Raw genomic sequence first — 69,451 nt, forward strand, 5'->3', positions numbered from 1 at the left:
TGGTCATTTTGTCACCAAAGGGCAGAGGGAGGAACAACACAGGGATTTTATGGGGAAGAAGAGTTTGGTGTTATGCCAGGGAAGCTCATCTTCTAAACATCCAGTTTCAGTGAAGTAGAAATGGGCCAGGAAGGGTAATGAGGACTCTGGTATCAGAGGTGTCCAAGCAGAGGCTGAGGAATTTCCTCTTAGGAGGGTGGATAGACTTTGAGTGGGAATTTTAACTAAGCAGTCTTGGACCTAGGTGGCTCTGAGTCTTGTTCTGTTGCCCTGTAATGCATAGAAAGGTTTCCGAAGGCCAATATTTCATTGCTCAGACTCTCGATCTGACTTAACTCACAGCTACAACTGACAGGGGAATCCTTGGGCCCCACTTTTGGTTCAGGGAAACAGGGTCCTTGCCCTCTCACCTGTCCTAGAGGTGCTTCATCTTCTAAGTATTCTGTCAATGGGAACCCCCTTCCCCATCCAGTAATCTGTCCAGTCCCTGGGGAGGAAGAGTCCTTTTCCCAGGACTCCTCTGTGACCCAACCCACCCCATCTGCCCTGACTACATCTTCCCACCCCAAGGTCCTATGACCACATGTTGGAAGAAGTCACCTAGAAGATGTGACTGCCGGTTGACCCATGAACTGGGCCTGGGAAATTGGAGGCTCCCCATCCCCTCTCCTGTCCTTGGAATGAGGGTTCTGCTTGCCTTTCCCACTCCCAGAGCCTGCTCCAAGGACACAGCCCTGAGGTGCTGATATGGTGTTGAGGCCACCTTGATGGTATATGTGACTGAACCTAGCTAAGGCCTCTGAATAAAATCTTCAGATGCAGTTGGCAGGTGCAAGCATCCACAGTCTTGATGCTGCCCAAGAGAATCACAGCATGTGAGTTTCTTGCTTATTAAAACTGCCATCTACCAACCTGGAGTGGCCTTTCTTGGGTCTCCCCCTGCCTTCTGAGCACAGGGGCCAAGAAGCTCCCATGGAGCTTGCAAACCATCAGTGCATCCCCAGGAGACATGGTGGCGAATCACCCCCACTGTCACCGTGCCCCTTTCCCAAACAGACCACAGTACTTTACCACACACATGAGTAAGAAAATCATTTAGTGACAACATAATGTGGCGCTTTAATCACAGGGCGCTGTGCACTCCTCAAAGCCCTCACTTGATAAAGACTCAGGAAGGCAGTTAGATCTCAAAGTTCCAAGGGTCTGCTACCTAACGGTGATGATTCTAATGAAACCCTCCCACCCCGCCAGGGGACATATTCCTCATCCACAACACGGCTGAAAAGCCAACTACCCCACTTCTTCGGCAACCCCTCCTGCTACTGTCCCCATTACCGTTGATGTGTATTAGGCAAAGAACGGGGCTTTTTCTTGCGGTATATTTTTGTTCCATCCAGGAGAGGTCTCCGAGGAAAGGTCAGTATTTGGGTCCCTGTGTAGCTCTTAAAAGGATTCCCAGGAGGGAAAGAGCACAGGACTGATCTGGGAGTGTTCAGCCCTCCATTTGGACATCTGTGTTGTTTGCCAAACCTTAAGAAGCTGCTGATGTTGCAAGAGCCCCTTGAAAGGAGCAACGGGGGCAGCTGAGGTGGATTTCTCATTAATCATTAGTTTCAGTTCAAGAGAAGAGAGGAGGAAGTGTCCTTCTTAACGAAGTGTATTTGTTAGCTACTGCAGTGTAACGAATGACACTGATTTAGTGGCTTAAAACAACACCCATCTATTATCACATAGTTTCTGTGGGTCAGGATTCAGGGTGCAGACAGTCACATAGGCCGCATTCAAGGTGTGGACAGGACCACATCCTTTCTGGAGCTCCGTCCTCTTCCAAGTTTTTGTGGTTGTTGCAGAATTCAGTTCCTTGTGGTTGTAGGACTGAGTCCCTCACTTTCTTGCCACATGGCTCCTTCCTTGGGCAATTTGTCACACTGTTTCCATTTCGAGGCTAGTGTGAGAATCCTCTCCAGGCTTGTATAAGATCATGTGACCATGGGAGTGGCTTCCTGTCTCCTATGCCACGGTCCACTGCTTAGAACATGGGTCTAACCCAGTCATGGTTCTGCCCACACTCAAGGGGAGAGTCTTATAAAGGGCGTGACTCACTGGGGGTCATCTCAGGGTGTGTTGATACACAAACTATTTTACAAATTTGGTCTTAGAGGAGCTTGAGGAAGAGATGACAGAAGCAGCCATAGACTCAACTGAGGACCCATCAGAGGAAACAGAAGACCTGGAACCTCTGGAACCAGATGACAGAGGCAAGAAAGTTGGCCCCACCCCTGCATTCCTGCCCCTTCCCCATGCCCACTGCTCAGTCCTGGCCACCAACTCTCTGGGAGCGGGTCCTAGCCTCAGGCTCAGCTTCTCCTTCTGCACGGTGGACAGAGAGGCCCGGCTCCATTGTGGGGGCAGCTGGAGCTACAGCTGGGCAGTGTTGGGAAGGCCTGGGCATGGAGCACCTCCTGGGATGGCCCACTCAGCACCCCAGCTGTGCCACCTTGTCTCAGGGACTTTCCAGCAAGTCATGAACCTTCTCAACATCATGGACAGCGGGTCAGCAAAGGTGGACGCCGCCGGGACAGGTCCTGACATGCGGAAGATGCTGGCTTCCGTGATCATCACAGACAAGGCCACCACAGAGCCATCCGTGGTGATGAATGCTCTCATCCGCTGCTTGCAGGTGCCAGAGGTAGGACCTGCCTGCCCCCCCACACCTGCCCCTCGGAGCCCCGCCCTACCTGTGGCTGCCTACACAGCCGGCCACCGCTCAGCACACCTTACTGACGGGCGTGGGGCCAGGTGCTGGGGCTCAGAGGTGGGAGAGACTGTGAGGTTCTCACTTGGAGGACCAGCAGGGGCTGTCATAATGTTTAAAAGCTGCCTTATTCTTTTTTAAATTATTATTATTATTATATTAGTTACCATGCAGTGTGTCATTCGTTTTTGATGTTGTGTTCCAAGATTCTTCGTTTACATATAACACCCAGTACTCCATGCAATCTGTGCCCTCCTTAATACCCATCATAGGCTCACCCGTCCCCCCATCCCCACCCCTCTGCAACCCTCAGTTTGTTTCTCTGAATCTATTCTGACACAGCGGGTTTGGGTTTGGGAGCCGTGGTCCACAGGCAAAGGTTTGTAATAGAAAAGCAGGATCCCGGGCTGAGTTCTTTGCTCTCTGTAGTAATTGGCTCAACCTGGGAGGGGCTTTCTCTCCAGGACCTGCAAGGCCCCAAGATGTCAGGAGATATAAAAAAATGTAAGTACAGGATTAATACCCAGGCTATCATCGGTGATAAGTGGCAATAAATAGCCAATAAACAGGTATGCATGTTTTAAAAATGAACACGTTTCAAAGATTTGTTATTCATTAACTAGTGAAAGCACTAGCAAAATGTTCAAATCTGGTAAGAAGAGCGGTTTTTTTTTTTTAAGATTTATTTATTTGACAGAGAGAGAGAGATCATAAGCAGGCAGAGGCAGGCAGGGGTGGGGGGGGCGCAGACTCCCCGCTGGGCAGAGAGCCTGACGTGGGGCTCGATCCCAGGACCCTGAGATCATCACCTGAGCCGAAGGCAGTGGCTTAACCCACTGAGCCACCCAGGCGCCCCTAAGAAGAGCATTTTACTCACAGAGATTTATATTCTTTGCCAGACAAAACTCATTTACGTTGCCATGAACAGGAATGATTTTTGTTGTTATGGAGGAAGCATTTGCATCGTTATCAGTTTCCTGTGACTGAGCTTCTAGCTCCATGGAGCCCTAACCTAACCTAGAGGGTCATGGGGGATCAAGGACACGCTCTCCTTGAGGCCCCATAACCCAGACCTCCTCAGGGGTCTGTTTTACACTAGCTTCTAAGTCTTGGACAATTTTTGTCTTGTTGACCATAAATGTTCTCCAGAGAGTCCTCTTGATCACAGATAAGGCTGGTCTTGTAACGGATCTGGCTGTTTATGTAGTGGCTGTAGGAGTGTTAATTAAGAACTCAGGCCTCGGGCACCTGGGTGGCTCAGTGGGTTAAGCCTCTGCCTTCAGCTCAGGTCATGATCCCAGGGTTCTGGGATGGATCCCCGAATTGGGCTTTCTGCTCAGCAAGGAGCCTGCTTCCCCTCCACCCCACTCTCTGTCTCCCTTTCTGTCTACTTGTGATCTCTCTGTCAAATAAATAAATAAAAATCTTAAAAACAAAACAAAACAAAACAAAACAAACAAACAACCTAGAGCACATGTTCTCAACGGGGTGATACTGTCCTGAAGTGGATAAAATGGGTTCTGGGGTGGGAGGACGCATGAAGAAAACCTTACCTTCTTATGTATAAAGCATGGAGATAGATGTATATGACCCATAAACAGATACGTAATATATTGGTGGTATTAAGGTTTCATGGTGGGGGGGATTAGGAAAATATGTCTAAGAAGGATCTTTAGGGAGCAGTTAAAAAAAAGATTGCAGGACACCCGTCCAGGGCCAGGCAGTTCTGGACAGGCAAGGCCTTACAACTTTCTCCCTTCCAGTGGTTTTTGTGAGGAATCTCTGATCGGGCTGTAGGATCGTTGGTTATTTGCTATGCCAAGACCAGGCAAACAAGGCCAAACTCTCTGGAGTAGATTTCACTAGGACAACATATCCATTTGGGTGAATTCCTTTCTTCTTGAGGTGCCCACATTTTCCAAGGCCTCTGGGTGTTGGGAAGTGGCCGCCCTACCACCTGAGAGCGGGGGCCATCCTCCAAGGGCTTTGCCTGCCATGGCCCACATTCATCCTTTAAGTGTGGCTCATCACACCTGATTAAGTACGAGTTATTCTCCAAAGCAGATCTGCAGGTGTGGCCTGGGTTGTACTAAGCCAGGTGGTTTAACATGGTGATAAGGCTATCTAGGAATCAAAGTAGAGTAAGAGGCACACTTCCTGGCCTCAGGTGCTCCCTCACTAGGGCAAAGGGCAGGGAAGACTGCTTTCTTGGACTTTTGGGGACCCCTCCTGGTATCTCCATGTGTTCTGAGCCCCATCCTACAGAGGCCTCATTACAGGGGCACGTGGATCAAAACATTGCCTGTGGTTTGTCCTCAAATTCCAGCCCCTCTTCCCTCCCAAAGACTAAAAGGTCCAGTCCTCTCAACAAAGGGCTGGATCTCTTGGGAGCCCGACCCCGCCCTCAGAGGCTTTCCGAGTCACCTCATTAGCATAACAAAGGACACGTTAAAACTCTCAACTCAGAAAATACTAAGAGTTTTAGGAGGTCTGTGCCAGAAATGGAACAAAGATCAAATACACGTATCTTATAAATCATGGGTATATGGGAGGAGGGCCGGTGGAGGGAGCCCATGGAGGACTGTGCTGGGTCCGTCCCTGGCTCCGTGGCCCAAGTCTGGGATCTTGCCACTTGCCATACTTGCTCCCCAGATTTCTACTCAGCGCAAAGTCAACATTTACAACATCCTCCAGGAGATCATTCAGCAGGAGGGGGAGCTGGAGGAACAGGGAGTCCAGAGGCTGGTCACCATCGCCTCCAGGGAAATGAGAGAGACCCTGGAGGTAGGAGAGCCCTCCCCCAATGCCCCCCCCCACTTCCCCCATCCCCAACCCACCCAGGGGCTGGGCCGCTGGTAGGCAGGGCCTGGGACACGCAAGGCCCTTGTCCAGTGACCTCAGGTGTCAAGAAGAGGCTGAGCCCGAGGAGTGCACGAGGCTGGAGCAGTTGTGGGGCGGGAGGGTTTTTGTGGAGCCCCGCGTCCCTCTCCGGTCCCCGGCAGGTAGATGGCGACGTGAAGGCAGAGGTGGCCAGTGATACGCTGGTGGCTCTGTCCCGAAACCACTTCAGCATGGTCATGTACGAGCTGCAGCACCATCTGAAACCCCTCAACCTCACGGATGAATTTGTCATCATCACCTTGGCCAAGCTGGCCAATGGCAATGGTAGGCGCAGTGGGTCCTCAGCCCCGTGGTGGCCCGGCGACTCCTCCTGGTCTCCACCTTTCTCTTCTCTGACCAACCCCTTCCTCTCTTTTCTACTTTTTAAATTTCTCTTTGTAATTCGGGTTAGTTAACACACAGTGTTATATTAGTTTCAGGTGTACAAGAGAGTGGTTTAGCAATTGCACACATCTGGTGCTTGTCCTGATGGGTGCACTCCTTACTCCCCGTCACCAATTCCACAGCCCCTCCCTCTTTTCTTATCTTTCACCTGCATTCTTTTTTTCCCTTTCCCTGTGTCTCCCTCCGCTGTTAAGATTGTGTCCCTGCCTCTTGTTTCTGTTTCTTTATTCCTCTGTCATTCTTTCTTCAAAGCTTTCTCCCTCTTGGGCTCCCCCTTCATTCAAGCAGGTGCTGAGCTCCTGCTCCAGACAGGGCTGCGGCCAGTGCAGGGCCACACAGTGAGGATGAGGGGCCGTGTCCCGCCCTATAAAGGACTGTAAACAAGTCAACAAGAAAATCGATGATTATCATATGAGATGAGGGATGGGAAGAGAACAGTCTGGTGGGTCTTTGAGATCAGGAGGAGGGAAGGGACCTCACCTCTGTGGGGGTCTCCCTGAGGTAGCAACATTTCAGCTGTGACCTGAAGGGATGAGAGGATGGTAACTGTGTGAAGAACCAGATATGCATCACGTGCAAAGGCCCTGAGGCAGGAAAAGGCTTGGTTTCTTTGCAGAACTGAGGGATAACTGTGGTTATAGTTAGGGTGAGGGGGAGATGGGGTAAAGAGGGGTTGGAGAGGCTGTAGGACCTGGTGTAAGTCTGGACTTCATTCGAGGGCCATGGAAAGCTGTTGAGGGAGTCAAAGAGGCAACTGCCTTGTGGAACAGAGAGGTTCTGGGAAGACCATTCTCGCTGTTGTGTGGACAGAGAAGGGATAAGAGGTGTGTATCTGAGAGGCCTGGGTGGCTTGGGCTGGGGCGAATTTGGGGAGTGGTGGACAGAGGGGAGACGTAAACAAGACTTCAATTGATGGGTTGATGAATTGCGTGCCGGAGGTGAAGGAATAAGTGGGAGGAGCCGCGGATGTCTCCTGGGCCTCAGGTTTGAGCAGCTGCCTCTACAGTGGGTGCACGGAGTTCACATGCACGGGGGATGTCCAAAGAATGGGGACAGCGTTCAGTTGGTGTGTGGATGCAGAGCTAGAGGGCAGGTTGAGGGATCTTCTTTGCAGGGTTCTTAGCGTGCAGGTAGTGCCCAAGCCACCCATGCCCGCAGAGCGGATGCAGAGAGAGGAGAGGAGAGGCCAGCACCTGGCCCGGGGAAGCCCAGCCCAGGGAGAGAGCTGGTAGGGGCTTGGGGACAGTGTGGGGGCATGGAGACTGTGAGGACAGTGACTCAGGAAGGGGCCAGGGGCCAGCATGTCCCATTTCGCACTGGCTCTGGTCACATGGGGCTGGGTAGATGGAGAGAGATGGCGGAGAGGCAGTGGGGCCAGGTGGACTAGCCACTCCAAGGGGGCAGCTGGATGGGCTAGGCCTGGGGGGAAGTGGGGAAGGGTGGTTCTGTCCCTCCATAACCCCTCCTCTCTCCCCCTCCAACTCTTGGTTTCCTTCCTCTCTCTCTTCTTCTGGTCCCTCTTTCTCACTGGCTGTTTCCTTGTTTCTTCCTTCATCCAAGGACATTTGTGGGACACCTAAAGAGCCAGGCACCTAGCTGCAGAACCCCACTAAGTCTCCCCTCCCCAACTTCCTGCTCTGCCCACTCTTCCCTGCAGCTCCGTCTGGGTTTCTTCTGTCTCCTTGTCCCCGGCTCCTTCCCCCTACACCTGTTGCTAGCACCCTCCTTTCTTGTAGCACTGACTTGTGCTGTTTCCTGCGGCCCTGGTGGCATGCTCTGCCCCTGTGGGGACTGGAGGCGGCAGACCGTGGGCTCATCCTCTCTGCCTCGTCCCTGCTGACCTGGCCCTGACTCCCTGTCATCTCTCACGCCCTACACAGTGTTTGAGTTTATGCCATACATGGGCATCACCCTGGCCACTATATTCACGATGCTGAGACTTGCCAACGAAGCCAAGATGCGCCAGGTGATCTGCAGTGGTAGGTGTCTGCTTGGTCTGCCTGTCTGGCCCGGTCAGGGTGCCCGAAGTGGGACTGGGACAAACTGGTGGGTGGTATGTTGAACAGGAGATGTTTCTTCCCAAACAGTGACCCAATCTCCTGCGTCGTGTGGCCTCTGATTGGCTCTTGGGGGTGGGGGTGGTGCGTGCTTTCAGGAGAAGGTGGCTTAGCAGGAGGAGGTCAACACTGGGGCTCAGGTAAGCAGGCTCTGTTCTAAGCATTTCAGGAGGAGGCCAGGGAAGGATGATGGGAGTCCTGGGATAGGGACCAGGGAAAATGGCCCTACAGTGGGCCTGCTCAAGTCAGGCCGAAGACAGGGTTTTCCTGGATGGCTGAGGCCATCTGGGTCACCTGCTGGTTCTGGAAGTGTGCGAGCACACCGTCCTGGAGGAGGTGGCCTGGGGAGGCCTAGTCCGGCTCCTGCCCCTCGGGGCTCACTGCTTTCCCCCCCTTGGCAGCCATGGAGACCTTCTGTGAGATGGTGCAGTTTTACCTGAAGCATCTGGAGGACAGCGTGTACCCTGTGATGACCGAGGATCAGTTTGCCATGAAGCTCTTCCCCATGTACCGCTATTTTGTGACCGTGTGGCTGAGGAGCCACAACCCTGAGGTGAGAAGCACCTTTCTCGGGTGTGGGGGAGGGTCCCGTGGTCTCCCCTGGTCATGGCTCCCCAGCCTGTGTGGCTAAGAGCGCAGAGAGACCGCTGGGTCCAGACTCATTTCCCGAACCCCGGAGAGACGGTGACCTGATAAACAGAGTTGCTGAGCCACGTGGGGCCTGGAGCCTCGGGAGGCCATCTTGAGAAGGGCTGGGGCTTGCTGGATGAGGGTCCCTGTTACAGCACCTTTTACCAAGGGGAGCTATTTCCACAGCAACTCTGTGCTATGGGACCGTTTTACAGATAAGGAAACTGAGGCACTCAGGTTCTCCTAAGTGGCTGAGCTGGGTGGGACTCACAGGGACAGCCCGGCCTTGTTGCCTGCCTGTGGGGTCTCGGGCGGGGCCTCGACTATTTCCTAGGTCCCCTCTGTCACGCGTGTTTGGCACTCGGGTTGGCGTGACGTCACTGGGCATTGCCGCGGGGCCCGGGCTCCTGGGCAGGTGAAGCTGGCGGTCATCAAGTCCCTGAAGCCGATGCTGAACCTCCTCCTGCCCAATGATGACCTGCGGGAACAGCTGTATGACTACATCCCCCTGCTGCTGGCAGAGTACCGAGGTGGCCTGGAGGCACTCTTTGTCACGCAGGTGAGAGGCCACTGGCCAGCCGCCAGACGGAGCTTCGGTTCCCGGGGCTCCCGGAGGGCTGTCCCACGGGCAGGAGTTGGGCCCAGCTGTTGGATTCTTGAGAAATGAATGCCGCTGTTCCAGGTGGAAGGGACGAGGACCCAAACAGTCTCAGAGGCCACAGTGAGGCTGTGTGTTTGTTTCCGGGGCTGCCATAACAGAGAACCACAGGGTGGGTGGCCTAAAAGAACAGAAACAGATTCTCGCATGGTTCCAGGGATCAAAGGGTTGGCAGGCAGTGATCCTTCCGGAGGCCCTGGGGAAGAATGATTTCCAGCTTCTGGTGGCCCCAGGCGTTGCATGGCTGGCGGCTGGATCATTCCAGTGTGACCCCTCCCTCTTCATGTGGCCTCTCCTTTTCTTATAAAGACACCATGGTTGGACTTAAGGCCCATCTTAAATCCAGTCTGGTGTCATCTGAGACCCTTAACTAACTACATCTAGAAAGCCTCATGCATTTTGTGGGACCCTTTAACCCACGACAGCTCTTAACCCACAAAAGGTGGAGTTTCTTGGTAGGGTTCCACGTGGAGGTATGACCCAAGCTGATATATTGTAAAGGGATCACTGATCTGCTGGTGTGGCGTGGTGCTCAACTCTAAAAGCAAGGAACAGAAATTCATGTGGTAGATCTACGGGGCTGCCGTAGATCCGTCTGGTGAAAGAATGGGATTCATTTCCAGGTGGAGAGAAGAGAAAAGGGGAAGAATGCCATGCTCAGTGGCCTCGTATGCCCTTTACAAGCTTAACTGCGTGTAGACATTGCCGGGAGGCTGCCTGAAATGCAGGGTTGCATTCAGCAGGTCTGGAGCCAGGCCCGAGAGCCTGCCTTCTAACCAGCTCCCGGGCGGGGGTGGGATGATGATACCACCAGCAGACGGGCCATGCTGAGCAGCAAGAGTCTAGAGTTAACTGACCCTGAATTGGCAGAAGATCATCTGCAGTCATTTGCCTCTCCATTGTAGGTCTTGAGGCAGATCCTGGAAATGTCGGTCATCACCAACACCCCCGTCCCACAAATGCAACTACACACCATTTTCACCGAACTCCACATCCAGGTGAGGCCGGCAGGCTTGGCTGGGCGCCGGCAGCCTCAGGGTGGATCAGCGGGAAGTGGGCTGCGGCAGGTGGCATGGCCGGCCAGGGGAAAGGGTGTGAGGGTGGCGGAGCCCTGGTCTCGCTCATCTGGCTCTCATATCCGACAGGGATGCGAGGCGGTGGTGCCCTCGTCCCCTCTGGTGTGGCTGCCCCAGGCTGCCCCTACACTTGCGTCTGCTCTCTGGTTGCGATCTCACCACCCGCCCCGCACACTCACTTCCCAGGTGTGCGCCAAGGCCCCTGCCCAGCAGCAATACAGCAGCCAAAACCTGGCGGAGACTGTACACTGCTTCATAGCTCTTGGTGAGGCTCCCTCCCTCCCGGCCCCGCCCCATCCCAGGCCCCCCATGAGCCTATGGGAGCCCCAGCCTCCGGGAGGCCTGGCCCTGGGCTGCCTCCTCCACCTCCTTCTGGCTCCATGGACAGAACTGAAGGTGTCCTTCCCGCTGCAGCCCGGTCCTACCCAAAGGAGCTGATGAAGTTCTTCCTCAGTCAGATGGAGATGAGCAAGGAGGCCATCCGCGTGGGGACCCTGACCCTGATTAGGGCAGTGGTGAGCGCAGATGGTGAGCGAGAGCGGGAAGCCAGGCGGGAGGCTGGGGAGGCAGGTCTCACTGGTGTCTGGACCGTCATCATTTCCTCTTTTATAGATGCTACTGGGTGGACCGAGGTTGCTTTATATTTTCTACCCTTGAACCTAACCAGCACTGTATCCCCTATACCCCACTCTCAACCCTCTCCTCAAACTCTGAATCGCAGCTTCCCCCTGAGTCTGAATTTCAAACTGTCAACCCGAATCCTAGAACAAACCCCACCCCCCAAATGAAATCAAAGACCTTAAATAACACCTAGTTACATTGTGTAGGTTTAGTCCTAAAGCCTCAATGCCCAGTCGTACTCAAAACTCCTGATTCTAAATTCCTAAGGCCAAACTCTAAACCTGGCCTTGCAGTCAGAAGGGAAATCCTGTCCCCAAGGATGGCACCAGCTCAGACAGCACTTTTGTGTGAACTGGAACAAGGCATCTCTTGCTGGCAGCATGTGGCCCTGCAGGAACATGATTTGCTTAGAAGAGCATGGGCCACTCCTGTTCAGTCTTTCAACTGAGTGCCCTTGTGCAGTGCACAAACTGGGCAACTGTATATGAAGCACATTCTGCTAATAGTAAAGCCTTCTCTGAAAAAAGAAAAAAAAAAAAAAAGCCCAAATTTAAGCAACAATGAGACCACTTTTCTCTGTCTGGTGGAAAGAGATGATAATGACTAGAGTTGGCCTAGCCATTTTTCTGTAAGAGACCTGATAGTAAAAATACTTTTGGCTTTACAGGCTATATGGTCTCTGTGATAGTTAAGACTCAACTATGCTGGGGTGCCTGGGTGGCTCAGTGGGTTAAGCCTCTGCCTTTGGCTCGGGTCATGATCTCAGGGTCCTGGGTTCGAGCCCCGCATCAGGCTCTCTGCTCAGCGGGGCGCCTGCTTCCCCTTCTCTCTCTGCCTACTTGTGATATCTCTCTCTCCGTCAAATAAATAAATAAAATCTTAAAAAAAAAAAAAGACTCAACTGTGCCAAAGCAGTCATAAACTGCAGAGTGTGGCTGTGTTCTAATAAAACTTTATTTACAAAAATAGGCTTACAGCTAATCCCTGTGCTAGAATAAAAGGAACTAGCTCCTTGTACTTCACTGACAAGGGTGTAAATTGATAAAGCATTCTGAGTGCTCACTTCCATAGGGACCGAAACCTGGGCTCAACAATCTAACTTTTTGACCGTTGTCTGAAGGAAATCGTTGCCCAAAGGTAATGAGACAATGATGTTCGTTAGCACATTGTGCATAAAAGCAGAACATTGGAAACCACCTACAGGTTTTTCTATAGGAATTTCTGGAACAAATGATAGCTTATCCATAGAGTGGACTATGACTCAACCATAAAGGGTGTAGTCGATCTGTACTTTTTTGTGGACAGGATGGCCTCCCTGTTGAGCACAACAGCATGGTTTGGGACAGTGTATGTAGCATGACCTTGGTTACTTGCAAGAAATCTGTGGTTATTTTGCATAAATGAGCTTAGGGACGTTATCTTTTATTTTAATTTTGCAATGAGCATATACTCTTTTTAAGACCAGAAGCAAGTTTCTACTTTGCAGATTAAAAAACTCAAGACTGTATCACGGTCCCTTAGTGTGCGATGACTTGCTACCTTCCCCTTGGCCTGCTTCCCTCTCTTTCTTCCCTACCGTTGACCTGTAGAAATATCTAGCCTGGAGTCTAGTGTCAAGTTGAGCATCTGCCTGTAATTCTATCCCTACTTGACCTCTCCAAAACCTTCTCATGGCTCTTTCTTACCTCTCTTAATCTTCCTCCTCCCTGAATCGGCCGTCGTCGGTTCTATGACTCACAAGCACTTACGAAGTACTTCCTTGTGTGCCAAGCACTGTGTTGGCTCATTATTGCTCACAGAAGCTCTGTGAGAGAGGTACTATTACGGGCCACATTTTTAAAAAAGATTTTATTTACTTTTGTGCCCACGCGCGCACGCATGCGAGAGTGAGCATGAGTGGGGGGGGCGGGCAGAGGAAGAAGCAGACTCCCCACTGACAGGGAGCCCCACATGGGACTCGATCCCAGGACCCCGGGATCACGACCTGAGTTGAAGACAGATGCTTAGCCGAATGAGCCACCCAGGCACCCTATTATTATCCATACTTTAAAGGTAGGGAAACTGAGGCAGCGGGGGCTGAGGCGTTCACCTAAGGTCACATGGCTAGGATGTGGCTGACACAAGAGTTGAACCCAGCAGCCTCTGCCCTGCTGTGCTTTGCAGCCTGTGCCTGCCCGCCGCGTGCCTGGCCCTGTGTGCCCCCCTGAAGGACTCGAAGGTGGAGACTTGCTCTCTAGGACAGTCCACCTGGGTTCTGAAGAGGATCACAAAGCAGAGGCCAAGGGACTGAGGCACAGAAACAAAGCCCTCCCCGGCCAGGTGGGGTGGGACAGGTTGAGAGGAGGAGGAGGTGGCCAGTGAGGCTTCTGAGGGAGGTGTCCCTGAGCTGTGGTGGCAGTCAGAGGCTCTCAGGAGGCACAAGCTACCTGACGTCTGGCTCTGGGGGGAAGGTGGCCGGTGGGCCTGGTGCTCTGGGAGTCTCACTACTCCCGGGCATCTCCTGAGAGCCCAGCTCTGAGGCTGGTGGCCCTCCAGGCTGGTTTTCCTCTTTCAGAGCCCAGAATGAATATCAGGACCATCTACCTGGCCATCCGGGTTGTCAAGAACACCCTCTCTGACACCCGCTTCAAGGTAACAGGGCAGAGACCTGGAAGGGGCTGGTGTTTGGGACACTCTGTGGGGAAGCAGAGGGAGGTCCCGTGGGTGGCCTTCACTCCTCTCCCGCTCTGTGGGCAGGGGCCACCTGCTGAAGGCCCTCTGATGGGAAGCCCAGCTTCCTGGCCAGCACTGAGCAGGGCTGGAGGACAGGCACCCCTGGAGCTGTGGTCCTGCTCCTGAGACACTTGCTCTCATCAAGGACCCGGAGTTTCCCAATGAAGGAGCTCAGACACCACCCTGGAGAGAGGAGAGGCGGAGTGAATCTGGTTTCATCCAGAGCCATGGGGTTGCCTAAGGGTTTTGTAAAACCATTATTGCATTTGAACAAGGCAGCAGAGGGAGACACCCTGTACCCTCCAAAAAAGGCTAAAAAACCCCACAGTCCAGACTCCACTGGAGCCACGGCCACCTTGCAATGTAGCTTCAGTTCTGGTTGTAGGCCCTGCAGGCTGCTGCTGCACGTCCTCTGGGGAGGGGAGGTCCAGGAAGGGGAGGGTCTGCACTCACGGGAGAGGGTGTGAGATGGGGTGGGGGAGGGATTTGGGCTGGAGATTTAGGCAGAGCTGTTCTCAAAGATGTGCAGGCTGTCAAGGGAGGACAGCCAGCCCACATAGCAAGCCTGAGCCCAAGCCTGGGGAGCCCAGGGTAAGAGTCAGGCTGTCCCCACCAGGGCTGCCTGAGAATGGAGATAAGGCTCCTGGCTGGTCATGCTGCCAAATGGGATTCTCTGGATGGGGCAGGGGGTGGTGGACGGAGTGGGCTACTGCCTCTGAGGCCTCTTTGCACCCAGAGCACTCTGAATTCCTAGCTGCCTCATGGGCCAGCATTGGGAGTTAGGTGCAGAGCCTCCCCACCATGGAGCCCACCCCAATTCCCTTATGTCCACCGCCCTGTCCCTTCAGGTGAGGATGGCTATTCTCCGCATCATCGGCCAGTTGGCTCTGTCTGGCTACCAGGACAGGATCAAAGGCTGGGGCCTGAAGTACGTGTCCATGCAGCTGACTCTGTCCACCTACAAGCTGGTGAGTGGCCCTGATAGGTGGACCATGGTGCAGCTGGTCTTGGGAAGTGGTTTCCAGAGCCTCAGGAAAGATTCTTTCCTTTGCTTTCCTTTCCTTTCCTTGCTGCCCCCGTGCTTGAATCTGCACCTATCTATGTTCAGGACACCAGTGCCTGGGCTCATGGCGAGCTGTAGGTAGAGGCGTGGGCAGTACATCTAGAAAACCCTGGAGACCCAGTATCTGGGCATGGAGCCTCAAAGCGTGAGGAGACCATGCCCGAGATTGCAGCAAGCCCCTGCCGGCCCACGAGCAGGGACCCCCTCGGTTCTGGCTTCCAGACAAATCACCGAGAAAGCTTTTATCAGAGGGACCTGGAGGAGAAGATGGTCCACAAAGTCACCATGGACACCGTGAAGATCATAACCTCTTCCGTCAGTGGGATGACCAATGTGAGTGTGACCCACACTCCCGCAGCCCCCCTGGGTTGGGCTGCCCCCTGGGTGGGGCCCCTGCAGCTGACAGCTTGGCTTGCATGCTCCCTGTGCCCCGGGCTCCGGGGAGGATGGGGCATGCCCAGGGTTCTGTGCTCTTGCTTCTCTTGTTCCCACTGTCTGGGATGTCTGGAGGCGCCCCTCATCTTCCCATTGCCTGAGCTCTTGTTCTTGAAGATCTGGTTCCAGAGCTGGGTCCTTGGTGGGAACTTAGTGTCCCGGAGGCTAAGGCAGTGCCTGGCACACAGTGGGTCTCCGTATGTATCCATTGACTTAGAGCAGGAAATGTGTCAATTTCCTTAAAGCCCCTTCAGCCCAGGTGTGTGTGTGTGTGTGTGTGTGTGTGTGTGCAGAGATGATTTTAATGGATTAATTCCACAAGCATACAGTGAGTTCCTACTATGAAGACACGAAGGCCATATGCTCGAAGGGCTCAGTATAACCCCAAGGAGGGCACAGGCTGAAGGAGGAACAAATGTGCCAACTTTTCATGGCAACGCAGTGTGATGTAGCAAAGAAAAGTAGGAAAAAATTGCCATCATAGCACAAGGAGGGAATCACTGTCCTTTAAGTGAGGACTTGGGCTAGATGCTCCCTGTCCGGGGGGCAGCCTATCTTAAGGCCAGAGGTACTGAGGAGGGTAATGGGAGTTCCAATCTGTCGAGCCGCTGCTTAGAGCAGGCGAGCTGTGCGGCGGTGAGATGGGTCTCCTACACGGCCGTGGGTGCCCCAGCTAACGCTTCCTCTTCCCTGCCCCGCAACCCAGGAATTTTGGGTGAGGCTCCTGTGCTATATCATGGAGACGGATTACACGGAGGCCTTGACCCCCATCTGCATCAGCCTCACAAACCTGGCGGAACGCCAGCTCCACACCAAGGACGTGGAGGCCAGCGTGGCCGGCAAGAGCAGGCACGGTGGGCAGCCTCCCCGCCATAGCCGGTGAGATAGGGCAGGTGGACTACTGGTGTCCCGGGAAGTAGCCACTCCGTTATTTCCAGGAAGCCGCCGGATCCCAGCCAGCCAGGCTGAAGGCCCGCCCTTACCATGTCTGAGGATGAGTTAAAATTGTGCAAACCTGCTTTGGCGGTTCATTCCCCGAGTTCCCCTCCCCCAACAGAGGGGTGACACTGCTCTTCCAAGGGAGCTGTTCCCATGGGCCTGGAGCTTTGCTGGATGGGCGTTGCTGGTGGTGGGTGTGATTTTAGGAGCCCTTCAGGACCAAGGGATAGCAAATGGTGGGGAAGGTCTTCTTCATGACCTTACCTGGACTCTGGGCTAGGCCGCCCCCTGACATCTTCTAATGATGTCATTGTTTCTCTCCTCTTCCCAGACTAAACCAATGAAAATGAGGTTCCTTATGGACATATCACTGGTCCTTGTGCTAACCCATTTTCTGTTCTGGGGGCAATGGGATGATGTTGGGGAAGTACCTTCCAGGGCAGAGCTCTTCTTAGGGGCATGGGCCCTAGGGATCTGGGGGCCTGTCCTGGTATGAACTGGGCAACTGGAGTAGGTTCGCATCTCCTTCTTCCTCAGTGGACCTGCCTGCACCCCAGAAACTCTTGGCCCGTCTCCTGGTGAGTGGCTCCCCAGGCTATGCCCTGGCCTGACTGAGGCCATTGCCTGTGGCCCCTCTCCCTTGAGCTCCTAATTCCTGAAGCCTCCAGTGGGAGGAGGGAGCTAGACACTTGAGAGGACAGAACTTTCTGGGTCCCTTTCATTCCTCTTGGGTAGACGTGGCAGGGGCAGTGTGTTCAGATGCCCTGGGACCCGGTGAGGACATGCTCCTGGATTCCTCTGCTCATTCTTTGAGCAGCCCCTAAGCAACTCCAGGACACTGCCAATGGCCTGCCTGCCCCCAGGGGTCCTTCATAGGCATTTACCTGTGCCTTCTCGTCCTCCTCTTTTTTTTTTTTCTTTTTTATTAGGGGGAGAGAAAGAGTGGGGAGGGGGCAAAGGGAGAGGAAGAGAGAGAATCCCAAGCAGACTCCATGCCCAGCACAGAACCTGACATGGGGCTCGATCTCATGACCCTGAGATCATGACCTGCCAAAATTAAGAGTCAAATGCTTAAATGACTGAGCCACGCAGGTGCCCCGGATTTCCTCCTTATGTTGACTATGGGTGCTAATCCACACTCCGTGGAAGCCTGGGGTGGGGGGAAAGCCTACTATCTTACCCCTCTTCTTCTTTCTGGGAACAAAATGCCTGGCACTGCCCAGCCTGGGGCAGGGCCCCACTGGAGTCTTGGTGCTCCCCAGGTGCTGATGTCAGCCCCCTATAAGGGGGAGGGCCGAGGGATAGCCATGCTCAACCTCCTGAGGACCCTGAGACAGAGCATTGCACCCTCCATGGCTGACATGTGGGAGCTGGAGATCCCACTGCTGGTCAAGTACCTGGAAGGTGAGGCATCCGGGGCACCAAGCCCAAGTCAGCTCCCCTCTCAGTGTGCATGCTGGAGTACTAATCACAGGGACTGAGCAGCAGGAACCAAAACTCAGGGTAGACCCGTGAGGCCTATTTGGGTCTTTGGGGAAGCGGGGAGGGAAATGCAGCATGTGCTGAGACCATCCATGGAGGGCTTTGAATGCCTGACTAAGGAGGCTGATCCAAAGAGGAGCAGCTGAAGAAGTCAGCAGGTGTGGACCTTCTTTCTGCAGAACATACTGAGTTTACTTGGAATCAGAAAACCTGGGAGGACAAGCTGATTCAGGTAAAGACGTCATCCTGCTTGCTGAGGTTGGGTCGGGAGAAAGGGAAGGAGTACATGGGCGGCCCCTTGATGGGGTTGACGTGTGGAGAGTTTAGGAGTCCCTGAAGGACACCCCCAAGAAAACTTGCGGGGGCGTGCCAAGCATGTCTACAGCTGTATCCATTGGCAGAGGAGAACAGAGAGCCTTCTATCCTCAGGGACCAAATGTTCAGGAAAGCAGCATAGGGGTGACCTCCTCCTTCAAGCACCAAAACCACAGCTGTTCCCCAGGCCTACAGAATGTTAGCACTGGGTCAGGGTTCGATGGGTTGAGCAATCTAGAGATTGGGGAAGGGGGCTAGAGAGGGGGAGTCACTGCTCAAGGTCACACAGTGCTCCTGGAGCTTGGGAGAGAACAGGACTGGGGATATATGGCATTGCCCAGTGACATCTTCTGCCTCCTCAGTTTCTGAGAAATTCCCTTAAGAAGACCCGAGGTTCCAGTTGGAGCTTGCGTCTGAGCAAGGAGCTTAACAACCAGATTGAAAGCTTCGACAGCCCCTCCCTGGAGAAGGTTTGTGCTTGCAGTGTCGGAGTGGTTCAGACAAGGAAGGGCCTCCAGGGACGGTGGAATGGAGGCTCGCACTGTGTGTGAGACCAGCTGCACCCGTGGCTGTCTACAGGGTCCTGTGAGGAGCCATGGGTGGTCTAGGCCAGTGGGTTTTTGTGTCTTGTTCTGTTTTGTTTTTCTTTAAGAAACTGCTGTGTTGAAGCTGGGGGATCTCTTCTCCAGCAGCCAGATTCCCAATCCTCTCACTTTGCTCTCCACCTGATGCGGTCTCCTAGCGGAGTCCAATAGGCAAGAATCGAGATGTCTGAACAGGTTTTGACAGATGGTGAAAATGATGGGGATGACACTGAACCACAGAAGGCTAAAGGGCTTGCTGAGTTCTAGCTTGGAAGTGAAGATGATGAGGTCAGGAAGGGACAAAGAAAGAGTAAGCAAGCTGAGGTTTGGAGCACGACCTTCAACTGTCCCCAACCCCACTGGCAGATTGCTGGATGTCGTTGTATACACTTGACCCATCCAGCTACTGGCTCATGGTCAGATGTGTATTTCATTCACTGTCTTTATAAAACTATGAACATTATTGATAGAAATCAGAGAAGGTCTCAATTAATGGAAAGGATCCATGTTCTCAGATTGGAAGACGATATGGTCAAGATGGCATACTCCCCAAATGTCTCTACAGATTCATTGTGATCCTCGTCATAAACCCTAGCTGGTTTGTCTGCCTGTCCACCTGTCTGCCTGCCTGCCTTCCTTCCTCTCTCTTGCTTGTCTGCCTGCCTTCCTTCCTTCCTTCTTCCCTTCCTTTTCCCTCTGTCCCTCTGTTGCTCCCTCCTTCCTTCCTTCCTTTTTTTTTTTTTTTTTAGAGATTGACAAGCTGATCCTAACATCCATTTGGGAATACAAGGGGCCCAGAATGGCCAACATAATTATGATTAAGAGAAAGACCAAAGTTGGAGGACTCAAATTTTGCAATTTCAAGACTGCTTTCACACAACCGCAGTAAACAAGACAATATAGTACTGGCATAGGATGGGAAGACAGATTGATGTAATAGAAAAAAAAAAGAATAGAAAGTACAGAAATAAACCTCACATTTGCTGTCAGCTGATTTTGTGCAAAGCCTTCTTAGATATGACACCAAAAGCACAAGTGAAGAAAGAAAATATAGATAACTTGAACATCATCAGAAATGAAAACTCTTATGCTGAAAATCAAACCATCAAGAAAATGAAAAGACAACCCTTGGAATGAGAGAAAATATTTGCAAATTAAGTCCTTGGTAAGAGACTTGTATCTAGAATATATGAAGAGCTCTTCTCACTCAATAACAAAAAAAAAAAACAAAACAAGCCAGTTCAGAAATAGGCAAATGATATGAATAGATATTTTTTGAAGAAGGTACGTACATGATGAATAAGCACGTGAAAAAAATGTTCAAGTTTATCACCATTAGGGAAAATGGAAATCAAAGCTGCAGGGACATACCTCCTCACACCCACTAGGATGGCTATAATACAAAAGATAATAACAAGTGTTGGTAAGAATGTGGAGAAGTGCAAACACTTATATACTGCTGGTGTGAATGGAAAATCAGTTCCTTGAAGTATTATATACAGAGTTACCATATGACCCAGGAATTCTGCTCTGAGTTGTATATGCCCAGGGGAAACGGAAACATACATCCATACAAAAACTCATACATAAATATTCACTGTAGTGTTATTCATATAGCCAAAAAGTAGAAACAACCCAGATGCCCACCAGTGGACGAAAGGATAAACAAAATGTGGTCTATCTGTACAATGGACTATTATTCGGCCATTAAAAGGAACAAAGTACTGATTTATGGTACAGAAAGGATGACCCTTGAAGACATCATGCTAAGTGCCAGATGCAAAGGGACCCAAACCCCACATACTATATGATTTTGTCTACTTGTAATGTCCAGAATAGACATCTTCTTAGAGAGAGAAAGTAGATTAGTGGGTGTAAGAGGCTGCAGGAAATGTGCAGTGACATTAGAGGTATGAGATTTCTCTGGTGTGGGGAGGGTAGTGATCCAAATGTTCTAGGTTTAGAGTGTGCTAATGGTTGTGCAACTCTGTGAATAGACCACTGAATTCGTAAACGTTAAGTGGGTTAATTTTATGGTATGTGAACTATATCTCAAAGAGATGTCTAAGCAAAGCTTCTTACAGGTGTCAACCAAAAATTGTGTTTGTTCCAATAGATAGCCTGTATAGGTGAGTAGGTAAAATAACAAAAAGCAAGGCTATCTTACAGAGACTCTTCTATAGCTAAACATACATGTGTAGGTTTAAGATTTTATCCAATGTCAATATAAGGACAGATGACCATTTGGAAGAAAGTTGTACATAGGATGTGAGGGTGATCTGGCTATGACATTTGTCACCCCATTGGTCGCCGGGGTTGATTCAGGTTGTCTGGCTGGCTAGCTGGGTATCCCCGTCCTCCCTCACAGCTCCCTGCGCGTCTCTCCCAAAGCTGCCTGCCTGGCCCAAGAAGATGACCTTGCTCCAAGGAGGAGGAGCAAGGTTGCTGGGTCAAGGGCATGCAAATAACTGCTCTCCCTTGCTGGAGCCTCCAAACAAGCACTCGAGATTCCTTTATAACAGAATGTAGGGCAGTCAAGCTTCCAAGACTCCAGACACAACCAATGCGGGCCTGCATGTGGGGGTCTGGGTCCCTTTAAAAAGAAAAGAAAAGGGGTGCCTGGGTGGCTCCATGGGTTAAGCGTCTGCCTTCAGCTCAGGTCATAATCTCGGGGTCCTGGGAACGAGTCCCACATCGGGCTCTCTGCTCAGCAGGGAGCCTGCTTCACCCTCTCTCTCTGCCTGCCTCTCTGCCTACCTGTGATCTCTCTCTCTCTCTCTCTGTCAAATAAATAAAAAAGAAAAAGTATATAATATTTAATAAGCAAATGCACAGAATTCAACCGTATTGCCATCGTTCACCTGGCTTAGGGAAAGTAAATCAGTGAGCAGGATTTTACTGGCTTAGAAAACTCAAGAAGGCACAGTTGGATACAGTGGCTCAGGGAACTTCACCAGGACCCTCCTGTCTCTTCAATGCTCAGCCGGCACCTCCCTGTAGGTGCAAGGTGGCCCCCAGTAGCTTCCAGAACTGCAGCCCCTGTTGTCAGAGCCAGTCTTCTCCCAAAACTGAGACGCAAAAATCATTCTCTTTCCCAGAAACAAATAAAACAAAAATATGATATAGTGAAGAAAGATCCCATTCCAAGTAGCGACACAATGTAAACATGTCATTGAAGGCATTATTGACGAAGTGATGTATGTGGAACCAGCGTAGGAGCACGGAATGACAAGGAGGTGCAGGAACAATGAGAGAAACGAGATGACATTGACGCATCTTTTGCTCTCAGATGGGAAGTCTCCATGTTGGAAAGGCATCCACGTTGTTCAAATTAAACTGCCGTATAAGGTACTTCCCCGTCACGTCCCCAAAAGGAGTTTTTGTGGACATTGGACAATTTTATGGAATTCGACTAGATTATTTCCAAGTTCACCTGAATGAACGAGTGGAAGACAATGGCTCAGAACATATTGACAATAAAGCTCAGGAAGGAGGGATTTACTCTCTCGGGACAGATCAAAGATTGAAGTGTACCAAATGAAAGAAAGCTGTGAATGACCAGAATACATCAACAAATAGCTTTTAATCTTGACACAGAGTAGGCCTTCATATACTTAAAGGAAACCAAGAAAGACAAGGGAAAAGAAAGACAACTTTCCTCTGTGAAAATGAATGTTTTCTGTGTGACAAAAGAAGTTGCAATAAGTAAAATAAAAAAGGAACAGAGACCCTTGGGAGAAATACAGCAATAGAGTGATCTGCTGGTTGAGGCTTCTGGTATGCGATCCTTAAGAAAGGAGCCTGGGACGATGTGTGATTTTTTTTTTTTTGAAGACTTTATTGATTGATTAATTTTGAGGGAGCAGGTGGCGGGGCAGAGGGAGAGGGAGAATCCTCAGGCAGATTCAGATTCTGTGCTTGAGCTCAGAGCCCAATGTGGGGCTCGATCTCATGATCCCGAAACCAGAACCTGAGCTGAAACTGAGAGTCAGATGCTCAGCCCACTGAGGTACCACACCAGGCGCCCCGGACAATGTTTGATTTAAAAATCCCGGTTCTACCACCTCCCACTTGCATTTCCATCTCCCAAAACAGCAACCGTATCTACCGTCTGGAGTTTATTATGTGGGTTAAGTGAAACAAGACATGTTTGTTCTTGTGGTTTCTCCAAATACACACAAGAGGCTCTCACAAGCAAAAGGGAAAACAGGAAGAATAAGTCAATGGGAAATGGGCAAAGAACACAGGCAGGGATTCAGAGACCGGATGGTGAGAATGTGCAAGGGCACTCAGCACGGCTTGTCCCCAGGTGCTCTTGAATTTGTTCGTGTGAGGGGAAATTCATTCAACCTCTATAGGAAGGAAATTTGGCCCCCAGTGTTTAGAACACGTTCGTGTTTATAGTACGCCGCTAAGATCATTCATCTCTACTCCAGCAGCTGCCAGGTGACCCTAGGTGCCACACCCTCACAAACACTTGTTTATAATATAAAACCCTCCAGAACACCTGGATGTTTATTTCTACGAAATGTGTAGGTATCTGCGCATTGAAACAGACAATCGAGAGTGTTGGGTAGGGGGCGCTCCATGGAGGTGACCCCTGACGGGCAGAGCCAAGAGGCTGAGGCTCCCTTTGTCCCTTGCCTTTCCAGGGCTTTCTGTATCGGGCCCTGGGCTTCACGCTGGCCACGGGCCTGGAGGCCGACAAGGTAGAGGTGCTGCTGCTGGAGCTGCTGTACAAGACAGACTATGGCAATGACTTTGACCGGGAGGTGAGGGGGCCCTGCAGCCCCTTTCTGTGCAGCAGACTCCTCTGACCCTAGGGGGTTATGGGCCTAGGCATGCTTGAGTGTGTGTGGGTGCACGCGTGCCTGTGTGTCTACTGGTGTGTGTGTGCCATGTGTATACGTATGTGCAGGGGTGGGGGTCCTCCTGTGGCCCTGGCCCCCCGCCCTCACTCCAGCCGGGTGGTCTCCCTGCAGGGTGTGATTCTGTGCTTTGGCCTGTGTGCCCGCGGCCAGGTGAAGACAGTGCTGAACGTGCTCCATGACTTTGAGGAGAGGATCCAGGAGTCGGAGCAGTCTTGGCAGATCGGCGCTTGGCGGGTGAGTCACGCTTGCTCCCCAGTCCAGTCTCTGGGGGTCTCGTAGACCAGCGCCTTCAGCACTCAGCTGAGGTCCTTGCTGGGTCTTAAGAGCAAACTGCCCTCAGAATCAGCCAGGGGCCCCCTCCCACAAAGCCCTTGGATAATCTAAAGAACACAGGGTGGGCCTGTGTAGTGTCTGGATCCCAGACACTACAAAGGTGAGCCCGACATGGGCTCCTCAGAGCAGCGGCGGGTCCCCCCCTGGGTGCTGGAGGGCATGCAGGGTCCCAGGCCTCACGAAGCCCCAGTGGAGCCGAAGAAGCTGCTCGTGTAGAGCTCAGTGGGCTCTTTGCTCATGCTGGGCGCTCGGCCTCAGTCAATCAGTGGTACTGGGGTGGAGGGGCTGTCAGGCCCACGGTCCTTAGGAGAGGATGCTGTCTGCGGACATGCCGCTGGCCAGCGGGGAAGCCGTGGGCTGGCCTCTGGAGGCTGCCCCTCTCTGCCACAGGACACAGTGCTCCAGGCTGTTATTGATGCCTCAAGCTTTGGCCTTGACCTAGAACCCTTGCCCTGGGGGGTCTGGAAGTCTGGAGGGAGAGACTCAAGGGCGTCTCAGACTTTTGTCCCAGCTTCTCTGCGAAGCAGGACCTGAGAGGTAGATTTCTAATCAAGGCCTGGCGTGGCCTGGGCACCCCTGCCCACCCTCCATGATGGGTTTGGTGGCCCTATAACACCTCATCCCAGGCTTGTTCTCACTGGATTCCTGATATCACAAGAGACCATGGCCCAGAGGAAGAGCCTGGCAGGTGAAGCTATGGAGGAGTGTACAGGTGGCCTCTGTTTAGCTGTGTCCCCACAAACCACCTGCTCCCAGTGAATGGGTGCTGCTGGCATCTTGCTGGACTGAAGCCTCTGTGGGGGTGGGCCCTGGTGTGAGTGGTTCCTCACTGCGTCCCCAGTGCCTGGCAAATAGTAGGTGCTCAATAAAGGTACATCGAATGAATGAGTAGATGAATGAGCATTTCAGGCACCCGGAAAGCCATTTCTGCTGACTCTACGGCTCCTTTGGCCACATGACCAGAGACCATCCACGTGCAGCCAGGGCGGCCCTGCTCCCTCTCAGAAGGGCAAGTTGAACAGACCCCCCCCTTTCCCTCATGCATATCCAGTGGTTCTTCCTCTTTTCACTGGGCTTACAGAAGGACCACCCCTGGAGGCGGGAGACAGTGAAGGGCGCCCTCATGGTGATGTACAGCTGCGTGGCCTTGTACTGTCACCCCCAGATGCTCCTCACCCACGTGGACAACCCCATCACCGCTAAGATCATTCATCACTACTCCAGCAGCTGCCAGGTAACCCCACGTGCCACACCCTCACATCCAAGCCAGGCCGGCAGAGTCAACTACTTCACTATCTGAGCACCCATCCCCACCCAGCAGACAGCCAGGAGTCCCACCCAACTCCCAGCTTTTGGGAAACCCATTGCCTCAAACTGTGCTGTTCTTTGGTGTGGGGGGAAGTGGGGGGGGACAGCCTTCCCCCACAATGCTGGGTGGGTGAGTGTTGGTCCCAGAAGTCACAGGATAGATACCCCCTCTTCCCAGCCTCGCTCACTCCCTCTGCCCCCTCCCCTCCTGATATCTGACCGAAGCCCTTTAACAAGGGACAAGAAGTGGGAATGTCCTCAGGGAGGCAGAGGGACTTGCTGCTTTCTTGGAAGGGCAAGGAGGCAGAAACACAGAATAAAGCAAAAATTGTTTCATTGTTGTTTTTAAAACTGTGGTCAGATACGCATACCATAAAATCTGCCATGGTAATCATGCTTCTGCGGCGTTAAGGACATTCACGTTGCTGTGTGACTGTCCCCAGCAGCTGTCTGCAGAGCTCTTCATCTTGTTGGAATGAAAACCCTGCACCTGTTGACCATACGCTCATGCCGCCCTCCCCGGCCCCTGGCAACCCACACTCCCTGTCTCTAGAATTTCAGCACTCCAGGAATCTCATGGAACTGCGCTCACGCAGTATTTGCCTTTTCGTGACTGGCTTGTTTCATTTAGCATAACGTCCTCAAAGCTCATCCATGTTGTAAAAGCAGAAACAATTTTATCTCAACTTCTTCTGTCTCTGTGGCAACACATAGGGCTTGGTGTCCGTGGCCGGGGAAGGTGCCCACAGATGGGCATGGCTGTCCTTCGGCACAGGTGTCGGAGGGCCGGAGGGAGGTGGTGTTTTCAGAGGGCGCCAGAGCGCTGTGCCTTGTCCGGCCCCTGGCTGGCCTCCTGGCCATATGGCAGAAGCTTGGTTAAGGGAGCTGAAGGACAGAATAGGCCTGCCATCATTCAGATGTCTCTGAGACATCTCTGGATGTCTCTTCTTCGGCGTGGAGGGAGGGTCTTCCCCGATGAGGGCTGTGGCTTGGGGTCTTTGGGCTCACTCACAACCTGCTCTAACCTTTCCCTCTTCTTGGTCTGGGAACAGGACATCTGTCTCAAAATGGCCTTCATGAAGAGTGTGGTGCAGGTCACCACCGCCATCAAAAACATCAAGGACCTGGAGGACTTTCAGTTTGCCCAGAAGATGACTCTTACTGGCATCATAATTGTAAGCTGGGTAGGGGGCTTCCTTGGTGTTGGGCAGTTTTGGGGTCTAACTGCTGACCGGCTTCTCCTTGGTCAGAGGTTTTCAGAGCTCCTTGGGGCATCTGAGGAACAAGGGGGCTCCAGGGCTCCTGAAGCCCCTCCCTGTCTCGGTTCTGCTTTGATCCACCTGTAGGGTTCTGAATGTGACATTTGTCTCTCTGACAAAGGATGTGATGGCCAGGAATCCGGTGGTGTCCAAAGGTGGCTGGTTCAGGGCTGGGGGACAGAGGTCCACTGGGTCTGCCCCTCTGTGGCCCCTGTGTTTTTCCACAGGAGGGACCTAGGGGGCAGTTTCGGCCACAGGCAGGTCTTAAAGCTCTTTTTGCACAGAGCTTCAGTGAGTTCTAGAAAACGTCAACTGTCTGAGGGCTAGAAGCCTTGGTGGAGGCGATGGAGGTACAGGCCGCCATTGCCCGTCAGCCCCAGACCTCCCCACCCCCCTTCCAAGGTTGTGGTTCCTAGAAGTGTGCCCCTGCGTCGGAAGCCAACCCCGAGGGAAATGAGGTGTGGGTGGAACAGGAGTTCCCGAGGACAGAGGGAGCTTCCTGCTCCCGCTCTGGGCCAGAATCTGTCCATGTGCCACTTCACACCAGGCAGCCACAGCCCCATGAAACAGGCCTGGTTTTACACATGATGGCTCAGGCACGGGAAGCCCTTTGCCCAAGGACACACAGCAAGGAGGCGGCAGGCCTGAGCGAGAAGCCCTTGTTGGGGGGCTGTCTGGAGCCCCACTCCTTCCCACACCAGATTTTGCTGCCTCCCCTAAAATGCTAACAGTCAGGTAATCCTTTAAAAGGGAGAACATTGTAGGGGGTGTCTGCACCCTGTACAGTGCCAGGCCCCGGGCACTAGCCTGGGGAGTGCCGCTGCCCCCACGCTCACTGTCCTCCCCGGCGGGCTCTGGACGTTTCATTCACCGCCCTGCTGTCACCGGCAGGCCACCATCAAGGCAGAGCCCACCGACAGCCTAGTGTCTCCTGTGCGGACCATGGCAATGGAGGCCCTCTCACACCTGAGGTGAGCTGGGCCCCTGTTCTGGCCCCAGGTGTCTCGGAGCGTGGGGCCAAAGACTGAGACCACCCCTCAGTGTTCCTTGAGGGGGAGGGTCGCCCCTACTTGGCCTCTCTGCCTCTGTAGCAGGGGCTTTGGGGGCAGCACTTGGGGCAGTGGGCTGCCCTAGGACATGGGGTCAGCTTCCACCAGGTCTTTTCCCTAATTCTCAGCAGTAGTTCAAGTTGGGCTCTTCTGCTGGGTTGGGAGGTGACTGGTTCTTCAGTCCATTAGGGGGTATTTTGAGCAAGAAATCGCATAATGACACTCAGTAGGATAGCAGGGAGATGGCATCCTTTTAGTTGGGTCGGGAGGAGTCAAGGAATTTATTGATTGATACAGCGCTGATATAGTTAATACAAAGTGATATAATATCCCAGGTTTGCCTTCCTGGAGTGGTCCCTCCACTGGCAGGGAAGGGGGAAGAAGTTGCATGGCATTAGTATTTGAACGGGTTGGGTGGTCTCTGGGAATTCTGCACCCGTGGGGGCAGATGCATTATTTAGGCTCATAGCAGAAATATCTGTTGTGGTCCCCCCACCCTTCCCCCCACCCAGTGCCCTTAAGAGTCAGCGCATAGGCAGATTTTAAGCAAATTTCATGAACATCTCTTTGGGGCCTCAGAGGTAAGGCAAGTGTATACAGAAGGAATTACAGGTCAGAGCTGAGTGGTTTTGGGTGAATAAAAAGAACAAAAATCTAAGACCAGAAAAAGGGGGGGCTATTGACAAGTTACAATTTTGTCGATATGACAGAGGTGATCAGGAACATGCTGGCATCTGCCACAAAATAGCAGGATTTGTGTAGGAGCTAGAAGCTCCCAGCAGGGCAAAATACAGCACCTCCTTGCAGGGCAGGAGTTTAAAGTTAAGTGGAATGGTGGCTCCCAATCCTGGAGGCACAGCCGAGCCAACTGGGGACCCGTGAAAAATACCAATACCAATACCCTGACTCCACCCCGGACCTTTCAATAAGGATCCCTGGACCCCAGATGTGGCCCTTGGCCACCTCGGAGCTTCTGTAGGTGACCCCAGTATGCACCTAGGCTTGAGAACTATTGATGACAGGATAGGAGAAGAATGAGTTGGCATGCTTCAATCAACCAGCTACCACCCCTGAAAGTTCACTAAAGCTCAGATGGCTGGGCTCCATTTGGAACTCTTGATTCAGTAGCTCTGATGCAGGACCAGAGAGTTTGCATTTCTAAAAAGCTCCAAGGTAGTTCTGGTCTGGCTGGTGCAGTTATCACTTGAAAACCCTTGGGCCAGGGCCAGCTAGGGAGGCGGAGTCTGTGGTTATGGCCAGGGAGGAGCAAGAAAAGGTTTCTGAGCAGGAGAAGGACAGGCTCAGAGCAGGCATCAAGTCGGAGAGCTAGCCTTGGGCCTCTGGGTCTCCCCATCAATCACAGACACAGTCACTGGATTCTGGTGGCTGGGTGGACCCAGGGCACCTCCTGCTATCCTATTGAGTGGGGAAGGATGCATGCCTGCACCCCCAACCAGGAAGGCTAGCCTCTCCCTCATTCTGTGATAGCCCTCTGCACCCTGGACTGTGCAGTGGGGGTGGCACGGTCTCAACTCCCCTCTGACCTCTCCTCTTGTCACTGCTTTCCTTAGCAACCTGAAGCCATTCTATTCCACCGAGGAAAGCAATGAGCTGATGGATATCAGTATTCATTCTGTAATTTCTCTCCAACCCCCAGCAGAGGATAATGAGTCCATTCAGGTATGTCCCTCTGAGCCACCTCATTTTCTGGGTTAGGACTTGAAAGTTTACGATAACTCAGGCAGTGCTGAGAGCCCACCATCCTGAACCACCTGTGAGTGGTTAAAGGCAGCAAAGTGCAGTGGGCCTTATTAGTTAGTGTAAGGTAATGTTAGCTGCTGTAACAGCTAAACCCTAAAATCTCCATGATCTAACAAGAAGAAAGTTTATTTCTCACTCAAGTAAAGTTCAGTTGGCAGTGGGGGTGGAGATGGAGCTGCTGCTTTGGGGGAACCAGGCTGACAGAAGCCTGACTATCTTCAGTGCATGGCTCCAGGTCCCTTGTGGGTACTGATATCCACCCTGGAGAGGAAGAGAAAGAATATGGAGGATTTATGAGCCATGCTGCTCACTTTTATTGGCCAGGACGTAGTCACATGGTATGCCTAGATGGAAGAGGTGTTGGGAAATGCAGTTCCTGACTGGATGGCTGTTTCCCAGCAATAATGTGGAGAAGGAGGACAGACCTTTTGTGGACAGGTAGCCATCTTGTCCTTAAGGTCCTGGTCCTGGATGAGGAGTCAGAAGAACTGGACTCTGGGGGTTCAGTTTCCTCCTTTGTAAAATGGGTTCTTCTCCAGAAATTGTCTCATATGTCACATGAGATTATAGATATGAATGACCCAGTCTGAGCAGAAGTAAAAGGGTGATTTTCAGACCACCTCATACTTCTCAACCCTGGCATGGATCATTGCCGAGTTGTGGTGGGTGGCTGCACACACCCCCTCATTGCTGCCCGGTGCTCCCCTCTCTTGGCCATAGACCCTGTATGCAAATGCGAAGCATGCCTTGGAGCAGCTGATGGAGGGTCTTATGCAGAGGCAGCTGGATCCCAAGGGGCTGCAGGAGATGGTACACGTGAGTTCTTCGGTAGAGGGCCAGGAACTAGGGATAGCCACCCCTCTCAGAGAGCTGGCGTGAGGGCCAGAGTCTGTGGAAAACAGGGGTATGTGTTAAGATTGCTTCAATAATTTTATTTTGGTAAAATTTCAGATATACTATAAAGTTGCAAGAATAGTACAAAGAACTCCTATGTACCCTTCATCCAGGGTCACAGTTCTTAATAGTTTGTACCATTTTCTTTTCCTCTCATCCTCTTCCCTTCTCTTTCTTATTTTACACACACACACTTCTTGAAGCATGGAGAGTTAGCTGCAGACATCAAGAACAAGAACACCTCACCTTCGTGTATAACAACAGTACAATGATGAAATCAGGAATTGTAATGTTGATACAATGCTATATTCTAATCTCTGGCTAATATTCAAATTTCATGAATTGTCCCAGTAGTATCCTTTATAGTGACTTTTCCCAATCCAGGATCTAAGCTGGGTTACACAGTGCATTTACTTCCACGTCTCTGTAATCTCCTTAAATCTGGAAAAATTCCCCAGTCTTCTTTTATTTTCCATAATCTTGGCATTTTTGAAAGGTATGGCTAGTTGCTTTTTAATTGGGCCATTTGCTTTCTTATTATTGAGTTTTCAGAGGTTTTATGTATTCTGAATACAAGTCCTTGACAGATACGTGATTTACAAATATTTCCCCCCAGTCTGTGACTTGTGTTTCCATTGATTTCATGTGTCTTTTGAAGAACAGAAGTTTTAAAATGTTGACAAAGTCTAATTTACCATTTGTTTTCTTTTATGGATAATAGTTTTGATGTTCTAAGAAATCTGTTCCTAACCTAAGGTCACAAAGATTCTTTTTTAAGAGGTTGTAGTTTCAGGTTTCACAAGAAAGTCTAGGATATATTTTGAGTTAAGTTTTGTATGTGGTGTGAGGTATGGATCAAAGTTTGTTTCTTTGTTTGTTTATGTACAGACAGCCAGTTGTACCAGTACCATTTGTTGGAAAGACTTTTCTTCATTGAATTATCCTTGAGTCTTTGTCAAAAATCAACTGACCACGTACTTGTGGGTCTATTGCTGTCATCTCTTCTGTTTCATTGATGTATTTGTCTATCTTTATACCAGTGTCATCCCATCTTGATTACTGTAACATTACAATAAGTCTTGTGATCAGGAGCAGATAGTATGAGTTTACTGATTTTTTTTTGCTTCTGTATCGTAAAAATATTCATATATTGTATTCTCCTTTTGTTTCCATTCAAAATACATTTTACTTTCTCTTCTGATTTCTTCTTAATCCATGGGCTGTTTAGAACTTCCCAATGGTTGAAGATTTTCCAGAGATCTTCCTGTTTTTGATTCTCAACTTAAACCTAGTGTGGTCTGAGGACACACTTTGTATAATCTGAATCCTTTTAAATCAACCCAGACTTAGTTGGTTGCACAGTATGGTCTATCTTGGAGAGTGTTCTGTGTGCATGTGTATACTGTGTTGGATGGAGTGTTCATGAGTATCAGGCCAAGTTGGTTGGTAGCGCTGTTCAAATTTTTCCTGTCCTTCCTGATTTTCTGTCTCCTTCTTCCGTGAGTTTCTAAAAAAGAGGTACTGAAATCTCTGACTCTTGCTGTGGATTTGTTTCTTTCTTCTTCAGTTGTAGTAGTTTTGCTTCATGTGTTGTTAAGCTCTGTTACTGTGCACATGAACATCTAGGCCCTGGAGTGCAAGGCAGGCTATGCTCTTGGACTTTGACCTGCAGGCATACATTTGGAGTAGGGCCAAAGACAGCAGCCAGGTGCCATCTTGGTGAGGATAGTGGGGATACCCTTTCTGCCCACAGCTTCATGTCCCTCATGAGGGTTCCTGGAATGAGAATCAGAAGTATCCAGAGCCACCCAACACCCCTGAAAGTCAGACTTTGAGTGGAGAGATCAGGCAGCCAATAGTTGGCCAGGAAAGGCTGGCCTTGGGGTTTTAATTGTCCCTTCTGTGTTCTGGGCTCTACCCATAGCTTCTGGAAAAGTGGATCTTGTCGGAGAAAGAAGGGGAGCGGGAGAAGGCCATGAACCTCCATCTTCATCTCATGCAGATCTACGTGCAAAGCATCGGTGTCTGTGTGAGTCCCTGAGCCCCTGATGCCCCAGCCTGTGGCTCTGGCACCCACAAAAAAGTTTCTGTCTCTATTTATGAGAAGAGGGAACACTTCTAAAATCAAGTTCTGCTCCCTGAAGGGTGCCTTGGAAAGAGGCTCTCTCATTTGGGAACGATAGAGGAGGCCCCATGAGGAGCTAGCCCTCAGCTCTGGTCTGCAAGAGAGGGGCGGGCCGTGGCTCAGCATGGATCCAAGTCTGGTGGGGCCTGAGGCTCATTCAGCAGTGAAGGCCCTGTTTAAGAAGAAGAACACACACTTATGAATATCCCATTGGTTACGAAAGCGACTATCTACTCAGTAAACCACTATGAAATTACAAGTTCTACAAAGTTTGGCAAGTGCCGTAAACATCACGAAACTTGGAAAAGCAATGAGGTGTTTTTGTTGATTAACTCTCTGACCTGGCTCAATGAAACATCTCTTGGTACCTTTGTTGGCCTCATGTTCTTTGATGGCTTGGCTTTCAGTGATGGCATGGGGAGGATGGGGTCCCTGGGGCGTGAGGCCTGGGGTCTGGGGATGGCCTCGGGGACTGGTGCATGGTGAGAATGAGATGAGGTACACCCCTGGTAGTCTGGGGACACCATTCAGGTGGAGGTCTGAGCCCCGCAAAGCGAGGCCAGGCCCTAGACTCATGCTAGGTTTGGGGCCAAACACTGTGCTGAAGGCATGTCTGGATTCTCTGGAATGATTCTCCACATCTCCTGGAAGAGGAAGCACTGTGATTTTCTCCCCTTTACAGATGAGGAGCATGAGGGTGCGAGACTCAGAACCCTGCCCAGGTAACAGAGCTAGTGAGCGGGGGAGGCCAGATTTGAACCCAGGGCTCAGTTACAGGAATAAGTCAGGTGTGCTGATACGGAACATGGACCGGCAGCCAGAGGGCCAAGTCCTGAGCCAGACTCCCCAGATCCTGGCTGCTGAGCCTCCAGGGGCCCCACTGGGGTGTTTTCCAGCAGGGCTCACTCTCTCCGGCTGCCAGTGACGCTGCCCCTGGGCAGTACCACGTGTGTGTGAGTGGACACAGAATGTGAGCCTTGAAGTCTCCTGTCCCTCAGATCCCCCTGAAGCTGGGGCAGTTTGGCATGCTGGTTGGACTCATCGCCCCTTGTACCTGTGACTCCCACAGAAGAACACGCATGGCCTCCATGAGTGTCCTGGCCAGCCTGCTGGATCTTCATGGTATGGGGAGGGTGAGAAATCAGGACATTGAGGTTGAGGGGGAGGTCTGACAGCAGGGGTGTCAGCGTGGGACTATCCTGGGGGGAGCATGGCCTCTCTGTGTAGACAAACAAGGGTGATCAGTAGAGATGGTAGAGAGGGTGCAGAGCTCGCTCAGAAACCATGGAAGTTTCTAGAAGGAGAGGCTCACTGGTTTGGCACAACTCACTGAGGGCTTGTCCTGTGTACTAAGGGACATCACTGGGAAAAGATCAGCTCACAGATACCAAGAACACAGCAGAAGTGGCCAGAGATGAGCTGAGAGGCGAATGCAGGATGGTAACCTTCAAAGGGGGAGACTTCGCCTCTGGCTTGGTGGCTGGTGGCTACCTGGAAAGCAGGCATCTGAGCTGTGTGTAGAGGTGGTTTGGAGGGAAAGGACAATGAGAGCAAAGACAAGAAGGGATGGAATGTCCAAAAACTGAAGTGTGGTTCAGGCCTGCGGAGCCAGGTAGCCCTGTGGGCCAAGCCAGGAGGCCACCCCAATGTGGCCTGTGGATAGGCCCTTTGTCTTTCTGATCTAAAATTATATTTTAGATCTAATGTCTAAATCTAGTGTCTAAAATTATATTCCCAACAGCAAGCCAGACCTGCTCCTCATGGGGCCCTTCCAAGGAGCTGGAGCTTGCAAAATGTAAGGAGGATCTCCAGAGCTTGGATGTGGAGAAGATTTTCAGTGCATCTTCTAGGATTGCCAAGGTGATGAGCTGGGAAGGGGGGGGTGGGCTCCTGGGCTGGACTCTGGCGCCTGGACCATCTCTGGGGCATGGGACTTTGCTCATTCTGGCCAGGCAGCCTTCCTTTTCCTCCGGAGGTCACAGTCCCCGTGGATTTTGGTCCAATTCATGCCCTCTGTACCTAAATGACCTACAATATGAAAGATCCCTACCGTGGTGCCTGTAGGCCCCGCCTACCACTGGGGGAGGAGGGGCCCAGAGGGAATTAAACCCAGAGCCTCGCACAGATACCACACACCGGCACACCAAGGGCTGAATGCCCAGAGCCACCCAAACTCAGCAGAGGGGCTGAGCAGCTTCTGCCTCGGGGATGGGATGGGCGCAGAGACAGCTTTCTGAAGCAGGGGGCTTATGGGTGGGTGGTGGGAGGATGCTTCAGGGTGATTGGCTCAGGGCGCACCCCGAGTGAGGGCTGCAGGGCAGTAGAGACAGGATGGGGAACGTTTGTGGGGAGCTTCCTGAGCAGGGTTCAATGGGGTGGGCGGTGCCAGGGGAGAGAGGTGCAGGAGAGTTTGGAGGCACATGCCAGAAGTCTTGGAAAGCCAAGCTGAGCTCTGAGTCTTTGAGGTAGAGGAGTGACGTCCCAAGAAGTTTGGCGATTGGGCTGGTGAGATGCTGGGCAAGAATGCAGGGAGGAAGCCCCTGCAGTGGTCTGAGAGACAATGGAGGCCTGGGCTGGGCCGTGGTGTCAGGCAGAAGAGCGGGGGGATGTCAGCGGTGACGGGCTGGGGCAAAGAACTGGATCCCAGCAGTGGTCTGCTCTGGTCCTAGGTGGCTTGCATGCAATTTAACTGCGATGAGGTGGTCTCACTCATCCAGAAGCTCTGTGACAACATTGGGGCCATGGACCTACAGCACGATAAGGCCTCCGTCACCTGGATAGGCACCTTCCTTCAGATGCGGGCCAAGGAGCTGGAGGACAAGGTGGCAGAGCCGTGGCTGGGCCACTTAGGGCGTGGAGCTGTCCAGTATACCCAGGCTAGAGGGACAAGCAAGGGCTCAGCACGCTTGCTGAGAAGGGCTTCCTAAATCCTTGCTTGTTTGGAGGAGGAAGTGGAGTTCTAAAAGGAGAAAGAAACATGGGAGGTGGCCCAGTTAGTAAGTGGACAGTGGACTAGAGGCCCGTGGCCATTTTCCTGGAGCGTACTTCCTCCCACACAGAAAACCTGATCAAATCTAGGAACAGACCAAAGGATGCACTGGGGATCTGGCCTCGCCATCGCCCAGTTGGGCAAGAGTCCCCAGAGGTGGGGTGTGCAGGGTGCGAGGGCAGCAGGCCGTGGGCGTCTAGGCTGTGCCGGTGATGCCTGCCCCTCCCCAGGTGGCCGAGATCCTGGGTGCCGTCTTGGTCCAGCTGCCCGTGGTGGATCACCTGGAGGTGCGGCGCCCCCTCATCGAGGGCACCCTCCTGCTGGCGCACTACCACCAGGAGACCGTCCTCACAGTGCTCCTGAGGCAGCCCCTGCCCATGGAGAGGTGGGTGCCCTGTCCAGGGAGCCACGTTCCCCTTCGCACCCCAGACCAGGCCCACCTCACCACCACGGATATGTCCCGGAGGACGGGGCCCTCGAGCAGCACCGGGAACAAACCGGGGCTGGGCCTGACCCCATCCCTGCAGCTCCTGTTGGGGATGTACGGCCTCGGGGAACCATGGACCGGCAGCCCCAGCGTCACATTTCCATCCTCTGGAGCTGGAGTCAGATCCTGTGGCTTCTCACGTGTCCTGGTCACCCCCTTAGGACTCTACCCACAGCAGCCCTTCCATTCCCTGCAGAGGACAGATCTCTGGGCCCCCTCCAAGTTTGGGCTTCCTCAGGATACACCAAGAACGTGGTCACCAAGGCCTGAGCAGGCCTCTGGACGAGCTCCACTGTGTCCCTCTTCCCTTCCACATGTGGCCCTGAGAGGGGAAGTCCAGGTGCCCCTCAGGTGGCCTCCCGTTAAAGCACCCCACCCCACCCCCTGCTTCTTGGGGTGATCTGCAGACTGCTGAGTCCCTGGGTCTCTGTCACCATGTCACACAGGCAGTCCGTGGGACCTCACTGGCCTGGGGGAGTGTGTTTGGGATGGTGCCAGGACTCCCTGGGGAGGGCACAGAGAGGGGTGGGCAGCTGTCCCCAGGTTAGCTGAGGCTGCAGAGCAAAGGAAAAGCCTTGAGACTGTTGGGGGAGGGAGAGGTGGCAGACCTCACTCAGCGTGATGTGACACGAGCAGAGAGGCCGCAGGTCAGGAACCTCGAGGGTTGCCCTCTGTGAAATGCAGGCCTGGCTCTGCTTTCTCATCAGAAGGGAGGACAGTGCGGATTGCTTGATTTGGGGGGGTTAGTGGCTTTCAGAGTGATGCCAGGGTGGGGGACAGAGTGCTGCGTGGCCTCTGTCAGGCTGGTGGTCTTGGTGGCCGGGTGGCACTGGCTGTCACTGCATTTGTTAGCTCTCACTGTGTAACACATTGACTCGAGCTTGGGGGCTCAGAGCAAGCCCTGTCCTCACCTGACAGCATCTGTGTCTGGGGGTCTGTGGCCAGGGCCCTGGGGACGGTGGTCCTGGGGCCTTGGCTTCCCCAGGCTCCTGTGGTTGTTTCTTGCTGTTGCAGGCTGAGGTCCTGCTTTCTTGTTTCCTTACACCCTGATGGCTTCTTTATGTGAAGTGGTTGCCGGTGAGCTCATGAGCCCACCTTCCATTCGGTTCCTGCCAGTAGGTGCCCCCCGCATGTCCCCCCCAACAAACTCTCCTCCCCGCCCTTGTGCATTTGGTTTTGTGGATTCGCAGAGGCTGGACACACCTGTCCTTGCTCGATTTGATCTCGGTGGACTTGGGTCTTTGGCCCCTCAGACCCCCCAGCCCCCCACTCCCCTGTAGCTATGCACGTGGGGCTCATGAGGTCACTGTTCCTCAGACTGTCCCTTCTCAGCAGAGCCACAGGCCTGGGCTTGGGGATGGGGTGCCACTTCAAACTGCCTTCTGGCCCCTAACCTCTGCAGGCCTCCCTTCCTCTTCTGTGGGCCACGGAGCTGAAAGCACCTTCCTCAAGGGTGTGTTGGAAGGAGGAGGGGCTGCTTAGGACCAGCGGGATGGACTGGGTAGTTGGCAGCTGTTGCTGGATGTATATATGAAGGCATCACATAGGAGGCCGGGTGGGGACCTCTGAGGTCACCCAGCAGTGGGGCCGCAGGGTCCGAGGGTGCCAGGGCAGAGGAAGGGAACTGAGCGTGGAGTCACAGACCTGGGCCATGACCTCCACCTCCCTGAGGTTCAGGCACCAGAGTCTAACCCCTATGCAGAGGGCTGCCTGGGGGGCCAAAGAGGCTCTTACCTGACAGGACCCAAGGCGGGTTCCCACAGTCCTTGTCTCCTGTCTTTGGTTAGCCACCTGACAGAGGTGTGGCTGGCTGTGGCCGAGAACGTGCCCTTCTCCCGGACGATGCTCCATGGGCTGATGGGCCGGCTGCAGGCGAGGTTCACCCCCAGGGCCAACCCCACATCCAAGGTGGACATCTGGCGCCTGGCCGCAGTGGATCCGCTGATGGTGAGTCACAGGGGCAGACCCCAGAGCCCCTCGGGGGCTCTAAGGAGAAGCCCTGACACCTCGACCTTCTCCCTGCAGACCCTGTGCGCCATCCACCTCCTGATCCAGAAGATGGACGTGGATGACAAGCTCCTGGATCTCTTCCCAGACCTTGTCTACACCCTCCTGCTGCAGCTCAGCAGCAGCCAGGGGCCAGAGGCTGCATCGCCTGTCCTGAAGACGTGGAGACTGGTCCACATGGGGACGCTGCCCGAAGAGATCAACCTGCACAGGTGCTCTCGGGGGCAGGGGGCGTGGGGGGCAGGGCAGTGGGCCTGCCTCTGTGAAGTCAAGGATCCCGAGAGTCACCTCTACCAAGAGGCCTTGTGGTCTTCTCCTGGTGGAGAGAAGTTTCTGGAAACAGATCTTACAACTCTCCCTCCCATGAGCCCAACACAGTGTGGTTTTCATTGTTTGCAGACCCAGTCTCTCACATGATTGCCCTTATCTCCTTGAGCTGGGCCCAATAGGCGCGGGGACCCCCGTTCCTCTGACCTGGGTGCAGTGTTTGCCCTTCACGGGGCAGCTTCGTCGGGCTAGCGTCCCACCTTCTTCCAGGATCACGATCAAGTGCATGCAGCTGTTGTTCAGAAGACTCAGCAGTGAGCAGCTGGTCCACAGCCTGGAGGAGCAGGGTGTGTGGGCCCTCCTGCAGAGCAGCTCTACATTCCTGCAAGGTGTGGGCCTGCTGGCCAGGTGGGTACCCGGCCTCCCAGGCCTGAGCCGCGGGACTCACAGGGCCACCGTCTTCTTGCTGGAAGGTCTAGATTACAGTAGAATGCTGGCTTCTGAGGGATTGCCAAGTTGACCCATGTTCCAGACTCTGGGATGGCAGCATGTAGGGCGAAGGAATCTTTGCTCCAAGACAGGAGACGTGAGGTCAGAGGCAGGGTAGAGCTCCCTCAAGGCCACACCAGGCTTCCAAGCTGGGCCAGAGCGAGAGCTACTTCCTGGGGCCTGGTCACTCCTGAGTGGCCCTCATTCTGGTCCCTTTGTATAAAAAATTCATGAAAAGTTGGTACTCTAGTGACATCCTGACCAAACCTCCCCTGGCGAGGAGGGGAGGCTCGGAGAGGTTAAAGGATGTGTCCCTGGGTGTGAACCCCCAGAACAGCTGTGCAGGGCAGCGGCTGAGAGGACCTCCCCGCCCCTTGGCTGCATTCCCCCTGCAGGGGGTGCCTGCGGAGCGTGGAGGGGTATAGGCAGCGGCTGGCAGAGCTGGTGCTCAGAGGCATGGACTCGGATGTCCTTAGCTGTCGCGTCAGCAGCACTGCGTTCTGTGTGGAGGTGAGGCTCGGGGCATGGAGGGCCGGGCGAGCTGGGGTGGGGGCTGCTGCTTCCCCCAACTCCCTACCCTGGCTCCTCTCAGGGAAAGGAGCCCAGGCTCTGAGGGGCATCTGAGACAAGGGGCAGGCGACTGTCCAACCCCCGCCAGGGACATGGGTGAGTCAGGGTGTGCACTGTGGGGAAAGGGGTCCCGAGACCTGGGGTGCACAGCGAAGAGAGGTGTGCTGTGCTGAGTGCCGGCATCACCCAGGGGCCCAGAGGAGGGCACCTTGGCTCTTGCTGGGGTTGATGGTGCTGGGGAAGGTCTTATAGGAAGGGCTTGAGGGGCTGACGAGGTTTTGCCAGGTAGGAAAGCCAGGAAGGGGGTGACGTCCCCTGGGCCCCAGCGGCCCTCCCGAGCAACTGAGGCTCTTACAGGGTCCTGAGGGACTTGGCCAGAAAACTTTCAGGAAAACTTGTGTTGGCTGCATGATTCCCAATAGGGCTTAGGAGCCAACATCCTCCTAGTATGGGGTCGGCAAACATTTTCTCTAAAGGGGGCCATTTTGGGGCCAAAAATTTGGTGTTTAGTTTTCTTTAGGTTTATTTAAAATGTGCTTACTTGTGCACATGCACGCACACACACACACACACACACACACACGTGTGTGTGTGCCAGAGACATCCCCCTTGGCCTGAGGTCCTGACACCTTGAGTGCTAGGCTGGCTGTGACTCTCTGGGTCCCTGAGGAATGAAGTTCGTGCTGCTGCTGGGACCCAGGGGCCCAGGCTCTGGCTTGTGAGAGCTGCTCTGTCAGGTCAACCGAGCAAATGTATTCCTATAGGTCACACTGCTGAGGCTTTCCACACATATTTCCTTAGGGAGCCTCGCCACAGCCCTGTGAGGCAGGCTCTGGTGTCAGCCCCTTCTCATGAGTGGGGAGGCTGAACTCAGAGGGGTTCTTTTTTTTTTTTTAAAGATTTTAATTATTTATTTGACACAGAGAGAGAGATCACAAGTAGGCAGAGAGGCAGGCAGAGAGAGTGGGGGAAGCAGGCTCCCCGAGGAGCGGAGAGCCCGATGTGGGGCTCGATCCCAGGATCCCAGGATCATGACCTGAGCCAAAGGCAGAGGCTTAACCCACTGAGCCACCCAGGTGCCCCTCAGAGGGGTTCTAAGCGACTGGCCAGGGGCCTCCGCTGGCAGGCAGGAGGAGCGGGGTTTGGTCCTGGGCAGCTGGGGCTCCGGGTCCTCTCCTATTCACAGACACCGCTCTGTGCATTGGATCTAGTCCCACGTCCTGTCTTGTGGCTGAGAAAGGGGCCCACAAGGGGCACAGAGGTCACAAAATTCTCTTTTCTAGTTCATGAGTGACCCGGTTCTATACCAGGAGAAGCTGCTGAAACCCACAGTGTTGATGCTAGAGAAGGGCGTGGACCAGAAGGACGAGGCTCTGAGGGTGTTCTCGCTGCGTGCCCTCGGCAACATGGCCCTTGGTGCCCCCAAGAAGGTGCTGCTCCCGAACCCGAGCCCAGGGACCCGGCGTGCAGGGTCTAGCGGGCTGAGGGTCTGGGGTTGACGAACCGGGCGGGGACTAAAGCTCCTCGCCGCCCCCCTATTCCCCCAGGTGAGGCAGTACCGGAAGCTTTTGCTGGAGAAGTGTCTGGACTCCTTGCGGGAGCCTGTGAACTCCAGTGTGGCCTCCGAGGGCATGGAGGCCCTGGCCAAGATCCTGGCTGAGCTCCGAGAGGGGGACCTGGGGTCCTCGTTCGGCATCATCTGCGAGCAGTGCAGGGCCTTCTTTGACAATGTGAGTCTAGACGATCACCTAGCTGGCCCCTGGCCCTCCGGGTGTCGGGGGGGGGGTTCCCCAAATGCCTCCTCAGCCAACAGCTGAGCCCTTCTTCTCCTGTGGGACAGAAGGGGCTGCAGCTCTGCCTGCGCCCATGCATCCATTAGTTGATGGTGGGATCTTGTGAAAGACACCAGAAACCCTTGCTGTAGGACTCATGGGACCCCTCCCCTCCTGTTAGGGTGTGGGCTTCTCCCCAGAATTCCTTGCAGCCTATAGATGCTCTTTGGACCCCTGCTGGGTGGCAGTGTGCCCTCTGGGCAAGACTAGGTCACAGGCCCCAGAATGGCGCCCGGTCCCAAGAGCCCTGCAGGCGAGCCTCCATCCTGGTGGAATGTCCCAGAAGCCTTTGCAGGGGCCAAGGCAGCCAGAAGGGTCCACAGAGAGCGGCTGGGGCTTTGCTGGGCTACTTGCTTCCCGAATTTTAGGACTTGCTTGTGCATCTCGGCCACAGGAGAGTGAGCTGCTGCGTTTGAAAGCCTTCATCCTGTTCGGGAAGCTGGCGAAGGTGGTCAGGATTTCCAAGAAGCACTTCTTCAAGGAGGAGGTGAAGAAAGCTTGGATCACCCTCATGCTGCACTGCCAGGACCCCTGCTCGGATGCAGCCCAGGTCAGACACACCCTCCTCTCTGTGTCCCAAAGTGTGGGGACCTCTGGCCCCCAAAGGAGAATGTGCGAGGGGGTCTCTCCCCTGCCTCTCTCCATTAACCCCTTTCCTCATGCCAGCCTGAGGAGGGGGCCATTCAGATGACCCGTAGACTAGCTTACAGAGGTGTCTCCGCTTGGTAGGGGCACATGGCATAGCTTTCTTCTCCAATGGCTGCCTGCCAGCATCCTCTGCCCCATCTCCCTTCTCTTCCAGTGGATTCTACAGCTTGCTATCCTGTGATGACTCACACGCTTAAAACTCACCTTAAATCCCTCCTCAGTGGCTCCCTGTGGGGCAGGCCAGAGCTGAGACTACTGGGGGCAGTGAGGGGAGGGGTGCCTGCCCTGGCCCTGCACACCGAGGTTCTCTTCCCTATGGAGGCCCAGCTCCCCTGCTGCTTCAAGCTCCTCCCACAGCTCCCGCCTGTCTGATGGCTGCCCCTTACCCCTTGCAGGCTCCTGACCCTCACCTCTGTCTTCTCTCTCCCCACCTTCCTGTGTGGACTGGGGAGGAGTGGGGAGGGGGCTGAGCTGAGGGCTTGTTCTTCCATCTCCCAGTGAGCTGCGGTGTACCCAGCTGCTCATGCTCAACTAACACCTTGGCCTCCGGTTCTGGGGTCCCAAGAATCCTGTGGGAGTCCACGCAGGGCAGGGTGGTGTAGTGGCACCTGTAGGTCGGGGAGGGCATCACTCCTGACTCCTGCTCTGCCTCCGGGATCCTGATAACGCAGGCCACCTCCTGTCACCTCTCAGAGGTGCTTTCCTCACAAATCCATCACTGGCTCACACTGTTGTAAGTTGTCGCAGCAACCGTCCTGTGGGGGGCGTGCTTCCGGGAAGGCACACTTAGGAAGGGGACCGGAGTGTTTAAGGAAGGAACAGCCAAGAGGGCCGAAGCAGAGGGACCACGTGGCCTGGTCCCAGCCACACTGCTGCCACTCCTGTCCCTGGGGAATAGATAGCCCAGCCTCACCCTGCCCCCCAGTCTCCTGTGGCCCATCCCCACTGGAGGCTGGAGGCCAGAGGCCAGGGGCCTGGTTGCTGCAGTGCTCAGAGAGGGTCTGGGGCTGAGAAAGCTCACTCTGGTGCTACCGGTCCCTGCCAGGCTCCTGACCCCAGTGTCCTGGAGGGGCAGGTCCCAGGCTGGGCTGCTGAGGGCACGAAGGTGCTGGCTGAGGAGGCAAGTGGGCTGCATCTGCCTCTAGGGCTTTTTCCCTAAATGCACACCAGCCACTGTATAGGGTGGCAGGGCTCCGGTCCCAGGTCCCCTTCTGTGGCCTCCTGAGGCTTTTCCGGGGCTGCCCACTGGCCTATCGGCGGAACGTCAGCCCTATCATCCACCGCCCCACCCCCAGACCATGGGAGTCTCCTTGGTCTGCCTGACACCCTTCCCCCATCCTCTGCCCGGTGTCTCTCCAGGCCTGTATGGCCACCATGTTTCAGTGTGTGCACTTCTGGGGCTGGAAGGCCCTGGAAATCAGCTCGGGCCAAAGGGACAGCAGTGAGGCTGATGGGATGACTGTTTTCCAGACAACGCTGTGCTCCATCCTGGTGAGGAAGCTGAGGGCCATGGGTCTGTTGGAGGTTGGGTGCCCTGGGGCTTGGGGCTTAGGGTCACAGCTGCCACAGACTCTGTCCTGTGAGCCTGTGCTCACCTCACGGATATGAAACGTCAAGACCAGCACCGTCCAACAGAGGCAGAATGCAAGCCACATATCCATACATTTTCTGGTAGCTATGTTAAGAAAAATGAAAGAGGTGAAACCAAATTGAATAATAGATTTTATTTAACCCAGTGGATCCAAACCATTGTCATTTCAACATGTAGTCAATGTATAAAGTATTAATGTGATATTTTATGCTTTTGAGTTACTGTCATCAAAATGCAGGAAGCTCTTCATGACTGGTCACATTTCAAGTGCCCAAGGTCCATATGTAGCCAGCGGCCATGGTAGTGGACAGCCGCTCCATTTGTAGACAATATTGTCTCTTCTCTGGGCCAGACAGAATGTAACAGAGGTCCGAAGGTCCTTATGTGGTCCACCTGCTAGTCTGCTGTGTGATGCTGGGGTGGGCACTTGCCTTCTCTGGGCAGACCCTTGCACATCAGACAGATGGGAACACACTTAGATGATCTCTAGGATCTCATCCTCCCTGGTTCTGTTCATCCCTCGTCTTTTGCAGACTCAGAAAAAGCCTGCCGTGCTCTATAACTTCTTACTAGAAACAATGACCTACATTAATAGTAACTTGCCACGGATCAGAATTTCTGCCTGCAACCTGGCAGGTGGGTGAGCGTGTCTCCTGATGTGGGAGGGGCATTGAGGGCCAGACCTGAGCCAGGGAGCAGGGTAGGGGACAGACTCTGGTGGAAGTCCCTTTCTCTGTGTCCTCTCCCACTTAGCTTCACACCTGCCTGTTTCTCTATTAAGCATCTTCAGCGGAGTCCTAAACCGTTATCTCAAAAGGCAAAACAGACTCTCTTGCTCACCCAGTATTTGCGTGATGAGCATTTTGCTGGCTCTCGTTTTAGGAATTATTATGAAGCAGATGTCTGCACACCATCTGAGAAAACTGGACTTCCCAGCATTAAGGAATTGTAAGTAATAGAGACTCATACTGAGTGCACTAACCTCATTTGGGAAGAGCCAGCCAACCCTTCCCTTGTATAATCAGGGCACAGAGGGCTGTGTGAGCCTGCAGAGGTCTTTCCAGGAAGACAACAAGATGGGCGTGGAGTCCTTTCGTGCCTTCTGCCCGCCTCCCCATTACAAATATTTACGAAATGTTTCCATCCTGACTCCTTCAACCGATTCATGGGGCGCCCAGGTTCTGTGGGTGATCTTTCTGTCCCTGGTGGAGAAGCAGCCGAAGGCTCAAGATGGGGGACATGTGTGCGGGCACAGCTCCACCTGCCGTCGTCTGGCTGCAAACACAGGGGTTCCCCTTCTGCAGCCCGCATGAGCCCCATTCTGTACAGGAGGTCTGGTTGCGGGGGGGCTTCTACCAGCTCAGGGGCCCAGCCTCGCCGGTTCCTGATTCTCTCCTGTCTGTGCTCACTCTCAGCTCTCCAGGAGCTACAGCTTGACTCGGACCCTGAGGTCCACAGGGCAGCCCTGGAGACTCTCAAAATCTTGGATACGTGTAGCCAGCAGCCGCTTTTGTCTTCCCCTGGAGGATTTTGCTAAATGGTTCGAATGTAAAATGTAAACTGCCCCCTCGGAGTGACAAACCACAGCTGGACCGCAGCGAGGCAAAACATTTTTAATTTAGTTTGTTAAGAAAAACATCGTTCTAAAATAGTCAGCGTCCCTTTTTTCCCTCCCCTTGAAATAAACCTCCATTTCCGTTGGGAGTGCAGATTTCTGATTATAAGGTGACAACATCTCAGAGCCAAGGCAGCAGGGCAGAGGGAGAATTTAGTCCCCACGATTCCCTGGAGTGTGCGAGTGTCTGAATCCAGTCTGAAAGCCAGGCAGTGAGGGGAGGCAGGCTGCTGTCCAGCCTCTGCCCCGTCAGGACCTGACCCTTGAAGGGAAAAGAGACATCTGTGCAGGGACCATGATAGGCAGCCAATTAAGGAGGGCTGCAGTCGGTGCAGAGGTGTGGGGAGCGGCCACCAGCCTAGGGACCATGGGGGGTGTCTTGGGGAAGTGATACCGCATCAGGCCTGCCCTCACTCTTCCCACAATGGGGCCTGGCGACAGGCTGGGACAGGGACCCAGCAGAGCCCGGAACAGAACTTGGCTGAGGCTCAAAAAGGAGAAATGATCGCCACATTCAAGAAAGAGGCAGGGTAGAGGGGAGGCAAGCAGGGGAACGTTTCGGGACGCTCAGGCCAACAGCAGAGTTGTCTGCAATTGTCTCCTGAGCAGTAAGAGTGGGACTGCGGGCTGTTCCACGATGACCGCCCAGGGCAGTCACGACCCTGGGCCCCCTGGCAGGAGAGGGCTGTGGGTCAGGGCAAAGAACCATCCGTGGGTGCAAGGCTTCCTGGACAGTGGTTTTCCCGTTGTTTGGTAGCTCCCATGGAATAGATTTCGACGGTGTTTCCTGCCAAGTGCTGAGAAGCTCTCACTACTGACAGACCCGAAGGCCACCGATTCGGGCAGGATCAGACATGTCACTTGGGGCAGGCGTGGAGGAAAGAGCTTTGGTGGCATACAACCAGGCTTTATCCACTTCGTGCCTGTGCAGAACATCTCTAGAGGGTTTCTGGACCTTAATTTGAAAAGCAAAGATGTAAGACGGAAGAGTATTTTTAATCCTGAGACTAGGTTTTCTCTAAAAAGTTAACAGCAGATGCCAGAAAAAAATAAAGGGTTAGGTTATCTGACTGTTAAAATGTAACTTCTTTACAGTAAGGTGCCATGAAGTTAAATGACACATCACAGACGGAAGAAATTACTTGCAATTTATTCCAGACCGGATTGGTTTGTATAATTGAACTGGCAACCAGGACATACCCAGATTAGTAAGAAACAAAGCAAATGAAAAGCCAGTTCCCCAGAAACGCAATCTGCCATTCGTTTCACAAACCAACCTCCCCCCACGCCCGCCCCGAGTGGCGCCCACTGGTGGCAGTAATGGGACCTCTTCTATTACCAGACTGAATACTGGAATAGCCATTTGGGAAAGCCATTTGGCAAAATTAGGAGTTGAAGACACCTATCCACGACCAGCTCACATCTAGATGTATGCCACAGGTAAGCCCATGCATGCACTCGAGGATCGCGGCTGCACGCTTCCTTAGCAGCAGACACCCAGCGGGATCGCGGAGGAAACCAGCTACCTAGAATCTTGATATATGATACCAGCACCCATCAGCTCCTGGCAAGCGCTAACACCTTTTGGTGAAGCCAAGACGTGGAATACATGTAGTACTAAACTGGGCATGTTAAAAATACCCACCATCCCACATATAGTCTATGGCATCCTTTATTGGCAGATCCTATCGATTACCCAAGACCTGTGCCTGAGCTCTTCTAGCTTGCCTTCTTCTGCTAGGTGACCCTGCTATTCCAGCCTCTCCAGCAGCGAGAGCCTGGCTGGGCCAGAGAACAGTAGCACAGGCCTGCTGGGTAGGAGGCAGGTGGTGTGGTGGGGGTTGTGGGGCGGTGGCGGTGTGAGCAAATGCTTGGTCAGGGATGCTGTGTGGTTGCAAGGTTTGGGACCATCCCGGGACTATCTGAATACAGCACGTTTTCAGCTAAAAACTTTAAGATGTTAGGAATTACTTTTCAGGGATGAGCTAATGTTTTAATTTGCTACTTGCTAACATGGAAGAGACCAGGTCCCTAGTTCTGAATTTAAACCTTAAACCCTCATATCCGGGGCGGACATGGGTTTTAGAGCAAACAAGGTTCTCTAACGACTGGGAATGGAGAGCTTTCTGAGGATGTGTGTACATTTTAAAAAGAACACACAAGGAAAATAAGCCTATAAAGGATCACATGAAAAATTTTAATTGAGCAACTTTATTCAAATAATTTCTACACCAAGAACTCAGAGTCATTCCAAAGGGACAAGTTTCACTGAAATTTGCTTTGAAGGGCAGATAAGTGAAGCCAGCTCTCACATATTCTTGAGGATTAAACACACACAGAGTAAGGGGGAAGAGGGACAAACTCTTAAAAAATAACTTGGCTATACATCTTCAGCTTTCAATTTTTCTGAGTACAAAGTCACTTTTCTCTTCCATCTTGAAAGGTGTGTTCTTTCCTTTAGAAAAAAAGAAAAGGACAAGGAAAATTATTTCAGTAAAATTCCACTAGAATTCCCATGCCACCAAAACCTTAACTGTTCTGTATTTATTCCACTGCATATATATATATAAGCATTTGTGTGTCCACTATAGAAAATGTGTCAAGGATGCAAAAACCCGCCGAAGGGTTACCCGCCTCCAGGGAGCAGCGCCATCTGGTGGTTATGCCCATGAACCAGGTGGTTCCTGGCCTGGCATCAAGGGCCTGGACCGACTCAGGATTCGAGAAAGTCTTCAGCTATTCAGCTACACTCCCTTATTTATAGAGTAAGAGACAGAACCTGCCTGTTGGATGAGACCTATCTCATCAAGGGGGTCGTTGCGGATTAAGGGAGGAGGCGGTGAGAAGGCTCTGCACAGCCAGGCACACAGAAAGGGACTCAGATGTCAGCCATTAACAATGCCTTCTGTAGGCAGCTCAGGAAGATTTGGTCCATTTTCTCAATATTTATAAGTAGAAAAAGAAGAAAAATGGTTAAGTGTGTTCATGCCACAGCTTTAAGATGGAACTGTGAGAGGCCTCCAGGGCATGGCCACCATGACTTACCAAATTCCAGGGGAGCCAGCCCCACAGAGGGCTGAGCTCTCCTCTGGCTGCTCCACTGCCAGGCACAAGGCATTACTCCTCGCTGTGACTGACTTTGGCAGGCCCTCACTGGTCAGGTGAACGAGAAGAGACTGGTAGTCATTGAGAAGGTGGGAAGGGTGGGTCAGCGGCAGTGGAGGCGGAAGAGGGCTGGGGGAGTGACACCCCCCCCCCCCCGCTGAACTCCAGGGGCTGGGTCAGCAGGTGGCCTGACATGGCAGCAAATCTGGGGATGAGGTGGGAAAAGCCACAGAGGTGAAGCTGAGGGACAGGACGATGTAGGGGACAGGTCAGGAGGAACAGAGGCCACCGCATGGTTAAGGCCCTGGGACGTGGCCATTGGGGGCACTGGTGGACAGTGGCTTCAGTGGAGGAGAGGCCGGACAGCAGGCTGGAGGATACAGGGGCAGCTGGAGGAAGTGGAAGCAGAAGGAAAAAAGACCAGACCGCGATTCTGACCCTGAAGAGGCACTGGCTACTATGGGTTGTGTTCATTCAGAAAGGACAAGTCCTCTCCTGCACCCAGCCCCACCTGCAGCCAAAGCCCTCTCAGGTTTTTGGAAATACTCTCCGAGAGTGGGGCCATGTGGGTTTGAATGCCGAGAAGCGTGAGTTGGCAAAGGCAGGGAAGGACCAGTGGGGTCACTCGGGTGGGGACAGTGACAGCTCATGGCTCATCCCTGAGAGGAACGCACGGGTTCCTGGGATGGGTTCACAGTGGGGAAAAGAGAACACGGGATGTTTAGGGGAGATGGGGTCCATCTGAACGGCCACTGGAGGGGGCGCCCGTCTGCTTGGGGCTAGGAGGGAGGAGGGTTTCGACACGACCTCACCTGCCCACACCACCAATGCACAAAACCACAAATGTGTGCTCGTTTAGGAGTCTCATTGCCCAAACCCCGGCCTGGGGACACTGAAGCATGTGCTGGAAAGCCTGGGGCTCATGGGAAAATGGTGATCAATCCACGGTGACTTGCCCCACCCCGCCTTCTTGCATCTTTTCTCCCGAGAAAGAACGGCACACACGCATTCACACGTGACTCAAGTGTCCGCACAAACCAGACTGTAGGATGAGGTTGGACCTCCGTGCCGAACACTGGGTCGCGGAGCAGCAGCAGGTGGCGCAGGCCAGCCGCTCCTGCTGTCCCCGGCAGGGAGTCCAGAAATAGAAGGAAAGTCACTATTTGCAGATCAGTTGTACTTTAGGATGGCTGTTTTTGGAGTAGGACCAGGAGAGGCTGGGAAGGACACAAACTGACAAGGACAGACAGAGCGCACTACTAGTGAGGCTTTTTAGAAAAGTCCCCCAAATGCACTGCCGTGGGAAGTGTGTAAAATGTTCCCGCTAAGAACCCTTTCAGCCCCCACCTCCACACATCCCACCCACAAACAGGTTCTGGATATAAATGCTCATTTCGGAGGAAGGAAAAGAATTTGGGAGGAAGTTTGCAAAACGAGCATAGAAGAATCATCCTGTAAAACACCCATATTCGACCCACAGAAACGCACCTTCTTTTGCCAGGGGGGCTGTCGGGAGCCGGCTTCTCCCCTGGCCATGGGATGGCGTGGCCCACCACATGCGATGAATCCTGGGAACTGGCCCACTGTCCATACAGCAGGGAATCTGATAATCGGCGTCTCTTCGGAGGGGACTGGTGGCCCCTCGTGGCAGTGAGCACGAAGCTCATTGATGGCTGAGCCTCAAGTGCAGTTGAGCCGAGTGGACTTTCCATGCTCCACTGGGGTGATGCTGACGGCTTTGGGGGACCGTGGAAGCCAGAGTCTGGGTTTGCTTTTTCCAAGGTGCCTCCTCTGGGGTACTGAACTTCCAGGCTTGCTCTATCTGGAGATGTTCCAATACGTAAAGGTGCCTGTGTCTGCTGCGGTGACTGTTGGCAATACTTTTGGTGAAGCTTGTCGAATTTCTCCTTTATTTCATTGTAACGTTTCCTTCCACTGCTTGGAGGCTGTCCGCCAGCTACTGATGTGGCTTTGCTGGGAGATAAGGACTTTCTAAGTATTTCAGGATGGTTTCCTTGAAAAAGGTCAAGGGTCTGCTCCGAGCGGACTGGGCTCTGCACGGAGCTGGTTTGGGGTTCGCTGTACCAGCTCACTGTCCCAATAGCTCGTTCACCCAGGTCTTCAAAAGCCTCGTGGAACCTGCTGAGCCTGCGGGTTTCTAAGCCCCGGGGGCTGCAAGGGCTCGCTGGACCACCCCTGTACACGGCCACTGCTGAGGGTCCTGGGAGGGAAGTCAGGCAGGAAGGCAGGCAGGCAGTCTGTTTCCCAGAGTTTGGGCAATATTCCTGATGAAGCTTATCAAATTTGATTCCAATTTCCCTGTAACGATTCCCTCCCTTGTCCCGCAGTACTCTTGGCCTGGAAACGATTTTTACAGGAGAAATTAACCATTTTAGTGCCCTAAGTCTATTTTCCTGACCGAGGTGATGCATTGTACAGGTTCCTCCGTAAGTCAATGAACACCCCTGAGGCATTAAACTCTTCAACCCCTTAAGCTCCTTCCAACGTGGATCTAACTTGTGGATCTTGGGTTTGTTGACTTCAGGGAAAGCTTTTTCTAATTCTACCCCTGCCTTCTGGCCAGAAGCATCTAGAAAGTTCTCGCAATCTCTTAACACTTCCCTGTCCTTCAGTGGCTCGGAACAGGATGGGAGTGGCTCCCGGGAAGCCCTTCGAGAGAGCCCGGCTCCTCGGCACTGTGTCTGGTTCATTCTGTTCTTACACTTGTGCCTCCTCCTGGCGCTCCAGCTGTGAGCGATGAACGAGGTTTTGGTGGAGATAATACACGCCGGTTTTGTGCTCAGCAGCCGGCTCATCGAGTGCAGCATGCCGGCATACAGGTCGCTGATGGTCACGTCACAGATGATGTCGGCCTCCAAGGCCGGGCTGCTTGAGCGGCTGTGCCCCCCAGCCCCCTGGAACATGAGACTGTCGCTTCTAGGCACGAGGGCCAGGTCTGCTGGATCACACTCCCCAGGCCATGAAGCCGGCTTAACCGGGCTGCCAGGACTCCTTCCAGACACATGGCCACGGCTTCCTGGAGGAAAACACACACAAGGTAAAGTGCCACCGTTCAAGAAGGTGCAAGACCACAGAACTAAAGGGTGGATGGGGATGAGGCTTTTTAAAGCAAGATAAAAAAGAGGAAAGTTTCATGAAAATATAGAACTAGATTTTTCTCGGAGATTTCTTTCTAGCTCTCAAACTTAAATTTCTACTCTCCTCCCAAAACTTCCCCAGTGGGTCTTCCTTCCCGGGTGATGGTGTACACGCTGGATGCCTTTTTCAAAGTCTCAGAAGAAACCAAACAATGACACGTTTACCTTCAGGGCTCGGGGGCAGGGAAGACACAGGACTCCCGGATACACCTCTTCATGCAGACTGGACTTGCACATGTGCCATGTTTTATGTAGTTAAAAAATAAAATTAAACCAACGAGGATAGGGAGAACTCTAAAAAGTGAAAACAGACCCAGAAAGCACTCAAGTGCTTATCAAATTTATGATAATGGCAGGAGGAAAAACAAGTCAAATGATTTTGAACACTGTACTCAGAATGGGTAGCCTCTGGGACACTGCGTGAGGATCAAAGAGCTGCTTCAAACTCTGGAACCTTCTTGAGCAGGTTGTCCAAGTGATAGCAGGAGCCGTGACTCTGAAACAGCTCTGCACTGCACGACCAGCCAGATGAGTAGAGGGTTTTGGCACTGGTGATCACAGGGGCGGGGGGCGACCGTGGAGTCGGGGTAAGGGCACGAAGTGCTCAAAACTGACGCGGCAGGAGGGAGGACACAGAAGCCTGTGAGGAGGGCTCCTATGGCCTGTGTGTGGGACAACTTGAGCACCAGTGGCTTCTAACATGAGTGAATTAAAAGAGAAAAAAAATGTCCAGGAGTTCTTATTGATTCTAGAATTTTTTTAAAGTAAAACCATGTGGGGATCAAGGAAGGAACAAAATTCAGGAAAGAAGTGAGACAGTGCTTGTTTACAGAATGCCAACAGGTGCGCCCGGTGGGAATGGCAGGACCAGAATAGGGTGGGTTTGCAGCACCGACTTAGGCAGGAGTTGGGGCCCAACACCAAAACCACGGGGTGGGAGGTCTGTGGGGAACCAGGTGATCTCAGAGGGCACCCACAGATGACTCTGAGGAAGTGAGAAACCTGGGAGGGTCCTCCCTTAGCCAAGTGCCCAGGCTGGAGAGTCACTAACAATGGGACAGAGTGATGGGACGTCCTTGGAGAACACATACCATCTCTGCATTATTTTTGCGAAAAATGTTTAACATGAACTTAACCTGGAGGAAGTCCAGAGAAGTCCAAACTGAGGGACGTTCTGCAAGACTACCAGCGGCCAGGACTATTCACGAGATAGGAGATGGCCCAGGAGCCTTCTGGCCTGTGCAGGACAGCTCCACCCAGGCCTGGGGTTTCCTTGTTCTTAGCAGACCTGCCAGCCTTAGGGACAGCACAGATGTGAACGCTGGTCAATGGACATGGTGCGTGGGCATGGGGGCAGTGGGCAGATAAGCAAATGCCACAAAATGTGGATTATTACATGCAAGCAAAGGATGTTTATTGTTGGAGTCCTGTGTTTCTGAAGATTCAAACATTTCACAACAGTATGTTGGGATAAAGAGCTAATTAGCAATTAGTGCCACAATGCCAGAGGGAAAAAGCAGTCTATTAGTTAAATATGAATAATTTATCTATTAAGTGTTGGTCTAACAGTTTATGTCAATGAAACATGCACATAAGCAGAAGGGGCACGGTTCACACCAAGTTTCTATGTCACACTCACCATGGGCGGGCCCAGCAGGTGAGGCCAAGGAAGGACTCAATGTCACATGGGTGTCCTCTCCATCTCCATCGTCAGTACACTGAAATCAAAGCATATGATTTAACACATGGGGGTGTCCAAAGCTGTCCCCTACAGCCAGTGCCAGGCCCCGCAGGATGGTATGAGCTGCTCCTCCCCAGCCACAGGCCGTGGGTCTGAGCTCAGCAGCAGATGTGACAAGTGTGACCACAATCCCAGTGGCTGCAGCCTCTAGCAGTGGTGGGAGGAGGTGTCTTAGTAAAATCTGGGAGCTTGTCCATGTGACCCTCAGGGGACCCCCCCCCAGAGGGTCATTGCTGCCACCCATCTGCCAGGACCCCACCCCCCACTGCTCTAGGATAAAGGGAAAGGCCATTTCCAGTACATCCACCAATTCAATGGTCCTCAGCCATGGCCTTCTCACTGGTCAGCAACACAGTAAGAAAAAGTACATGTTCCTATGAAGTTTGCTGCCTTTGAGATAAATGACTCTTCCCATGTCACTTACCTCCTAGTTACTAGATATGAAAATGTCCTTTATGAGAAGACCCTGACAGAACTTGGAAAGCTAGGGCTGGCGTCCTTGCTATGTCAGACCAAGCTCTGGGAGACTGGCTGTGGGGGAGTGTGGTGGGCACCCACCCTGGGCAAGGGCCCGGCGGGGCAGCCTAGACCTCAGCACGGACCGCCCGTGACACAACCGCAGGTCAGGTGCAGAGGGCACTTGCTGCCAGTGCCAGCCCGGTCACCCCAGAGCCGCAGGGAGCGGGGAGCTGCTGCTTCCCCATCACTGCCCCCAAGGTGGGGCCCCTTACATTTCTGTGAGCTGCTCCAGAACAGAGGGCGACGGAGGACGCATCCCACGAGCTTCCCTGATCCCTGCTGCCCCCAAGGACCTGGAGCGCTTCCTCAAGGAGAGTGGAAGTCTGCAAGCCCGGGAATGATATGGTTTCTAAACACTTGCTTCGGAGGCTCCTTCCGGGCTCCACAGAGAGTGAACAAGAACCTGATTGGTGGGCCTCCGTGTGTCTCTAGGATTCAATTATCAGAAGATGCACGCCGGGAAGCACGTTACCTCTGAACGTCCTTCATCCTGGAGCAGAACATCCACCTGGGTCAAGTATTTCCTCCTTAACTCGTTTTTCGAAGGGCTCCAAGGCACTGCAGGCTGATACAGAAGCGAATCAGTATTCGTAAGAGCTTTTGGGTCTGGATGAGCTCTTGGGTGCTGGAACAAACTGGCAAGTTCATTAACTACACATCAGTAAATGAAGTTCTTCAAAGTCACTTTTTGCTCCTTGCTGTTAGTGCAAAATGGTCCAGATCCTCTGAAAATCCTTTGGACCCAGAAATCAAACTAGATCATTTACCCAGGGGCAACCATCCAAAAGAAAGAAAAAAAAGACAAAAAAGAGAAGTCTGTGGAAGTTTAGGACAGCATTCCTAGAACAGAAAATAATTTAAAACAATCTGAATATTCTTAGGTGAGTTCAGGACTCAACTGTGAGAATCAGCCCTGATCAGTACATTTACGAGAAAAGATGTTCAGCATTTTGGCTAAGGAGGCAGAAGAGCGGCCTCTCTGTTTCCCTTCTGCCAAGCACGGGGGAGAGGGCGTGTTGACCTTCACCCTGCACCGGAGTGGGAAGCCAAAGGGGGATAAAGGGGATAACACAAACACACATTGTCCAGGATGTTTCTTATTGCTGGGACCACCTACTTCCCCTTCACTGCCACCCCTATGTAACACTTCAAAAAGTACCCTTCTTCCAGGGTCACAGCCATTCTAGTTAGACACTAAAAAGTCAAACCGGGTTTATGGCAAACTCTGGATGAAAACAGCAATTTTAGGGAAAAACCCACATGCGAGCTCTTCCAGCATCTGACACTGGGGCCAGGAAAGACACCCCACTAGACTAAGTTCTCTGTGTATTCTCGTGTATCCCAATGGAGGGAGGGTGAGATCGGATCCTGATGGGTAAAGAGTCAGGTGGTTCTGGGCCCACTGGGACCACTGGGCCACTCTGGGTGGCAGGCAGATCTATGGCCTGATGACGTGACCTTGTGACAACATGGGCTTCCAAGGGCTGACCTGGAAATACTCCCTGGAAACAACTTCCTAATGACACTGCCTCTTAGGCAAAGGCCAACTTAGAACCTAACTTTTAATATCACGATCAAGGGTATGGGTGCACAGTGAACTGTGATGGTTCAGACGGAACATCATCCAACATTTTTTTTAAGTTCAGTAAACCAGGCTTGAACCGGGGCAGTGAAGACTGCCGCGTGCTAGACAGGAGGAGAAGGAGGATCAGAGACATGAGGGGTGGTATTAGCAAAGAGTGAGTCTAAAGAGGACAAGATATACACTGGAAATGAAGACATGCTCTTGTACCCCTGAGTCCTGGCTTGGTCCCTTCATTCTAACAGGTGGGTCTTACCATGAAGGACCCAGCAATCACGTCTTCCTGATATAAAGATGCATCATCACTGTTTTTTGAATCTGAAAGCAAAAAAAAGGAAATCTCAATCAGCATTTTAAAGAAACCTTGCATTTTCTCTTAAGGATAGTGTTTGCACCATTAGAGTATGTTCTAGAGTGCTCCCTTTAATAAGGACACAGCCATCTGTCGCTGTCCTGATTACTAGCAATGCAATAAATCCATCAGGGCAGGAATATGACTGGAGAAGCAGCTTTCTTTCTTTCCTTCTTTTTTTTTTTTTAAATATTTTATTTATTGAGTGCCTGGTGGCTCAGTCCTTAAGCGTCTGACTTTGGCTCAGGTCATGATCCCAGGGTCTCGGGATCGAGGCCCACATCAGGCTCCCTGCTCAGCGGGAAGCCTGCTTCTCCCTCTCCCGCTCCCCCTGCTTGTGTTCCCGCTCTGTCAAACAAATAAATCAAATCTTTTTTTAAAAAAAGATTTGATTTATTTGTTTGAGGGAGAGCTTATGTAGGAGCTGGGGGAGGGGAGAGGGAAAGGGAGAAGCAGACACTTTGCTGAGGGCAGAGCCCAATGTGGGGCTCAATCCCAGGACCCTGAGATCATGACCTGAGACCAAGTTAGATGCCCAACCACCTGAGCCACTCAGGTGCCCCTGGAGAAGACTTCTATCACCTTGAGCTCCTTCGATTGCCTCTGATTCTAGAAGCAGAGTCACTGTGGCCCAGGGCTGTTGTCCACCTCCCTGCTGTCTGCTATGTCAGCCAGTGTGGCCGGTGAGCACTTGGAATGTGGCTCTGAGGCTGGGGAACTTTAAATTAAATTTTATTTAATGTTCAGTTCATTTGACTATCCACCGGCGACGTGTGCCATCACATTGGAGAGTGCAGCTCTGGAATAACCATTCTAATTATTTCAAGCAGTCCAGGAACTCATGGAACTAAGGATTTGTGGAGTTGTAGTTGGGATCAATGAGTGAACACCTTCATTAAGGTCTTCCTAGTTCTACTTGGCAAGACCGCCCTGTGTTCTCTGAAGGACTGAATCCTTTTTTACAGCTGGCCTGGAGCAGGTGAGCTGCTGGCGAGAGCTGGGCAGAGCACACGAAGCCTGTGGAGGACCAGTGCCAGCAGGAGATGGGGGTTTTGGGCCAGTTACAAAGTCTGACATTACAGACCTACAGTCTGGTTAACTGCTATCTGGAGAAGGGCTGGTATATGGAGCCTGGGTGAAGGTGGGGGTCTGTTCTGATCTGGGGGTCAGGGGGCTTCCTGGGGGCAGTGAAACATGGTGGGCAGGCCAGGATTCTGCTCTTCGTCCCAAGAGCAACAGGAAGCCACTGTAGTGCTTTGAGCAGCGAAGTGGCATGCCTGGATGGGCGCTGTTGCAGGTGCAGCAGGGGAAGGGCTGGCACTGTGGGGGTATGGCAGGGCACAGAGACAGAGCTACATGAGGGACGGGGGAGGCAGAGGCACAGGGAGGGAGGGAGGGGCTGGGTTTGTCTCATATTACAGATGTGCCAAGGGCAATTCTTCTGGTTGACCTTTTCAGTTTAGATGTGCCAAGTTTAGACTGAGAAGAGAGGCTGACAGGGTCTGGGCTGGGGGTTGCACCACGGTGAGGGGCTCAGACCAATCTCAATAAAGGGCATCTGGTAGAGAGGGGAGGTGGGCTGGCAGGAGGGGGGTGGAAAAGGAAGAAAACCCACAGGGCCATAGACTAAAGCCAGGATTTCCAGAAGCTCCAAATGCTACCAAGAGGGCAGTGGGATAGAAGCCCCAGAATGCCAATGAGTCAGCAACAGGGTGGCTGGGACCACTGAGAGTTCCGCCTTCCAGATGGAGTCGGGAGCCAGGATGGAGCTGGTGGAATGCCTGGCAGGTGGGAAGCAAGGGCAGCTCCTGTAAGTTGGGTCGTGAAGGGAAGTCAAACCAATGCAGAGAGAGGGACACAGGGCAGGGAGGCCTGTCAACTATGCCTGAGGTGAAATCTGAGTTTGTTCAACACTGACGGGCTGCACAGGGCTGAGGGAGACGCCAAAGAGAGAAAGGCAGTGGCGACAGATTCCCCAGAAAACAGGCTGGGTCGGGGTTTGGGCAGCCTGGGACTGGCCTGGGGCAGGGAAGGCAGCCCCATGGAGGACAAGGTGACGCAGAGGCAGGAAGACATCCCACAGGAGTCAGCAGTTCAAACACCGCCCTGTGGGGCCAATCTGAAGTCTTATGAAATTCCTGAGATGTTTTTAAGAGGGGCAATAAGTTAAAAAACAGATGGAACCGTGTACATGCATTCTTCAAGAAGGTTTGAGGGCTGTTTAGGTGTCAAGAACCGTGATGTAACTAAGCAAGATAGAAGGAACTAGCAAGCACTTTAAGATGCTCTTGTTTTTAAAATAACCTTGGAAAAAAGTCCTAGTGAGGGATCTGGACTTTGAATGCTGTACTGGGGACCCATGCTCCTCCCGAACTCGCCACCTAGCACAGGGACACTCACCCACTGCCAGGACCTGTGTGCCAGGCACGGGGGGAGCTGGACCTCTGGCGCTGGCTTCCGCGGGGCCGCCATCACTCCTGCTGACTGCCTCCACCGTGGAGTCCTCAAAAGCACAGAAGTAGATCAAGACAGGCTCGACTCAGTGACAACCCACTTCAAAGCCATGGTGAAGTAGCAGCCCTACAATCCTCCCTTTAGCGTAAGAGCACAGGGTTTCATGCACTTCTAGTATCTTCCCGCATAAAGGGCCTCGAGACTCCCTTTCAATGGTAGGGCCTCTCCTCAGAAGGAACGGCTTTCTTCCTCTGGGTGTGCCTGGGCTGCTATTACCAAAGCCACTCGGATGGTGAATTGTGGATGGCAAGGGAAGGAGTAGGGGAAGCAAGGAGCAAAGATGGGAATGCAGGGGCCAGACCGCTGCGCACGTGTGGGTGCCATACAAAACCCAAATGCCACAGGACAGCCTTGCCACTAGATCAGCAAATAGAACCTGGAAATCTGAGAGGCAGAGAGGAACTTCCTGTGATCTCACCTGTGACCCCGTGCCTGTGAAGCCAGTTCTCAGGGGCAGTCAGCTGGCCTGACCAGGGCTCACACCACAGGGGCAGCCAGTGGGCCGTGGGCCCACACTCTATGGTCTGGTCTCTACCTCTGGCCTCGCTAACAATCCTGACGAATGCCATCCATGGGTTCTCATTAGTAAAATTTGAGAATTCAAGACACCAGATTGGCTAAAGGAGCTTAGGAACTCCCCCGCCTCACAAGAACAGGAGTCAGAGCATGGTGAGGCCTGTCCCTGCAGGTGCCACCTCAGGATCAGGGGGGTTTGTGGCTGGCTGTGAACACTGCCTGGTAACTGAATCCTGTCTTGGGGAATGTCGCCCCCTTTGCCTCAGGTGAGGAGGGGCTGAATCACCTGGAACAGATAGGAAGAACTAGAGAAGCCTCTGGAACTGTTTCATGGCTGCTGTGTCTGGAGGTGAGGCAGAACTTGATTGGAAAACTAGGGGAGGGTGCCTGGGTGGCTCAGTGGGTTAAGCCTCTGTCTTTGGCTCGGGTCATGATCTCAGGGTCCTGGGATCGAGTCCTGCATCAGGCTCTCTGCTTGGCAGAGAGCCTGCTTCCTCCTCTCTCTCTCTCTCCCTGCCTCTCTGCCTATTTGTGAGCTCTCTGTCAAATACATAAATAAATTCTTAAAAATAAAACAAAAAACACACACAAAAAAAAACCTAGGGGAAGCTGAGCCCTGGGCACTGACGTCCCAGCAGCTGGAAGCTCTGGGGCTCCAAAAAGAACCCGGGCCTTGTGTTGGGACCAGACTGATAGGTTAACACACACATAGCCCACCGTGGCTTACTGCCTCCCACAGCCTCCAGGCACCATCTTGGGGGTGCGGAGCAGCTGAGTTTCTGGTTGTCTGGGAGAAGAAGGCAGAGTTGGGCACAGTCACACATAGTAACTTTGGGGGGCGGCAGAGGTCTTAGAGGTCAGCACAGAAGACGCCTAGTTTTCTAATCTTAGGAGAGGAGCTCAAAATTCCATAGATCCCAGGCAGCAGTGCTCCTACATTTCAAGCAAACACCTCAAATAGGGGTGCCTGGGTGGCTCAGTCAGTTAAGTGTCTGCCTTTGGCTCAGGTCATGATCCCAGGATCATGATTCCACACTGGGCTCCCTGCTCAACTGGAAGCCTGCTTCTCCCTCTCCCACTCCCCCTGCTTGTGTTCCCTGTTTGCTGTGTCTTTCTCTGTCAAATAAATAAAATCTTAAAAAAAAACCTTAAATAAATGTGCAGATGAAAACACTTGGCTACCCAGGCCGTTCAAATACTGGTCTGATCGGTGGGCATCATTATTAAGCATAATTTAGAGTGCAAATCCTTTGACCTGATGATCGCAACTCCTGGGGACTACTAGATAAGGGCCAGTATAGGCCCTGGGAAAACACAAAGATGGTCCTTCAAGGGGTATTTATAACAGGGGTCTTATAAAGCTCAAGGGAACACAGCCATGCCTGTTCATGTATGGCATACAGGAGCCTTCCCCTCCTAATACAGAGCAGAGTAGCAGGAAACACACAGCCAGCAAAGCCTAAAATACTTCTCATCTGGCCCTTTGTCGGAAGTGTGCCGATCCTGGTTTATAATAAAGGAAGGTGCAAACAGCTAAATGCCTATCCATGAGAGCAGTTTTGAAAAAAAGGTAATTGAGCGATACAATGGATGATGAAAAAAAATGTTCACAACATATATTATGTGGAAAAAAGAGGGTGAAAAACGTGTGTATTATAAACAGGAATTATGTTATACTAAAATATCATGAGTGACTGTAGAAGTTAGGTTGATTTTAATAGTTACATGTATCTCTAACATTTCTACAACCAAATACATGATGTGTGTGATGAAAATAATCAGGAAGAAATTTTATTTCAGAATTCCTGTTAATGGTTTGGGAATCCTAATCCTGATGTTTTCATTCTGGGGCACAGGCTTCTTGGCTGAGAAGTAGTCATTAAGGGGATCCCAGACGTCCTTGCAAAAATTACCGTGGCAAGACTGTGAGTCTCCCAGCCGGAAGGCAAACTGTTTTGGCTCCTCCCATGAACATAGCAGGCCACCTGTCTCAGTGTCCACAGATAAACTTGGGAAAACCACACAGGGGTTTTGGAAGGGAGCTCCATGGGGGAAAGAGGCGTGATCCCGCACCCTTTCCCTAATCTCTTCCCTTTGCAGAAGAGAAAAGAGGCATGTTTCCTCAAAGCAACTGGTTCGGATCTTTTCTGCAAGGGCCCAACAAAGTAAGCTCACAGCTATGGATGCAGCTGGGGCAGGAACGGGTTTCTCCCTCCAGCCAGCCCTGCCCATGGGGCTGTTGTCAAGAGCCCTCCGGCCTAAAGCAGAGGAAACGGGGACAGCTCCTTCTGGTACCTGACAAGCAACAGAAGCAAAGCTTCTCAGAGTAAATACTTAGAGGAAAATGGGGGGTAGCTCGGGTGAGAAAGCCAGAGATCAGGAGCCCTGCGGCAATCTCCGGGGGATCCTGGCGCAGCCACAGCTGACCCACACCTTCATTCACATCGGTATTCCTATATGGCAGCTTGTATTGGCGATAAAATTTGACGTTAAATACCTGGATGTGACCTTTGTTTCTCTCCTTTACCAGTCCTCCACCCCAAATTCTCAATCCTTCAGAAAAGAAATAAAATTAAAATTACCATGTAAGCAATCCTGACCGCTGAATTTCTGTTCAATCTGTGTCAAAGAAAACCAAAGTGGCAGGCAAAAGACAGATACAACACTGAAAGCAAGCCTTACTTCTGATATTCTGTTGTTTTTCACCTATGTGGAGTTGAAGGTTTTTTCTTTAAATTAAGATTAGACAAACACCTGTCGTTAATGAAAGTCTCCTATCTAGGAGGCAACAGCTCATCTAGTTTTATCTTTAAGCCAGAGTTAAATGGGGTTAAAGAACACACATATGCCAAGTATTATCCTTAAAGTAGATATATTGAGAGCAAACTATATATTACACATAGACCGGAAGCACTGTTTGAGGGCAACCTCTCTACCCCATGTTCGGAGTGCTTTCTGAGGGAAGTCTATGAGTACAGAGCAAGGCCTAAGCATGCGGGTGAACGCTGAGATTTGGGAGTCCTGCCACTTACTAGCTAGCAGAACCTGGGCCAGAATACTTGATCTCTTCCTAAACCTCCATTTGCCCCCAGGTAAATTCAAAGTGAATAAAAGGGATTGTTGAGTTGAGATGGTGGCTAATGATGATACACAGTGCTTACAATGATCCAGGCTCTATCCCAAACACTTCCCATGTATATCACATTTAGTATTTACAACTCACATCTGTGGAACTTGTAGAGAAATCCTTACTCTCTAGGAGGTTGGCGCTCACCAAGTTCACTGTACAGATGGAGACACAGAAGCAAGAAGTAGGTCAAGTTCAGCCAACTGGTGGGGCCAGGCTGTGAATCCAGGGCAGTGACTCTCTGTGCTCCTGCCCACTGCACCATGTGGCCTTTCCAGAACACAGTGATGCTTAGCAAATATGCTAACTCAAGTTAAGGCTTTGCTGGTGCGGCAAAGTGACATGGGGCTAGTTCCCTAACCTCTTTCTGCTCCATCTCTGCTATGAAACAATGATCCTAGGACTAGTACCTACCTCAAAGGGTTGCTGAGAATCCAAAACATGAGACTCTCAGAAGCACAGGGCACACGGTTAGTGGTCAACACATGTGAACAACTATTATTCCCCCACTGTCTTCACCACTACGAGTGTGGGAGTGTTAGCTACACTCTACATCTTGTGCTGTTGCCTTAAATTGGGAACTTCTGCCGCAAGGTGGTCCCCTAGCTCTAATCAGAAAGTACCTCCTCAGGCTAAGCAATAGGTCCGGGGAACCGCGCTATCATCAGCCAGGAGCTCTTGAGATCCACTGAATCCACACCCAGCATTGCTGCTGGAGGCCCCAGGAATCTGCGCTATAACAAGCTCTTCAGGAGGCCTTGGTGCTCTGAGTAGAAGTGCTGTCAGCCTGTGTAGATGCTTCAACTACTGCTCTCCTCAAACTGGAGTCAGAGTGGGCTTCACTCTTGTAGTGGTGCTCTACTAGGTATGTGGAGGGGCCAGAATGCTCCAGACACTTGCATATCACGTATATCATGTAAATGTATATCACATCCTTGCAGAGACGGTGCACAAGAAGAGAGTGAAGCCTGGTGATGGCACCCTTAGGAAAGATTCCTACATGGCCCCGTGTCCTGCCCTCAGGTTAGATTTGTCGTCACCTGTCACTATACTTCATCTTACTCAAAACGCCAGAAAGCGATTGTCATCGCTCGACAGAGATCAGAGAGTAAGTGAAATCTGGAGCCGGAATATCTTAGCTTCTGTCTTCATAAACTTTTCACCCATGGGTGGCTGGCTCAGCTAAAAAGGCAGACAGCTAACCCTTTATTTAACTTCAGAAGCTGGTCCTACAAAACTTCTAGGGCCTGCCTGTCCAGTGCACAGCAGAGCTGGATGTGAGATTTGCCTTCACTAGTGGGTCAGAATGAGCTGGGAATAAGACTGAGTGGGCGGAACTGACCGCTCCACCTAGTTAGCAAAGAGAACCCATGAGATGTAAGTCAGCTTACAGCATCAACCACTAAACAGAATGGCTCCTCCTCCTCACGTTCTGGGAGCTCAGAGCCTCAGGAGGACAGTTAATACTCCCAGTCAAATAGGTCAAATAATAGTCAATACGAGTGTTTATGAGGGCTGGGCCCTGTTGCAAGAACTCCACAAACACACTCATGTAACTTCAAACATTCCCACGAAGTAGGTATAGTCAGTCATCCTCCCATGTGACAGATGAAGAAACGGAGACCCGGCCGCAACTGTTAAAGCAACCAGCCCCAGTGGACAGAATAAGCGACCAAGCAGTGGCATGCATCTATAGGTCTGCAGAATTCTGTTTTAATAAGTAATTCTGCCGGAAATAAGTAATTTAAGTAACTTACAGGTTCAAGGGAATTAGTAATGCTTTAATTCCTACTAGGTGAGCACAGTTTATTTTCATGAGAGAGCAGGGACGGCATTTCGCGCTCTGGGAAGACACTATTCTGTTCACACGCTTAAACACTCAGAAGGTGGGGAGGACTCGTACCCTGGGGTGTCTCATAGGTCAGCGTGGACATCTGCACCAGCGGGGCATCCTCGAAGGGATGGTTGTACTGCGGGAGAGACAGGGCGTCTCGTCAGGTCCGAGGGCCATGAGGAGGCCCTGACCCGGGAGGAGGAGGCGCCAGCGCGAGGCTGGAAGTCTGGAAGAACCCCCCCACCCCAAGCTCCCTCCCTCTCACCCCCCGGAAGTCTGGAAGAACCCTCCACCCAAGCTCCCTCCCTCTCGCCCCCAACCACCTCCCTCTCCATCCCAGCCCCCCAACCCCGCTTCCTCCTCTACACCCCCGTCTCCCTTACCCTTCCCGCCCCGTTGGCCCCGCGCTCCGCCGCCTCCATCCTCACCCCAGCTCCCAAGCCCGTTTTCCCCCGTCGGCTTCGCGCCCCTATCACCCCACTCCAGCGGGCCTGTGTGTGGGGGGTGCCATACCTTTTCTATCAGTCGCTGCATGTGCCTCTGGAAGCGGCGGCGGCTGTCCCGGAGCTGCCACAGCAGCGCGTCCTCCCCGAGGAGACGGTCCTCCATGGCTGCTGGAGACCCACACCCGACTCCAGCGGGAAGCGGAACGGCATCCCCTCCCGCGGCCCGTTCAAATAGCGACTCCCGCCCTTTCTGCCTGCCCTTCCCACTGCCTATTGGCTGGCACGGAAAGACCGGGTGCTGATTGGGCCTTTCAAACATAACTACGTGATTTACGTCCGGCCAATCCGCGCCCGAGTTTCCGTCCCGCCCCTCTTCGCCTCCGCGCAGGGGCGAAAAGGAGAGGGGTGGGGTCTGCCACCGCGCCTGCGTTGGGAGATGGACGGGTGGTAGGTCTGAAGGTGAAGTGCCTGTCAATGGGCCGTGCCCCTCGAGAATTTGTTGTGAAATACGTGTGCTTCTTCCTTTGTGCACCTGAGATGTCTGGGTGACTTGCAGGGGAGGAGGGAGGCGTCTCGCCTCAGTGTGGGGGCCGCCCTCCGGGTCTTGCGCTGTTAGGACCTGGGGGTCCAAGGAAGAAAACACCAAATTAGCATTACAAAAGAAGGAAAGCGAACACATATTTAAGAAGTAGAAAAACCATAAATATCACAGGATCCAAGAAAAGAATATACTTATCAACGTCCTGGCGCACCTTTTTCCCTTACGTATTTTTGAGTGCTTACTCAGCCTCTTCACTAATTCTGTAGTATTTTCTCCAGAGAGAATGGAAAGATGATTCAGCCTCTCGTTTGGATGATGTAATTTATTTTATGATTGATATTTTAGTTGTTTTATTCAGCTTCATAGCTTGGCTATATTTGTGTGCTTGTGCTGATAATACCACAGTGTGTGACTGAAAGGGGCGGGGGGCGATAGCTAGACTTAGTACTGGACAAAATCAACTCTTAAACAAAGACTATAGTAAGAGACAAGGATGTTTCATGACAAAGGAGTCAATCCATTTAGAGGACATTACATCTGTAAATATGTACGCACCCAACATAACACTTGAACACAAAGCAAATATTAACAGACTCAAAGGGAGAAATAGACAGCAGTATAGTAATATAGTAGGGACTTTAATATTCCACTTACATCAATGGATACATCATTCAGACACAAATCAATACAGAAACACTGGACTTAAGTGGTGTGTTAGATCAGATGGATTTGGATATATACGGAAACTTCTACCCCAAAGCAATAATACACATTCTTCTCAAGTGCACAAGGAACATTCTCCAGGACAGATTGTATGTTAGGCCACAAAACAAGTCTTTTTTTTTTTTCTTTCCACAAAACAAGTCTTAATAAATTCAAGAATATTGAAATCATCAAGCATCTCTTCTGACCACTGAAATTAAAAATCAATTATACAAAGAACACTGTGAAATTCCATAACTTCGAGCACTGTTTGTTCCCTTAGATGGGGCTCTTCACCAGCTCTCAGCCTGCACCCCAATCCTCTTGGGCCATCGGGCAGAAATTAAGGGAGAAGTAGGGAGTGAGAACTTTGGGGTGCATGGAGTGTAAGTGTCCAGGAAATGTATTGTGGTGGGCACAGAATGTGCCACCTGGATCTCCCTTCAAGATGCCTTGGCTCCTGGGAGGGCTATCCGCAGGTACTCTCAGTTATCAGCCTTTTCTGGGATTGCCCGTCAGTTGCAGAGGAGCCCCTCACCCATGGAGTGCAGCCTGAGGATGGCCCAAATTCACTGGCAGATCTAGATGGGACTATCGGGGCTGGGCCATTTCACTCAAGTGGAGGACAGCCCTGGTGGTTCATTCCAGCTCCTGAGCTCTCCATTGAATCGGTGGAGGCAAACTGTCCCATCTTGATTCCTTCCCTCCCTTCCATAGGTCTCAACCTGAGGGGCACTTCCTAACAAACACCCTGCACGATAACTCAGTCTTCCAGTCTGATTTCTGCAGGACCCAACCTGTAACAAGGACCTTGCTGCAAGTGGCCACTGAACCTACACATTCAATTTCTCACTTTTTGAACTTTTGCAGATAGACTACGTTTTCTTCCTCCCCCTCCCTTGGGAGTGTTTAGAAATTTAACATGCTGTTCCCTGTTTCCACACAAGTTAGTTTCAAACATTTAACTCATCACATTTAGAGATTTGAGACTTCAAAATTGGCCTCTCCTGGGGCTTGATGCCCACTTCTAGGAAACCACACCTGGATTCCAGAGTGAATCTTCCCTTCCTTCACTGACTGTACAAGGATCTGCCTTCACCCCAGGGATTCATGGGCAGCTTCAGGGGAACAATTTCTTAATCTCAAGTTCATGTCTTTAATTGAAATTCCCAAAACACACCCACTTCGGCCAATCCCCTGTGAACCAAACAAAACCAGTGCATTGGCTCTTGTCCTTCTGGCCAGCTGTTTTCCCAGTCCTCTCTGATGGAGTTTTACCCATCCCTTGGCCCAAAGTGGTGGCCCAGCTAAGGAAGGAGCCCTGAAAGATGTTTTTTTTTTTTTGATACCATTCTCTACAAATAACCTGTCCCTATGTAGCAGCCTAAACATGTGACCTCAGGACCCCAGGGTTGCTATGAAAACTACTCCAGCACCGCTCCCGTGTAACAGGGGAGGATCACAAATCAGCTCCTTCCCTAGCAGCAGAAATGGCTGGGTGCAGCACTTAGGGTCTCACAGGGTTTCCATAGCAACAGAGATGAAGGTGCGCTCAGCCCTGCGGCAGGATCCTTCTCCACCTCCGGTTGCGTTTGCACAGCGCCCTCTTCTGGCCTGGCCTGAATTTTCAAGCCTCTAAGTGCTGTACAAAATTAAGGGCACAGGAAATAGTTCTCACTGGAATTATTTTATGCCTGCTCTCATAAAATGTGCCTCAATTTTACAAAAATTTTATATAATAAGTGGGTATTTATTCTTCAGGGTTTTCATGCATATAATTCTGTGTTGGAAAGATGCAGAAATGTCACCACCATCTGTGATTAGACAAGCACAGCTTTGGGCTGGTCCCAAAGTTGACATAGCAACCGCTATGTAACAGTGAAAGCGTCCATCCAAGATGAATTATCAACAACAAGCATCAAAGCCCCATCCGTTAGGCTGCCAAGAAAAGGGTTCACTCTCTTTCATGGCTCTAGAGACTGTAGTGGCTGACAAGTTGCCTTTCCACAAAGTGTCAAAGTTCACAAGCAGTGTTTATTCTTTGATTTGATAAGTCTAGTTTTCGAAATCTATTTTAAGTAATTAAGGATGTTGGCAAAGATTTAGCTGTAGAACCTTTAGTGAATCACTGTTTATAAAGTACAATCCCAAAAGGGTGGTTGAGTAAGTGGTCATAGATATGCGGTGTGCTCCATTCATAAAATTTTGAGAAACTGTATATTGGCATCTGAAATGTGTATCATTTTTTAAGGATAAAAAGCTATAGGCCTGTATTATATATCTGCACTTAAAATATACATTGTATGTTTTAAAACTTTAACTCTGTATATATCAAAATGTTTCTAGTGTTATTTTTGGATGATGGCACTATGGATTATTTTTAATATTAGTTTTCCTTAGCTGCATTTTCTAGAATGAACAGGTATTCTGCAATTATGAGCATGCATGTCATAGAAAACACAGCAGATCCAATCATATGTATTTACCTTGGCTCTACAAAATTAGAGACCACTTATCCAAAGAAGACATGCATGGCTCCAAACATTCTCAAACTGCTGTCATACAGTCGGAGAACATTTTTTCATAATGATACCTCACCTCCCAGCTTTTACCCAGAAATGTTTTTTTTTTCCCCAGGAAAAGTAAGGCTCCAGCTCTCTTTGGTGATGTTCCCGCCTCAGCTTCATGTGGTGGGAAATTGCTTTTTATTCTTCACCTTAGGCTTTTTGCGATACAAGTACTCTTTTAGGGTCATGATTAATGTGTTTTAATGGACTATCCATTTTAAAAATCAATGAGAAGAATTTATATTAAAAATAGAAGGCAATTAGATTGATTTGGATGACCTATTTTTAATCAACCTCATTATTTATGGATCTGAAAACTCTGAGGACATGTTTTTCTGAAGCATTCAAGGATCAGCTCTTCTGTTATTATGTGTGAATAGTTTTAAAACAGGACGCACCGGGTTAATTGATAATTTGCTAGATACCTAAAAAAAAAATTACTTACCTTAGAAGTGTTCCAGGGTTCTCTCTTCTTTGACAAGTCATTGTCACTCTGTCTTTTCTCCGAGGGTCAACTGCGGTCACTCTGGCACAGAAGACACTGCTTCGGTTTTTGCAAAGTTTGGTTCATCCAGTCCTTACTTACAGTTAACTTTTATATTCACTGTGTTAGGTCTTCTTGCAACTATCTTTAACTTTTTATATTCAACTACCATCACCCTTCTTTTAAGGTTATTTCTTGCAGGAGGTAAGAATTGTTTCTGTGTCTTTCTCATTTATCACAATGATTTCTTAACATTGTGGTAAAATGCACAGAATCTAGGCTTTTTAGGAATTCTCACCTGTTTTCTTATCTTCCATATCTTGAATGTCTTGCTTAATATCCCAGGTTTTTTTTTTTTTTCTGTTGCTGAGTGGGATGTGTATTTTAGAACTCTTTATGATTTTTCTTAATTCCACCGTTTTGGAAATATTTGATAAAAATTGTGACAACTCTCATTTCAATACCTATTCCTTTCCATGGTCCGTGAGTAGTGGGTTTTTGTTTTTTTTTTAACCTCACATTGAATTTATTATGAAAATATTATGTTCTTCATTTGCAGTCATTCCTCTGAAATTCATGATATAATCTACTAGTGTTCAGAAGAGGAAAAACTGCAGAAACCAATGTCTCCTTTCTCTGGAACATTTGTTAGTCGTTTGTAGTGAATGTCCTTGAGCCTCAATGTCCATCCCTGAAGGAACTGTGATCTCCTCCTGTCCTGAAGATGTCGACACAAAAAGAGCAAACCTTTTAGAATATCTAAAAGTAGGAAAGAGAGTTTTGTTTGTGGCCAAGTTAGGACAGCTGCCCAGGAACACACTCTTCATAGGAAGAAAGTGCTCCAGAGAATGAATGGTTTTTACAGGATTATATACTTTTTACGTCTTGTAAAATCTCAAAAAGATTCCTTGCCAATCTAGTTTCATTGGCAAGGAATGCAAGGAGTGTGGGAGCATTGATCCATATCTCAAGTACAAGAGGGTTTTCCTTAAGGCTACACATTCACAAAGCAGATGAACTACACAGGTGTGGCGAACCATAACCCACTCCTTTGGTTTGAACAAAGTTAATGATGAGGGAGCAGGAGGCTGGCTGAAGACAAAGCAAAAGCTGGCACCTTGCACCCCCTCTCCACCCGCTCCCCTTGGTAATATGTGTGACATTCCTCAGGCACCCCTGACTGCCATTAACGAGAAACAAAGAGTTAACTTGCAGAGATCACAATCCTGCGAGACAGGAATCTCCCAACTATCTTGATGTTAATGGCTTGCTAAAAGACGACAATGGTCAAGCTGGGAGTATCCCAGCACCTTGTAGGCCCTCTTTAGCATATGAAAACTCCGTTGAAACCTCCCTTCCCCTCACCTTCCCCCAACCGCAAGGTACAGAACCTGCCATCTCTCACAAACCGGGGCAGCAGCTCTTCCTGCCCACGGGTCCTGTCCCCATGCTTTAATAAACCACCATTTTGCACCAAAGATGTCTCAAGGATTCTTTCTTGGTCATCGGCTCCAGACCTCAGCCCACTGAACCTCACCCAGGTTCTAGAACTTCAT

At 51.7% G+C, this 69,451-nt stretch overlaps 2 protein-coding genes across 3 annotated transcripts; one reads left to right on the top strand and one right to left on the bottom strand.

The window, feature by feature from the left end:
* Positions 1-1,340: 1,340 nt before the first annotated feature.
* MROH2A (maestro heat like repeat family member 2A) lies at positions 1,341-44,790 on the top strand. Its single transcript, XM_032857541.1, has 42 exons — positions 1,341-1,416; positions 2,160-2,258; positions 2,508-2,689; positions 5,408-5,539; positions 5,758-5,920; positions 7,921-8,019; positions 8,499-8,650; positions 9,143-9,286; positions 10,291-10,383; positions 10,648-10,726; positions 10,876-10,989; positions 13,637-13,713; positions 14,643-14,762; positions 15,080-15,190; positions 15,999-16,146; positions 16,769-16,809; positions 17,494-17,635; positions 17,893-17,945; positions 18,391-18,498; positions 23,265-23,384; positions 23,595-23,717; positions 24,898-25,050; positions 26,177-26,299; positions 27,275-27,354; positions 29,004-29,112; positions 29,914-30,009; positions 32,012-32,116; positions 33,211-33,334; positions 33,954-34,072; positions 34,882-35,034; positions 35,432-35,586; positions 37,476-37,635; positions 37,714-37,907; positions 38,233-38,370; positions 38,847-38,961; positions 40,305-40,451; positions 40,569-40,751; positions 41,248-41,403; positions 42,861-42,992; positions 43,626-43,728; positions 43,975-44,040; positions 44,508-44,790. Exons 1-42 carry the CDS (start codon positions 1,341-1,343, stop codon positions 44,627-44,629), a joined length of 5,109 nt encoding a protein of 1,702 aa, XP_032713432.1. The 3' UTR covers positions 44,630-44,790.
* A 2,111-nt stretch (positions 44,791-46,901) lies between these two features.
* Positions 46,902-63,764, bottom strand: HJURP (Holliday junction recognition protein). 2 transcript variants are annotated; one of them, XM_032857542.1, is made up of 9 exons: positions 63,669-63,764; positions 63,225-63,291; positions 60,692-60,747; positions 57,565-57,667; positions 55,069-55,130; positions 53,703-53,795; positions 52,610-52,688; positions 49,301-50,849; positions 46,902-47,162 (listed from the first exon to the last, which is right to left on the bottom strand). In XM_032857542.1, the coding sequence occupies exons 1-9, from the start codon at positions 63,762-63,764 to the stop codon at positions 47,126-47,128; spliced, it is 2,142 nt and encodes a 713-aa protein (XP_032713433.1). In that variant the 3' UTR covers positions 46,902-47,125. The 2 variants fall into 2 exon arrangements, with proteins under 2 accessions (XP_032713433.1, XP_032713434.1); XM_032857543.1 differs by lacking the exons at positions 60,692-60,747; positions 63,225-63,291; positions 63,669-63,764 and adding an exon at positions 60,777-61,498.
* Positions 63,765-69,451: the final 5,687 nt, after the last annotated feature.

The sequence above is a fragment of the Lontra canadensis genome, unplaced genomic scaffold (genome assembly GCF_010015895.1).
Source record: "Lontra canadensis isolate GAN:19392208 unplaced genomic scaffold, GSC_riverotter_1.0 scaffold13, whole genome shotgun sequence".
Taxonomy (NCBI): domain Eukaryota; kingdom Metazoa; phylum Chordata; class Mammalia; order Carnivora; family Mustelidae; genus Lontra; species Lontra canadensis.

Coding starts and splice junctions, on each gene's coding strand:
- MROH2A (XM_032857541.1), top strand. CDS start 1,341: ATGTGTATTAGGCAAAGAACGGGGCTTTTTCTTGCGGTATATTTTTGT. Junction 1,417..2,159: donor GGAGAGGTCTCCGAGGAAAG/GTCAGTATTTGG, acceptor ATTTGGTCTTAG/AGGAGCTTGAGGAAGAGATG. Junction 17,946..18,390: donor GGGAGGACAAGCTGATTCAG/GTAAAGACGTCA, acceptor CTGCCTCCTCAG/TTTCTGAGAAATTCCCTTAA.
- HJURP (XM_032857542.1), bottom strand. CDS start 63,764: ATGGAGGACCGTCTCCTCGGGGAGGACGCGCTGCTGTGGCAGCTCCGG. Junction 63,292..63,668: donor TGCAGCGACTGATAGAAAAG/GTATGGCACCCC, acceptor TCTCTCCCGCAG/TACAACCATCCCTTCGAGGA. Junction 50,850..52,609: donor ACCTGCTGGGCCCGCCCATG/GTGAGTGTGACA, acceptor GTTTTCCTCCAG/GAAGCCGTGGCCATGTGTCT.